This window comes from Haliotis rufescens, unplaced genomic scaffold, assembly GCF_023055435.1.
Source record: "Haliotis rufescens isolate VD_foot unplaced genomic scaffold, xgHalRufe1.0.p SCAF_85, whole genome shotgun sequence".
Taxonomy (NCBI): domain Eukaryota; kingdom Metazoa; phylum Mollusca; class Gastropoda; order Lepetellida; family Haliotidae; genus Haliotis; species Haliotis rufescens.
Window position 1 is genome coordinate 1355602 of NW_025964378.1, and position 72089 is coordinate 1427690.

General features: G+C 40.4%; 2 protein-coding genes across 2 annotated transcripts; both read left to right on the forward strand.

Annotated features, from left to right (window-relative positions):
• The first annotated feature begins 1906 nt into the window (after positions 1–1906).
• On the forward strand, positions 1907–16057 carry LOC125377270 (innexin-19-like). Its single transcript, XM_048390178.1, has 2 exons — positions 1907–2069; positions 14349–16057. Exon 2 carries the CDS (start codon positions 14355–14357, stop codon positions 15537–15539), a length of 1185 nt encoding a protein of 394 aa, XP_048246135.1. The 5' UTR covers positions 1907–2069; positions 14349–14354; the 3' UTR covers positions 15540–16057.
• A 48654-nt stretch (positions 16058–64711) lies between these two features.
• On the forward strand, positions 64712–65890 carry LOC124146939 (innexin unc-9-like). The gene has a single exon (XM_048390175.1). It carries the CDS (start codon positions 64712–64714, stop codon positions 65888–65890), a length of 1179 nt encoding a protein of 392 aa, XP_048246132.1.
• Positions 65891–72089: the final 6199 nt, after the last annotated feature.

Consider the following 72089-nt stretch of genomic DNA (forward strand, 5'->3'; position numbering starts at 1 on the left):
TCAATGCTGATTATTCATAAACTTAATGCTTCGTACGATAGGCCTTTGGCCTCTTCAGTGCTGAATAAAGATTGAAAATACATCAATCAATCAAAGATAAAGGTAACTTTATGCATCAAAGTTCTTGAGAATTAGTTCATGTTTTGTTCTTAGACTAACATTTCAACCATCGATTGTGTTCACATGTAGAAAGACCGCCTTCGTGGTCTAGTGGTAGAGCGTCCGCCCGGAGAGCGGAAGGTCCAGGGTTCGATCCACGGCCGCGTCATACCAAAAGACGTTAAAAGATGGTACTTGTTGTCACCCTGTCTGGCGCTCGGCATTAAGGGGCTAAAACAAGGACTGGTCGGCTCGGGGTCAGTATACTGTGTCTGAGTGGGGTATTCATGTTAAACTGCGGCATGGTATCTCAGTGAGCTAGCACTTTAAATCGGCATCAGTCCGGACGAGTACAGGCAGCCACACAAACACACACACGTACGTATAAGTGCAATAATCTTGGACGCGACATTAAACCCCATTTCACATCACCTCACCTCACATGTAGACTCAAACTGGTAATCTAAAAACGTGTATACAGACAACAACAACTGTATTAGAAACAACAAACTCTGTAGAGACTCTTGTCTCCCATCCTTTGTTTGGTATGATTATGTCTTATAATTATTTTAGGATGGAAGGTACTGTTACCAAATAAAATATGCTGAAATATCAATTCAGTATGACCATATATATATTTCATAATATATTTTTTAATGTAACCCTCCTTACATTAAAGATAACTATTTAAAGAATATAGTACTTAAAGACATTGCAACAAACCGAATAATCAGGGGGGAGACTTTATACTGAGGGGGGCGCGAAATATATCCGCCCGGGGGAGATTTTATTTCAGAACAGAGTCTCCGGGGGAGAATCTGTACCGGTATAAAATCTCCGGGGGGAGAATTTGTACGAGGGAGTTTATACCAGGAGTTTATACCAGGACACCGGCTCAGACATTCACATCCCGTGCCATTCGTGACTATTAGTGACCATTCGTTTCATCCCGGCACAAGCCGCTGTATGGTGAACATTATTTCGATAAAAAAACCTATTGCTTTTCGAGAAAGAAAATTCTAAGAATAACTTTTTCATGCTGCTGGCGTTCGGAGCGACAAGAAGTGCGACTCGACATTGGCTGTTGGGTGTTGGCCCTGAACTTTAGTTCCCTTAGAATTGGGACACCACTGGCGTGTTTCGAACACGTCACGAGAAGACGGAGAGCGATGTTAGTGTTGTAAAGTCGTCTGGATGATTAAAATCATACTCACCAAATTCACACAAACCAATGAAGCTATTTTTAGATATCACACATGCATTCGTAACTATTCATCATAATTGTGACATTCTAATATATTTTTTAACTATTTCAATTTGTATTTCTTGAGACATTTTAAGTCGCATCTGTGCTTTCTCTTTCTCATAAGCAGGGGGGCACGGATGGCCCAGTCGTCTGAGGCGCCACAAATCGCCAGAAATCTATGATCGAGGGTTCGAATCTCGGTGCGTCGTGATTATGTTTCTGGGTTTGTCAGCTCCTTACCCGTATTCGTGGGCATCACTGAAGTGATAAAGGTGTGAGACCTGCATCACTTCGGGATTTCCTCCCATGTTAAGCTGGAACGCCGTGATATAACTGTAATATGGTTCAATTCGGCGTTAAAACACAAATGAATCACTCATTAAAAGAATATATTGTTTTGAATATCAAAATACAGCTAAAGGATAAAAAAAATATGTCAGGGTTCCCCCTAAATGCAGTAGCGTGGTGGTATGCTGTGGTAGCACAGTGGTCATAACACTGATACTTATCTCACTGAACACAGTGGTTAACCCATGCCCTGTTCGATGTGCGCCAGTCGTGATGTGCAGGAAGTTGTTTTGATGGTGTTTCTTGCATTCAGCCATTTTGATTACAAGTGGACCAGCCGCCTCGCGATAAATATACGACGTGTTAGCTCAGCCGAAGTAGGACATTCCACGAAGGGTTTCACGAACTGAGTCAACACTAAACAGTGCTGCTAACGGTAACTGCAATTTATACTCCTATTGTAACGAGTCCCCTTTCTTACTGTTATTACGATGCGTATGTTTCAAACTTTTCTGAAATAAAACCCTCACGGTTCAGGAGATTTTCACTTTGCTATGAACTCCTGAGCTGATTATGCAGTATCAGCGGGTGACGCAGATCATCAAAGAAACTCAGCATCCATGTAGACTCCGGGATATGTGAACACTGTTTGATCGTTACCTCTATATTTGTATGGTTTCTTTTATAAAGCAGCTTTGCTCAAATGGGTGAAATGGAAGGAAATAGAAACTTTAAATCATATTTTGTTGTGAAATAGTTATACTCGATCAGGGGACACGGGTGGCCCAGTCGCCTAAGGCGCCGCGATTCGCTGTGCAGAGTTGCGTCCCTTGGGCACGCCAAAAAACCTATGATTGTGGGTTCGAATCCCGGTTCGCCCCGATTATGTTTCTAGGTTTGTCAGCACCATGCCCGTGCTCGTGGGTTTCACCAAAGTGGTAAACGTCTGAGACCTGCATCACTTCGGGCTTTCCTCCCACATTAAGCTGACACGCCGTGATATAACTGTAATACTGTTAAAAGCGGCGTTAAATCCAACTAACTCACTCACTCACTTCATAGGCTCAATGGATAAAATTAGATTGTCAACCTTGATATTTTTGTCGAAACATGACGTCAAATGAATCGGTTATATGTTGTTTTTTATACGTCAACATAATAAGTATGCTTTAAAAGGGTGGGTCCCCTGCTCTGCACCACCCCCTATAAATTTGACGCTCTTTGAAATTTTCATAGAAAGGCCATGCTCGATTGTACCTCCAAAGTTACTAAATGCAGACACCAAATGCTGGAACTGCTGTAATATTGACCACATGAAGGGAAGGAGGACTATTGAAATGCTTTAGACATCCTCCTGTCACTCTGGACCTTTATACATAGATCTAAACGGACGATAAGGCTGGAGGGAATTGAGACGATAAGGCTGAAGAGAATTGAGAATTCTCAGTCAATTATCAATGATCAGTCTTGAAAGCATGTGCCCTTAAACTTACATAACTCTGTTTCTCATTGACCAATTAGCTTAGGGCTCCTATTAGGTGACTAATATTCTGTCTTCTATATATTTACTGTTTCCGATCACGACATTTGCAATGCTGGTTAATTATGTCTTGGTCTGAGGTGAGGTGAAATTGGGTTTAACGTCGCTGAGATACAGCACAGTTTAACATGAATACCACACTCAGACACAGTATTGAGAATTGACTATGAAGGATATCTGATCATGAGAATTTAATCACAATTCGCCATTAACTTGAGTTTTCATAATTTTATTTTGGTTTGCAATATGTTTTACTCCCTCAATCTATTGGGTAACCACTGAGTGTACCTTTCTTAAGAAATAATTCTTCATAAAATGCTGTTTCAGGTGACTACATAATTGCGTCTTTCAACGTGTTGTCATGTCGCATAGGCTCACAACAGCAATATTCATATCTAAGTTGCAATCGGCGCGATGACAGTGCTTTAACGTTACTGCAGTACAGGCTTGTTTGTCAGCATGTGCAGGGGATGCTTGAACTCAGTCAGAAAATACATTTACTGTAAAGCCATTCCAGGACGCAAACTTAAAAGTGAGTGAGTGAATTATTTCTTAAGAATGGTTCACTCATTGGTTTTACGCCGCTTTTAGCTATATTCGAGCAATATCACGGCGGGGACACCAGAAATGGGCTTCACACATTGTACCCATGTCGGGAATCGAACCCGGGTTTTCGGCGTGACGAACGAACGCTTTAACCACTTGGCTACCCGATTGCTTACTTACGCATAGCGTTGATACATTTTAGGGGGATCTGAGTAATGGATACTTTTCTCACGTATTTCAGGTATATATGCAACTAATCCTGAGCTCAGAGTCCATGTTGAAACATGGAGTTTCTAAATCTGTAGCGCTATGAATGATTTGTGCAAGGGAACACTAGTAAAACACCGACAATCGGGGGGAGCTCCACTTTCTATACTGCTGTTGGAGACGTCACAAATTCATTTTTTCCGATATGTGTTTATCTGGCAATTTCACTTGGAAAGGCGCTGTCTTGAAATTTTATTTTCTGGTCTATCACTTTTCATGACTGTGGGGTTGGTTTACAGGCCGCCGGTCGCATGGCAGAAGTAATATAAAATAAATAAGAGAAAATAATGTTTTATTTGGAAATTCTTTTCACATCAGAGTGAACAAATAAATTATTAATTAGAACTCGTCGCATTGTTGCCTCATCACAAATGTGTATAAAAGGCGTAAAGTTCAGTTAATGTTACAATTAGGAAGCGGTAACCAAGTTATATCTGTCGTAGAAGTTCAACCTGATACATGTACGTCTTGAATTGAACACAAGTCCGTCCGCGAGTCCATAACATTTTATTGTAAGCTCTTGTCTGTAAGTGCTTAGTGTTTAACGCTCAGATCCAAACACGTAGTACCTCATCAGCAATCTACATGTCTCTAGTGCAGTGGTCGTCCGGAAGATCTTACACTTGACAACGTATCGGACAACTAACGAGTGAACGCCTGACCTGTGACCTCGTTACCGGCGTCAGTAACATTTTCGTAGTTAAAAATGTGAATTCTACAAAATATACTCTAAAGGAGCCAAGAACAATAATTTCTATTAATGCTTACTTTCATGGATAGAATGGAGGCAATCTAGGCTTGTCAAATCGTTCTAGACTTGAGCTGAATTCCTTTCAAATTTATTCTCTATGGTCTGGGAGACATACAAGGGCGTCAGTGTCGCATGGAGAACTGACGTGTGGGGAGAATCCCGCTGGGTCAGTGTTATCGGATATGTTGTGGAGTTTCGGGTTTGGGCTGTTTGCTGAATAGAACAAGTGCTCACGAACAAGGGCACAATGTAGAGATTAAAGCATTACCACCTCACACAAGTCTGTTTATATCAGATATGTTATTGTGATTTGAAATCTCTTTTTGAACAATTGCGAGTTATTGTATACTCTGTATTCTTTTGTTATGGTAGAATATATATTTTCTATGGTGTTTTTTTTTAACTATCCACAAATAATGAGAACTACAATGTAAACATCTATCTGGAGATATACAATACTACTACTGAAGGGAATATATGAAAAATGGGACTAATCGACTAATATTTCTTTCTTAAACACTGCCCGTTACAGGCATTCTAATCATTATATTATACTTTATATAGTTTAAAAGTTTAGAAATATTGCATTTCAAATAATGGCAAATTGTGTATCTTCCTACATTATAATTTCTGCAATAAAACATTAACATCAGAAAGTGATATAAATGAATATGAACCATACTGTGATAAATGAATTATCAATTTCGTATTATGAATTAAATAAACTGAAATATGATTGTACAAACACATTATTTTGATCTGATCGTGTGAGTAGGTAACCAGAGATCGAGGCAACTCACTAACGTAACCATTTGTGAAAAATCTAATATTCAAAGTGAGGGATTTAAACATGTGCATTGAATGACAGACAAGAAATCAACGCAATGATTAAACTATGGATCAAAATATTTTGTAAATGAAACTAAATATATAGAAAATAAAAGTTTAATTTCTCATTGTTGGAAGGTGTTTCATAATAGTTTAGGTTTGATTGTTTGTTGTTAAATGCCGCACTCAGCAATATACCAGCTATATGACGGTGGTTTGTAAATAATCAAGTCTGGGCCAGACAATCCAGTTATTGACATCAAGAGCATCTATCTACGCAACTGGAGATACGATGACCTGCATCAACCAAGTCAGCGAGCCTGACCACCCGATTATGTTAGTCGCCTTCGAACAAACATGGGTTGTTGAAGGCCTATTCTAACCCGGATCTTCACGGGTAATTTTTTAATAATAAGGTACCATGAAATTCTGTATATGTCCATAATAACTGTGTATAAGTAGATGGATAATATCCATACACGCCAATTAAATGGGTTAGACTGCATACGGTTCAGAGAGGAGCTCTTTTACAAGTTCATATTTCAGGACATGTATTTGGTATTCATAATAACTCAAAATGGCGAGAAAACGGTACTAGCATCACAGATACCAATGATACATTTTTGAACATGAGATACATATAATTACTTTAAAGTTAAAACATGTATCTAAATAGTAAATTAGAAGGATTATAAATATACACTTCAGACATTTTACGTATCCTTTTTCGTTTGGAGAGAGAAGTAGTGACAGTAGTGACTGGTATCTGATGGGTGAAAACAGCTGTCGTGTCGCTGTCTCAGATGGCTCAAATTTCATAGCTCAAAGGTCACGGCGGCGATACAGAGCGTGAAGTAGTTTGTCTCACAGTCCCTGAACCAGATTATTTTCCCTTCCGCCTCACTGTAATGCTTTAGCCCCAAATGAAACAAGCCTAGATGTTAAACAGGTTCAGGCTGAAATTACCATCTCACTGGGGCGCCTTTTAAATTTTAATACAGTATCTCGATTTAATCGAAATACTATATTTTCAGAGACTAAGCGTTAGTCTACCGTGAAGTACAACTATCCAAAAGATCCTATGCATTTCTATATGTCTTCAGACAGACTCTTCATGTTCCTATCGATGTATATGAAAAAGCCAAATGAATTAAATATTACAGCACTGGTGAATAGGTTATATGTGCATGTCAGCGTCGATCCTACAATATCCTTTTGCGCAAAATACATATAGTAATACTACGCAAATCTATGTCCAGATGTATACATCAGTTTCATCTCGTGATCTTTATTCGTGCTTTTAGCTCTTTCCTACAGGAGATTATTGGTTGTTACATCACACCAAGTCCCCAACCCCACGTCTGCATGTATCAATACTCATACCTGCCACATCCTCAACCACTGTACTTACTTACACAATCATCTAACTACATTTTCGCCAACCCTCGTATTACAACGCTTGCACGCACGCACGCACGCACGCACAAACCGCATTCATCTTTCCCAACCATATTCCTACAACCATCTCATTGTGTCGACGTCAGTCATCATGGATCCATGCGCATTGCTTATATACATTCATCCTCCCTCCCTTCCCCAAAATCCATCGATATATAACTATATCCGCCCTCTAGTATCGGTATTCGTGCTTAAATACATACACCCTCCTACCATTCCCCTACACCCATCGCAGTATAACTATAACTAACCTTCATGCATCCGCACTCATTTTCACATTGCATTGCATGCATCGAATTACACGTTTGAAATATCGTAAATATTTTACAATATGTACATATTAATATCAGCAACCGAGATTATTATAACACAATAGATTTCAGCCGCCAAAACATCACAGAAAGGGCAGCCTGGAATTTTACAATGGCATCAGAATGCACTAAAAATTTAAACTGGTCAGGAGGAGAGAGTTGCGGAAAATTACGATAAACTACAGTTACAGATCTCCATTACGAATATCTAAAGTGTGAATATAGATCACAGCTTGCTATAATGTGTACTTCATACCTACAGATTTAGCAATTTCCTTAGCTATAAAAGTTATGTCTAAATGCTCATGTAGACAAAGACCCAAATCTTTATAGGCACGACCATATTATATTCTACGCAAATATCTCCGCATATAAAAACAAAGCTAGATTGAGTCTTTGAAGGGCATTAAGAAGTGATACACATAAGGAAGAAAATGTATGGATGTCGACGTCTTTATTATGAGGAACACAACGTTTCGGAGTATATTCTTTTTCCCTCATTAGATGAATAAATGCTATTGATAGAGAACATATATATGTACCTGTAAGAACAACAAAAGTAAAAAGATAGCAAAGGAGGAAACGAAAGAAGGGAAGCCGACGGATAATTGGCGCTAATTACCCCGGCCTTCCGTTTGCCCATTGTCCATTGCCCATGACCAATCATTCATAAGTTGAGTTTTGGCTTTAATTTGTCCACTGATAATCAACCATCCACGTCTATTATCTCAACTAAAAAGTACTAAAAAGTACGAGAATTTGTACTTTACTGAGAAAGTGTTATCCAAATATAACATTTGTTACAGTTGACCACTTTCTTAATCTTTGTGTGTTCAAAGCTTTCGGCCGTGGGAGCCGTACTCTTTTTCACTTGTCAGAGGGGTACGCAAAGTAATTGATCTGGACTAACAGTTGTCCGACTTTTAGTTTTGGTGGAAGCCTCGGTGGCTGGGCTAGATCGCTGACTTTGTGTGCTGGCGACTGGGTGCCTCACTCACAGTGTGGGTCCAAATCCCGGACGGGACTCAACCCAAAACAGTACGAGAATCTGTACTTTACTAAGAAGGTGTTATCTCAGTTATAACATTTGTTGTCAAGAAAGCACAATATTCGGCGTATTTGGATGGGTAATAATATCACAGTCATTTACCGATATTGATGACGACTTGGAGGAGTTTCGTAACGCACATCTACTCAATTCAGGGATTGGTAACTCAAAATGTATGTGCGTGCGTGCGTGCGTGCGTGCGTGCGTGCGTGTGTGTGTGTGTGTGTCCGTGTCTGTCTGTGTGAATGTGGGCCTGTTGGACCTTGAGCGGGATGGTAGTTTCAGTTGGATATGCATGTTGCATGTAACTATGATCTTCTTAAGATAGAGAATGCTCCTCTTAAATTTCAATGGAGCTACTTGTTTCTTTCAAAACTATTCAGTTTTAGAGACTAAGCATTAGTCTCAATAGACATCACCAGTTTGGAATTTGAAACTAATCTGTTTACAGCAACAGGACACTCCTTAAGTATCATGAACAAATGAGAAAGTGGTATCCCGTCAGTTACGCGAACGAATCTTAAAACTATGAATAAACATTAAAATAAGCAATATCGGAAATATATATATATGCATATAATATCAGGCAATATGCATCAAGTTCACCTTCTACAAAAATAAGTTTTAAAAGCCCGTTGATATTCGTTTGCGTATTTGACGATTATATAACTTGCGAAAGTGTAAATCCTTTTCCTATACTCAGACTTTCCTGAGCCTTGCTCTTTCCTAATTATTTTGACTAAAATTATTACCGTTATCATTGTATAAGTTAATGGGAAAAGCGCGCTGATACATTACGTGCCATAAATTTAACCGACATTGTACGATTCCGAACTGATCACCAGACTGTGTTTATGAATCATTGTCAAATAGTTGTGACATTAAATCTTGGGAACAATACGCGAAATCGCGCATGCACAGAACGGAAAATTTGAACAAGGCATTCAACAATCCGCATGGGCAGAAAGATTGATTTCAGTACTTCCGCTAAGCGCTTCGAGTACAGCGTCAAACTCGGGCCTGGATTCTAACACGAGAGAACTGACCAATGAAATCTGAGAAGTAGAAATACCGAAAGACGCTGTTGCTTGATTGACAATGTCAATCAAAAAGGGAAGAGCTTGATGATGTAGTTCTCTCCCAGTAAATTCCGATGTCAAATAACGACGTTATTTGGACGGAAAAACGATGGTTTGAAAGCCTCCAAATAACTTCGTTTTTCTGTCCAATGACCTTATACGAAAAAAACGACGTTTAAGTGTTTGCAGTGTAACGAGTCTATGCATGGTCCAATCAAAATCGCGCAACGAAATCGAAATCCGGTTCGTAAACTGTCGTGCAGATTGCAGGATTTGCAAAGCATGTGCACCGCCAACTCGTTGTCAACAGACATTTTACAAACCTTTTCATGCTTTTAATCAAGGTGCTCACGTGACTTGTTTGCACTTCGCGATGTAAGTCCCGTTTTGTCACAATATAGACCTTGATTATCGATCAGATCGTCTTGACTGGGCGCGCCATTTTGTTTCAAACAAATGCAAGTGATGGAATCTAATTGGTCCACAGGAGAGGCTAATTAGGGACATAACTTGTAATAACCACTGGTGGCGCTACGATTGAGCCCAGGAATTCCAGCCTAGTCAGTTAACTCTCTTGCCTCGGGAAGATGCTTAAATATGGAAAGTGTTTTCTCGCCTATTGACATCAACCAAGTCGATTTGACCGCTAGTCTACCTTTTGTCCCAGAGACTTATCACTGGCTTGGTACAAATGTTAGACGAATAAAATAGAAACTGTTTCGGCCGAGACAGTGTAACTGCTTCCCCAAGCCACCTACCCCAACCCATCCAACCCCTGTAGCTGAAAAATATCTGATCTCGTGACAAAATCCAAGGCCCTCCCCAGATTATCAAATGGTTGGTCCCCGATTATCAACACTGAATTCGAAAATTGATGCCTTGAAATATTTTTAGCCAGAGTTACTTCCTTTAGTACATATGTTTGTGCATACATAGTTACAGTCCTTGATCCGTGTTGTTTTACTTTATGCATAGTGTCTCCAGTGGGGACACATTTTCTCAGAACCTACAAAGTTACATGAATGGAATTTTGCAAGCTCATCTAAGAGATACTTATCAAGACAGTTCGAAACTTGGTGCCACAGAAGGGCCCTTTTGTGTGTTTTAATTTCACATTTGATATTTTTTTCTGATGACGTAAAGCGACCCTAGTGCCTCTCCATTTTATATCTGTATAGGACTCTTTTTCTTACAGTTAACATTTTTATTTACAGCTATATGAACAAACAAAATTCTAATGTGCCCAAAGACGGGGGGTAGTGATAATGCTCCTTTCTTGTTCAGATATGGACCTGCCTCTTACCAATTGGGATCACAACTTAAAAATCATTATGGATGTTGTCAAAGAAAATCCCAAAATGACGCAATAGAGAAGAGGAACCTGTTAAATGTCTTTCAAATAGGGTTTGGTCAGAGCGGGATGTTGTAATTGGTAGAATGCACAAACTGACAAAGAGTCAGCAGAATTGGAATAAATCAGTTCTGTCCCAGCTGTCATCCAAGTCTAGGTACCCTACAAGAAAAGTTTGCAGTTGTTCCCAGAGACTAGGCTACCCATGATGTGATCCGATTGATTTCTCAGTTGGCTACACGAAATTTGTACACCGTCTCTGAGTGGGCTACATGGAATATAGTTGCCCACTCCTTAACCAATCAGCTTATATTTTAATGTAAGGTAACATAATATCCATTATGAATGAAACAAAACACAATATTGTGTCGTTTTCCCCATGTAAATGATACATGTAGAAGAAACCATCGTAGCAGGAACTGTGTTAAAATGCATGTAGTAAAATTTACAAGTACAGCTTTTACGAAGACATTGAGTGGTGAGTGACCTAAAATCGGGAGTCGAACCCAGGTCTTCGGCGTGACGAGTGAACGCTTTAATTACTCGGCTACCCAACCGCCCCCGAAGATAAGTGGACGTTCATGTATTCATGTAGAGCCCCAACTCCTGTTCGCTTGTACTGCGCTCAATTCTAACCACTTGAAGAAGATTAGGTTGTTTACTATTGTGAGCAGTGTTTAGGATTGTATTTGGATGTGTTGGTAAACTGTCTCTACTCTAACCCTTGGAGTGAAGTCACAAGTTTTAAATCAACATCACAAAGAGGACACAGTCATCGCAAGTTTATGTGGTGTTATGTTGTTTTAGTTGGACTTAGTAGTAGTTACTTGCTACCACGGGAGATGTACGCTGTATATTTTTAATATCTCTTGTTGCTGAGATATCTTTCACCATTTTGCTTGGCCTCTTTCCCTATCAGCAACTTGTGAAGTACAAATGTTCACATCTAACCCAAGAGATTCTATTTTAGACTCCATTTGACAATGTCAATAAATAACCGTCTAAATATCAAATTTTTTTGCTGTGGCAAATATCAGTTGGTGTAAGTCGAGAATGGTTCATGTTCACTAATGATCAATTTACATTCTATACAAGAAAAGCCCGACTTAATGCTTTAATTCATGACAGTATACAAATGCTATCACCAGAGATGTATTAAATATCTGTTGAAATTGTTATCAATGTCTAATTACACATATCCAAATAAAAATGACAGCAAGTTAATTGTTCTCCTGAAAACACACGGGCACGTATGGTACAAGTCACAACAGGGAATTGCATCGGACATCATTCTTGTCACTGTTGCGTCAAAGTTCTAAATGTCCTCCTTTTGTCTACCATAAAACGTTTTAAGAGCTTTACTGAGGACTTGTAACCTTGGTCCAGCAGTTTCTTGGCAAGAGTTATGTGAAGCCCTTTGAAATCATGGTAGAAAGGTTGTGAAATGTAAACACCAAAGGCAGGAGCTGCTTTAATATCGCTCGAAATAAAGGGAAAGTGAATTGGAAAGTTGAAGTCATCCCTCTTGTCATACAGTCCTGTGGAGAGTGTTTTGTCACTCTGAATCTTTATGCATGGATCTTAATATGAAACAGATGAGGCGTTCTCACTTGTCTCCTTTTTCTAGTTCAGCAGGGTAAATCAGTGAAGTAAATGAATAGAAGGGAATTCTCTGTTTGATGGTTATTGAAGGTGAGGTGTAATTGGGTTTAACGTCGCGTCCAAGATTATTGCACTTATATAGCGACGTGCATGTACGTGTATGTGTTTGTGTGGCTGCTTGTACTAGGAGCTGATGCCGATTTATAGTGCTAGCTCACTGAGATACCATGCCGCAGTTTAACATGAATACCCCACTCAGACACAGTATACTGACTCCGAGACGACCAGTCCTTGTTTTAGCCCCTTAATGCCGAGCGCCAGACAGGGTAACAACAAGTACCATATTTTAACGTCTTTTGGTATGACGCGGCCGGGGATCGAACCCCGGACCTTCCGCTCTCCGGGCGGACGCTCTACCACTAGCTCTGATAGTTATTGAACGATATCAGAACATCTATATACCTGAAGCAAATAGGTATCCTAAGGCTTGCTATCTGATGTTATATCAGTTAGATGGGGCTGGTAGAGCCACATGGGCAACTAGAATAAAATATCTGTTGAACAGACTTGGATTTGGTCTAGTTTGGTATGAACAGGGTGTTGGTTACATAACCCATTTCCTTAGAATTTGTAGGGAAAGGTTGCAGGATTGTTGGAAACAAACATGGGCACTATCTATAAGTGAAACAAGTAAGCTTTATAATTATTCTATTATCAAATCAGTGTTGGAGACTGAAAGGTATTTGCACAATATGAAGAGTAAAAGTTTAAGAATTGTTCTTAGTCGATTCAGATGTGGTAACCACAAACTGGCTGTTGAAATTGGGCGGTGGGGAGGTGTTGCTAGAGAGGATAGAGTATGTAAATATTGTTTTGATAATCTGAGTGTATCAATTGTGGAGGATGAAGTTCATTTTATTACATCATGTTACTTGTATAACAAATTCAGAAATATGCTTTTGCCAAGTATTTGTACTAGTAATCTTTGTACTCTCGACAAATTTGAGAAAGTTATGACAGATAATTCTTTGTCAGAATCTTTAGCACTTTATATTGTTAAATGCACGCAGGCAAGGCAGGTTTATCTCATAGGTTAAAGGGAGACAACTCTATATACAGTTTACGAATGCTTCACCTCCTCTTGATGATTATAGTAGATCTCTTCTTAATGATTGTAATTTTTGTTTGTAACTTAAAATTGTTATGACTTGATTATATACACATGTACTCTGGGCTGGAAGCCTTTATTACAGAATAAAAGAGTCTTGAAGTCTTGAAGTCTTGAAGCAATGTTATCTTCAGATCAGTGCAATCATTTAAACGTGGGTTTTAAATGTAAAAAGATTATTGTTCTCTTACAGTTATAATTATGACAAAAAGTAGGGGAAAATATTTTACTTTTTAAATAACTTGGTCAGGAGATTATAATCAACAAAAGTGATATTCAAAAGTAACAGGTAGACTATGTCTTATCAAGAATATAAATCACTTCTAGCAGTTGTGTAATATTTATATACATTCAAGGTTCGTGAATACAGGCGACTTTTATGTTAATTAAGAATTGATGAACTGACACTTATGATACATGTTGGAAGACGACCTGGTGTTGCTCGTTGTAATCAACTCCATAAATTGTGTATGAAGGAATAATTGAAGATAATGAGTGCCACTTTATATTGGTTTGCCCATGTTTGACTGCCTTAAGATCAAAATATATTTTTATGAACTATACAAGGTTTGTGAGAGGCGCTCTTGTATTTAGAAATGTTCATGTAAAAGATACGGCATCCATCTCTCATAGTAACATCAATCGTGCTGAATTTATGGACATGGGCCTATGGTGATTATACCTTATAAGGATATTGAGTATATGCACATAAAATATAAAGATAGATCGATTCCAATTCGACTTAATCATTTTTACTTGTTTTCAGACAAAAATGGCAGTATTTGGATCATGGTTTGGACGTGAAGTAGATCAGGATCATGTTGACTCCATCAACGGCTTCTGGACAGTCCTTCTATTGGTCGTGTGTTCTGTCGGATCATTCGCCTTACGTTACATCACTACACCCATTAGTTGTTGGTGCCCTGCTGAATTCACAAGCTCTATGATCTCTTACACACAGGAATCGTGTTTTCTGAAGGACATGTATTATAACAAATCAATGTCTGTTAATAATGACGACGAAACAAAACCTCCCTCTGTTCCCTCCTTCCACCTCTGGATACCCCTCATACTCTTCTTCCAAGCCCTCGCCTTCAAAGTACCAAACATCTTCTGGAACAGCTGCAAGCACTTGCTCACTCTTAATATGGAGGAAACTGTCGAGTCCCTGAAGAGTGTACAACTGACCAGTCCGGAGAATCGCCAGGCCAGTTTCAGTGATGCAGCCCGGGTATTTGGAAGTCTTCTTAGAAGAAATCGATTCTTTCTGGCTCTGTTGTACCTATTTGTGAAGCTCCTCTCATGTATTAATCTCATAGCTCAGTTTATGTTCCTGACGACTTACTTTAGACAATACCTAGCAATCAGGGTTGGGTCCTATGCTGATTTTGATATTGACTCCATCATAAAACCATTACTTGTAAAAGATATATATTGCCATGTTCAAGTTCAGTTCCTGCAGAATACCCAGATATTTTCAGTTCAGTGTACTCTGCAAATCACCGAAATCTATGAGAAGATGTTCATATTCCTGTGGTACTGGGTCTTCCTTCTGGCTATCATCACAATCCTAAATCTTGTCCTGTGGGCAGGATTTCTCTTCCTACCGTTCCTAAGAGATGGCAGGATAGCTGCCCACGTCAACGCTTCCAAAGGAGCTCGCCCTAACGAACCCGCTGTAACACGATTCATCAGCAGTTTCCTCGGAATCGATGGTGTGTTTATCCTGTCTATGATCTGCCGGAATTCCAGCGAGTTAGTTGCAGCAGATCTTACCCAACATTTGTACCAGGTGTTTCAGGAGAAGGAACGGGAATGGCAAAACCAGCGCAACCTCTACACAGGAGAAACGGAAGGTGGCGCTGTCGTAACCGGAGCAACAGGAACCATAGCAGCGTTACCAATGAGGACGCTACCACATTGTGCCGAAAGCCCGGAGAAAGCGCCTACTATGTGAGAGTAGTGCTTATGTATCGTGCATGGAACTCGAAAAAATCGTGCATTTGTGAATAACGTTTTCGTGTTTCGGTATTTCTCGTGGCTATTCAACATAGTTGGTATTCCTGTCAGCTCTAAGTTGAAATCTAGATTTGTTTTTCTCCAAGAATTCACTTGATTACCGCGTCATGTTATATATGCATCTCCTTATATAAATATATTTATGTGTCCTTATATTCACTATTTATTAGTTTAGATGCTGAATTACAAGTACCAGACTCTGATGTGCAGTTTGCCGTTATTTCTTTGTGTCGACGTTGTGTTTTATATTTCTGCTCCTTCCCAATGTTTTGTTTGCATGGCCTGACAGGCTCAAACTGATATGAAGACAATCAGGTAGCTTGCAAATTGGAGCCATTTCCCTTTTACTAACTTGCATTTACTGTTCGGTGCTCATTTTGGACAGGCCTTAAAAACTTCTCGAATTGCTTTGACGACCTTCTCAATAATCTTGAACCCCATTCACCTCACTTCACCTAATTCTAGCCAGGCCCAGAAACTTGTCTCGTACGTGAACAGTCATTTTTAAGTTTGATCCTTCAGCTCCGCTTTCCATGTATATTTTTATCCAATGTCAGTAACGTATTGAACAATAAACACATACATGTAAATGCAAACCATGTTTTGACAGTTCTTAGTGGAAAAGGTAGACCTAGTTGTTTCGTTAGTCGTTAATTTATTAACACTGGTAAATAGTTAGATTGATTAATTTGCATATTTCATGTTTGCGATACCCTCACTGTATGTCGGTTTAGTCAGACGACATGGTAGAGAAGGTCGATCATGGTAAATACACTAATTTTAGGGCTCCATATATGTATATATGATTATATTCGTTGCCTAACCTGTATATACTTTCTGTTAGGCAATATATTCTAAGTTAGTGTAGGATGCAAACAGTATTTTGTCCAAACACTGCTGCTATTAGGTTTCTTAGGTCACGTGACCTTCCACCATTGCACGTACACGCTTTGGGCATAGTACTAGATCTAATATATATAGATATTGAAGTTTGTAAAATGACAATATAAACTATCTCCCTGGTTGTTGCACACGTTGTTGGTTATCCCCTCTGTACCATTGAGGATATCAATTTAACTTTCACCCGTAGGGACCCGGGGAAGATAAACAAGAATGTGTCCCTATTGCTGGTCGTAAAAGGCAAACAAACTGTATAGCCAGTTTGCCGTGTGCTGCGACCCTGTGTCGGCAGAGGAAGGGATTCTGGTGGTTGAGGGCGACGGAACCGGTAATAGTGCTCCTTAGTCCAACACACCACTTTGACCCTAACTTTGCCAAGACGGGCGGGATAATGGGCCTGGAATGTCATGCCCTGTGCAAACACTTTTTCGCACAACCGGTTTCTACTCAAAATGTCTTTTATATCTGTATCAATCTATAAAAACTTGCTTAGAGCCCTTGCCCAGAAGGCGGTGGCTCAAGGGCCAATCAGGTGATGACGTCCGTATTCTGTACGTCTCCAATTGATTGTCATGGGCCGAACCAGCCTGACCTTTAGTTTGGTATATAGTTATGACTTTTTGCGTCAAATTTGCTGGAACATACCATCTCTTTATCCTCGGTCTTTGCAGCTTGGAAATCCACTGCACTATAAGTCTTTGTAGACAGTCCATAGTGGGTGGGGGAAAGGGGTGCTGAATCTCTTTCCTTTCGACATGGCTTCTCAACACCCTGGTTCAAAATGAAGACATATAGTTTCCAAAAATACCTCGTCTGACGAGAATACATCAATTCGATCTATTGGCCACGCTTTTTGGTAATTGAAACGTGTGACAAAGAACCAATGAATCTCAATCCTTTTGCAATTTCCAAAGGGTTCGCTGGTATCTGCGGAGAGGTTTTAAATGTTACTCTATTCAACATAAAAGAGTTTGTCAACATCAAGGTTGCTGTTTCTGAGCATCACACATTGTGTAAGGGCATTGTCTGCGACAGAGGATGCTGCCTGTCCGACATGACCGAAGAACAAATTTTCAAAGAACTTGTCAAACAATCAGTCACAGCTGTGAAGCGGTTTCTGTAAAGAAGAACGGTGTGTTAAACTGAACAAATGACCAACGCCTTCACTTTCTCTCGTTCAAAGATTCCAAATTCGATTAAAGCTGGTTATTGTAGCATTGGAGTAGAGGTGTATATCCCCAATCTACTCGCGTGACATTTTCCTGTGGAAGCACCGCCATGAATCCACAAAATATAATACAATGGAATTGCAGACGTCTTAAGACGAATTTTAATGAAAATTCAGCTTTTTGTCTCCAAGAAACATATCTAAAAATGCAGATTTTTTTTATATCCGTCAGTGCAGTTCTTACAACATAATCCTGTTCCACTCAACACTACTCTACAATCTGTTGCTGCCAGTGTTACTTTCAACATAGTGCTTACACTGTGGTCACTGTGTCTTCCACCTTCCTTAACTCTCTGTCAATCAGATCTTCAGACTTTGTACGATCAGCTCCCTAAGTTCTGTATCATCATGGGCGTTTTAAACGGTCATGATCCCCTATAGAGGAGTACTGATACAAATAATGAGGGAAAGGTCCTTGAAGATTTTATCTCAAACAATGATTTATGCATCTTCAATGATGGTTATGACACATATCTGCATCCTGCCACTGGCACATACTCAGGACTAGACCTTTTAGTGACAGATTCAAATATAGTAAATGAATTCGAATGGTTGGTCAATGATACTTACAACTGTTAATCCGTCTGACGAACCACCTTCAAAAAGGTGGAACTTTACAGATCATTTCGATCAATATCAGGGCGTCCCTCAAGGCAGCATACTATATGCCACACTTTTCAGCATCAAAATTAATAGTCTCACTAAAGTATTAAACAATAACGTTGATGGTTCACTTTTTGTGGACGATTTCAACATTTCTTGTCCAGGTAAGAATATGAATACAATAGAAAGACAGCTACAGCTCTGTCTAAGCAAATTTCCAAAAATGGGCGAACGAAAACGGCTTCAAATTTTCAAACTGTATTCACTTTTGTCGTAAATACAAACCTCATAAAGATCCATATTTATTTTGGAGTTCGACACTCCAGCTTGATAATGGTGTAAGAACCTACATCGAAACGTTGCTATTTGCAATAGTGAGTGAGTGAGTGAGTGAGTTTGGTTTAACACCACTTTTAAAGGTATTCCAGTTATATCGTTGCGTGTCAGCTTAATATGGGAGGAAAGTCCAAGTGATGCAGCTCTCAGACGTTTACCACTTCGGTGAAACCCACGAGCACGGGTATGGTGTTGACAAACCTAGAAACATTATCGGGGCGAACCCACAATCATGGGTTTCTGTCGTGCCAAAGGAACGCAACTCTGCACAGCCAATTGCGGTGCCAACTGCCCCTGCTATATGCAATAAACCAGAAGTGGTTGTATCACATCTTTATGACCAGTGAAGGTTGCTGGGACTAATTCTTATCCCCTTGGTATTATTGTCAGGAAGGGGCGGTCGGGTAGCCTAGTGGTTAAAGCGTTCGCTCGTCACGCCGAAGACCTGGGTTCGATTCCCGACATTGGTACAATATGTGAAGACCACTTCTGGTGTCCCCCGCCGTGATATTGCTGAAGTATTGCTTTTTTATTTAAAAGCAGCGTAAAACCATACTCACTCACTTATTGTCAGGAAGTTTGGTATGTCTGTTCAGATTGGTTGACCCAAACTCTGCAGTGTTGGTTTATCATCAACATCAATACAGTTCATTTGTTTGGTCATAGATATGAGACTGGAATTACTTGCAAATTGAGCATCATACACGATCTATATTTGCCATGCCACAACCACTATGAATGATGGCATGGTCGACAGTCCTCTAAGGCACTTTTTTTGGCTATGCAGAGTTGTGTCCCATATGTGTTCCTGGATTCAATGATTGTAGGTTGGAATCCCAGTCTCACCCTGATAATGATGTTTGGATTGTCAGCGCAAAATTTCATGGGTTTCACCAAAATAGAATTAAGCCATGCAACACTCTTTTTCCTCCACATAAAGCTGATAAACTGTGATTAATTGAAGTTAATCATATATTTTTTTATATTTGAAAATGAAAAAAAAAAATATGATGGTATGGACATTTTTTTGCTTTACAGATAGATACATGTTCTAAATGTTTACAGAACACACCTTGTTAAAATGTATTTGGGATATAAAAAAAATGACACATTGTCTTACTCTTTCAAATAGTTATCCATCACCAGCAATGATGTAACAATCATGAATATTATCATAATGCTTGGCAGAAGTTGAATTTCGAGGCAAGACTTCAATGGAGCAAGCGAAGGACCACCTTCGTATAATTATAGAAGCTTCTGTAAAATCTCCCAACGAACCGGACTGGACTATCCTGCAATGTATATAGAGGTCTCCGGCTATCCTGTGTTCAGTAACAAGTTAACAACCTCGTCGGACAAACATTCTTTAATAAAATATATGGCCATTTATAAACAAAAGTTTATGTTTGTTTCTTTGTCGTTTAACGCCACATTCAGCAATCTGTAAATAAAAGTGACAAAACCCTTTCAATCTCTGCTAAAAGCAGAGTTGTTTGTATGATTATAGCATGATGTGTTTATCAATCACTATGAAATAGACGTGATACCAGGGCCCACTTGCACAAAACGATCTTAGTGCTAAGGCTATTGTAAGCCTATGTTAAAGTATGGGAGTTAAGATCGTCTTAGCACTAAGATCGCTTTGTGCAAGCGGGCTAAAAAGGTGAGCGTATCCTATCCAACTGATGACACCCATTGCAAAACACATACAAAGGCAAGTCAATTGTTCACCTGAATAAAAGACGGGAACTTATGGTACAAGTCAAAATAGGGAATTGTCGCACACCCTAGTGGGGACTCGGAAGAAAAATGTGTCACCAGCACCCCATCCGAATGGGGGCCCAAGCGGCGACCAAATTGAGCAACCCTTGACCATCCGGGTTAGAATTGTTCTTCAGCAAACTGACCCATGCTTGTCGTAAGAGGCAAGTAACGAGATCGGATGGTCAGGCTCCGTGACTTGGACGGTGCATGTCATCGTATCCCAACTGCATGGGTCGATGCTCGTCATGTCAGTCACTGGATTATTTGGTCCAGACTAGATTTTTTTCACAGACCGCAATCATATAGTTGGAATAAGGCTGAGTGCAGCGTTAAACAACAAACAAACTGTTGCAACACTCACACAGAATTAGTGCAACACAACGCAATACATTTTAAAACTTATCCTATCTCACTCTATGCATTTCATCCTTCTTCTACCGATCCCTTGTGTGGAAACGTCCTTGAACGAAGTTTCCAGCTTCTTAGCTTCTGTATGCCCAAGCACCCCTGCATCACCATGGCGACCGCCCCAGCAATCAGGTCATGCAGCCGAATCTCGTGCAGCCTGCTGACCTCGATCTGGCCACTTGACCTCTGTCTCATCATTCTCTTTCTCTTCGCCTCGCTGTGGAGACGTGCTTTTGGGGAGAGAATATTTAGGCCTTTCTTCTTCTCAAAATGACTGGAGTTTGGGGCACTTCTTTCGTTTAAGATATGAGCAAGGATCAAGCAAAACGGCCAGCTTGCAAGAAGTGTCGCCACATATCCACATCGTGGATCCTCACAAATTATGCTGTCATTGTTGGGGCGTCCGTCAGCCAGGTTTACAGTGTCGGAATGCACTCATCTGTCCCAGGAGGCATTCACTGTCTCTTAAGAAATGCCAGAAGAGAGGCATTGATCAGTGGGTGAGTTGGGTTTAACGTCAGCACCATACCCGTGCTCATGGGTTTCGCCGAAGTGGTAAACGTCTGAGACCTGCATCACTTCGGGCTTTCCTCCCACATTAAGCTAACACACCGTAATGTAAATGGAATACCGTTAAAGGCGGTGTTAAACCCAACTCACTCACTCACACTCCCTCTCAGTGGAAGAAGATACAGTATCAGAAAGCTTTTCACACGACGAAGTTACCGCCGTGATCCACCCACTACGACGAACTCCCAATCAACATATACGTCGGACACACGTATGGTGCTTGCAGTAAATTGAAACCCGTCTACTCGGCTCTAGAAGTCAGGTAGGGAAAACGCCGACAGGACATAGAAAGGAAGATCGACATCGAGGCAAGGGTCGATATTAAGAGTCGACTTCGAGGGGTTGACATTCTACAGACAGTTTGACATCTAACAAGCATCAACATTCTACAAAGAAGTCGACACCGAAGAAGGGTCGACACTCTAAGGGTCGGATCGATGTTCCAAATGTCGACATTCTTCACAGAGTCGACATTCCACATATCAATATGACAAGGGTCGACATTCCAAGATCGATAAGGGTCGACATTCATCCAGTCATTGATCTCGATATAGATCTGACAATACTCTCCATTCTACAGATTGACATTATGAGGGTCGACTTTCAGATCTCTCTCCTCAAGGTCGATCGTCTATAGAGCACACTTTGACATCGAACCAAGGAGGAGATTATTCTGATTCAGATGACTACCACTCTACAGATCGATTGTATGGACATGAACACAGAGAAGTTCTCGCTCTACAGATCGACATTGTCACCTCGAATGATCGTGTTCGTTCGACTCAGGTTCTCAACGTCATCTGTCTCGACACTACGAACATGGAAGAGACTAGATATCGAATGGAATTGACATCAATCCATGTCAGCGATACTAGCCCATGCATTTCTACCCTTATCCGACTACGAATTGATATGGAGACCATCGAAATCGACCCTACATCGACGACCCTTTGACGCCGGATTTCTATCAATACACTGCTCCTCCTCATCGACATCAAGATCGACATCGACATGAGGATTGACGTCAAGAGCGAGGTCAAACCTCCTCTCAGTCACGTTCTTAGTCTCCATTGGAGATGCATACAGAGCGATCTCAAGACAAGTCGCACTCCCCGGTCGTGACGCTTCCCTCACAACCTCTGGTGATGAACGCTACTATCAGTACAGCTCCCTCAGTATTGAATCCCCTACCGACTTCATAGGATCACACAGAACAACTATCTGAACAGATTGTATCGCTACTCCAATCCCTATTTACAGGCAGTTTCGTACAGGTAGACCTGTCCTTAATCCTCACCTGGATAGGGGATACCCTTAACCTTACCTGGGGCACATCAGTGATAGACATTTACTCAGGTTTCATGATAACAACAAATGCGACTCATCCCATCACTCTACCCCCAACCAAATTGGTCACTTCACCTGAGCTGGATGGGCTTATCGCGTCTATCGACCCAAAGTGAATCTCGGCTACATCTGTCGTAGATAAGGAGCTAGCCCATTGGGACCTCACAATTAGGCGGACCCTACCTTTACTATCCACTATATAGTCAGCTACAGAAACGACAGGCATGTCTGTGACTCATGCCAAGACTTCGGAGGAAGCATATATAAGAGGCACCATCAGCCTTATGCAGAGCAAGTTTCAGGACGTGATCGAACTGGTTACTCATCAGATAACAATGATGAGACGTATTACTGCCCGTGGGAAGAACACCACAAGGTATGACTGTACAAGATGCCCGACCATCCTACTCCACATCACAGTTACACCAGCCTGTCAGCTCCAAGAAAGAGAATGATGGCAGATTGAGGTCAGCATGCTGCACGAGATTCGGTTGCATGACCTGATTGCTGGGGCGGTCGCTTTGGTGACGCAGGGATGTTTGTGCACATAGAAGCTTAGAAGCTGGAAACTTTGTTCAAGGACGTTTCCAAATATGGGATGGGAAGAAGGAGGATGAAATGCGTAGATCAAGAAAGGATAATTATTATAGGTATACAATTTATTGTAAAATTTACAATAACATTAGTAATAATAATAGTAATAGGCCTTCTATATTGCGCATACTTCCACACCACTCAGGGGCTCAAAGCACTGTTATTACCCTGGTCACTGGGTCTATGTGCACTCAAGAATCATTCTTAGCTCCCTGGGGAGCATACAACCCAAGCTGCATGTTAAGCGATAGAAGGTTAACAACCATATTGCCGTCTCATCCTACCTGAAGAGAAAGGTAATTGCCAAGTTGAAAATCCAGTTTGTATGAATAATCTAAGGTTTTTAGAATGCAATTTTACCTTTTAACATTCTCCGTTGACAGCTGCCCACAGCGCAGAAGGAAATATACACAAGACCACGTCTGATGTGTTTTAAGAAACAACGATAATAGATACAAGAGAAGCAAAATAGGATCGTTTATCCAATATTGGATATGTTAAATAATATCAAAGAAATTCAGGGATTCCTTTAGAAGAAGACAATTATGCAGTTGTGTAAATAATATTGCAAATAAACTACACGTGCAAAACAAAAAGAGTAAAGACCCTGTGTTACTTCGAATAGTCCCAAATCATGTGCATGAATGTATAATAACAACACAGCACATGATGAAATAGTTAAATACTACTGATTATCGAAACATAGAGTGGTAATGTCTGGATGCACTGCATTGCCGAATCACACAGACTTGCACGTTGATGATACAGGCAAGTATGAGTGTGAACGATCTGCACTCCCTGGGCATGTTCAGCGAGGCTACTGTCCAGTTGTGTACATACACTGAACGCGGCTGCGCTGACAACCTCATCTTCCCGAGGCAAGAGAGTTAAATGAAGTCCAGTTTCACACCCTTGCCGAACTAGGCTGGAATTCCTGGGCTCGATCGTAGCGCCACCAGTGGCTATTACCAGTTTTGTCCCTTCTAAGCCTCTCCTATGGACCAATCAGATGCCACCTCTCGTATCACTTGCATTTGCTTCAAACAAAATGGCGGCGCCAAGTCAGGACGATCTGTTCGATAATCAAGATCTATGTTGTGCTAAAACGGGTCTTATATCGCGAAATGCATCAAATCACAAGAACACCTTGATTAAGAACATGAAAAGATTTTGAAAATATCTGTTGACAACGAGGCGGCGGTGCACATGCTTTACAAATACTGCAATCGACCGAAATCTGCATGGCAGTTTACGAACCAGATTTCGAATTCGTTGCGTAATTTTGATTGGACTATGCATCGACTCGTTAATCCAGCCAAATTGTACTCCATTATATCAGCCAAGTTCGGCAAGGGTGGAAACTGGAATTTTATAGTCAGTTAACTCTTTTGCCTCGGGAAGATGTGACAACCTGGACCAGAGTTAATACCACCTGTGGATGCTCTTCGTGTGTTCACTGCTTGATGTGGGTCCCAACACCAGTGGGTCCCGGTATGTTCATATATTTCAGCTCACGTGACGAATAGTGGGGTATCTGCGAGTTGTTGATTTTGTTGGGGCCCGCAGTCAGCCAGGGCAGCAGTAGACTCTCCCGATCAGTGAATGATCATAATTCACACGTGACCATAAAACGACAACACTTAGAAAAGGATGTCAAGCCACGGCAATCATGTTGGTGGTAGAAATTCAAAGCAGATAAAGCATTGCACCATGCATGAATTGAAACGTTCAGGTTACACCAAAGGGTGGCAGTAGAATAAATTACTTATATAACCATAATCTCTGAAAACAACAAACAGAATTTTTGGATAAAAACGGTATGAGTCGAATATAGTGACGAGTCACGAAAGTTTCACCTGTAGGTAACAGGGATAATTAAGAATAACATTGATAAGTTCCCACAGCATGATATATAGAGTTGAGGCTAAAATTGTGCAATTTGGGTTAAAAGCACCAAACTTGGCACACTTATACATTGAACCATTCCGAACATTTTTGGATGTGGATCCACCTTAGCAGAGCCCCCTGGTGGTAGAATACTGCAGTATGAAATGATCTATGACTGAACTAGGTGAAGCGCACGTAAAATATCAAATAATTGTAGGAGGGTCACGTGAGAATCTCATGGTTCGTGCATATCGCATCTTGCAGACGGATTTGAAAAGCGTAATTCATGATTGTAATGCCAAGCCTCAAAGGGATGATTTTAAACTCACGTTAAAATAATTGATGTAATAACATGGTGTTAAAACAAGAAAGTTTCCTAAAATGTAACCGAACTGTGTCGTAGCTAATAAAGTAATCTACGTTTATAACGAACACGTTTGTCCCCAACTGACGGATATAACTGATTTAGGGTCCCGTCCATCTCCTGTATATAGCCTGTATATGTGCCTATAACGAACTACGGCTTTAACGAACTAAAATTAATGGTCCCTTTTAGTTCGTTATAACCGTAGTTTACTGTATTGTATGAATATTATAAATTATACCGTAAAGCAGAGTATGCGTTACAATCTGCTAACAGACGGGTTCACTATTTGATAACTCGAATTAATCAGTATGACATTTTATTTACATACAATACGGAATCGACATTTTACACTAATTCTTCCAGAATTATCAATAACAAAATTCCATTTCAATATATTCTGATTTTCGAGTGAACACGTATCATGCCCATTGTATTTCCAAACAACATTATCTAACCGAGACGTTGACGAGGACTCGAGCCGCAGGGAAGAACATGAAGCGTGATCACTCGTTTTTTCTACAAATCAAAGTGAATACGCAATTATTTTAAGTACTGGATAACCTGCCCTCGAGAACGATGCAATACCAATGCTCTATTGCTGCGCGAAGTGTCAGTAGCGGGGAAAGCCGAGTGAACCAACATGGACCTCTGTGGACGCACGGTATTTGCTTCATATGGGATCTTACGAACTGATACTTTAAATAACACTTACACAGTGTTCAATAAATATTCATTATGCTACGCGTGCTCAAGTTGGAATACCCATGCAAATTCATCACCTTATATCGACCCTTTCCCTTTGTTAATAGACGGTCATCATTCCTGGTGAGGCTCTACGTCCTGTCTGGTCAGCGTAACCTGACTTAGAAATAGTCTGCTGAGAATATTAAAAATAGCATGCAAGGAGAAGGTGATCGTTGGGAATCAAATTGACTGTCCCCATAATATAGATGTTATTCCACATTTGTTAAAGTTAGTGTAAAGGAATAGAAAACACGTCTAAGCCTATTTTCTATGGCTCGAATATGTTATGCATATAAAATCCTCCATATTGTACTTGTGTGCATAGGTCAAAGTACGTCTTTTTAAGTCTCAATGAACCAATCAATTTTCGACACGTCATTGGCTGTTCTGTGGTTTCCGGCGGACCCGATGTTATATCTATACGTCTTGTAGCTGCCCTCTGTCGTTATGATGGATGATACCACGCCACATGTGTCCGTAAAATGGAAGTCATTCCCTCGTCCTAACACAAGTTCTACGTTGTAGATGATATCCACTGCTATTTGACCTGTACTTGAAACATCCACAGCGTCCACCTCCAAAGCCTTGTACATCCCATTTGTGTGAAGCACACCCACTCGGAGTGATCTCCCTTCATTGACCTTGTTTAACAAATCTGACATTGATCCAGACAGCACAGCCCCGGTCCCGTCTATGGTGAAAACTTTATCCCACTGTCGTGAGTCTAGGAACCAGATGGAGGGTTTCTCACTCTCTGTTACATCCTTGACGACAGCGGACTCAGCAACGTGGATGCACTGAGCATCGCGACCTGTCGTTGAAGCCATGATCCATGCTTCACGAGACCCGGATGAGAAGGCATTTTTATCAGATGGTACCCAGAATTCTTTGATACTTACAGTCACGTGGCCGTCGTGTAGAATTACTTCCCGTGCCTTTGCTACCACGTTTCCAATCTTAAGCATGATGTTGTGTCCATGTTGTACCCCGTTTGTTAGATGACGGATATGTTTGTCCTTGTTTGAGGATGAGGCCCTTGTGTCAAAGGCATGGTGCCAACACGTATCGGGACACCAGGGCATGGTAGCGGAGCGTTGCTCCGCACTAAGAAATTCGCCTGCAACATTCCATCTTATAATATCTACTTTTCCCGACGTACCTTGTTTTTGAACATACCAGTAAGAAGGGATCACGAATGAAGGTTGTGAATCAATGGCCGTATGACCGGTTACCTGCCCATATACAGTACTGTTACTATCATCTACATCGTACGTATCAAAGTTAGGATCGATTTCCCCTTCAAACAGACTGGTCAGAACAGATCCTGTATCATTGGCAGAGGATGTGGATACGCACTGATCGTCTTTCACAAACCAAATAAAATCTCCGTCATACCTGTTTTTCCTGGCGTCCCCATCGTCATCCAGTGACAAATGAGTATTCTGTTTGTCCGCCAGAAACAGCTCGAACTCACGCTTAGGGAATATTTCAAAGGAATCCCAAGACGATTTAGTCAACCCTCTTACCGACTGGCCCCAAATTTCGTTCGGATGCAAATGGACGCCACATGAGTGGAGGTCCATAACCTTGCTGGAAAGTTTAAAATCAGCTTTGACGCGGAGTTTAGGCTTACAGGCTGCGGAAATTCGAGCCTTTAACTTATAGCTCTGGAGAATCGGCGTAGTTGATGCTGTTGTCTTGGCCACACGTTGCCATGTACTGTGAGACCGTGCTGGAACATATACAACACGCAGCTCAATGAAACATATAACAACCGACTTCGTATTAACGCTTCTTTAAATAGCAGTTATACATATAGGTCATCAAAATGTGGGAGGAAAGCCCCAAATGATAGACGTTTACCAATTTCGTGAAACGGACGAGGACGGGTTTGGTGCTGACAAACCAATCATTATTATCAGTACGATGACCTACAATCAGCAGATCCGGGCACGGACCAACGGAACAATTCTGCTGAGCGGATTCCCTCGTCTCAGATGATTGAACAAGCTTTATTATACTGATGACTTTACTGACAATGTTAGTGTGCACTGTAGTAAATCTTAGTCAGTAAGACTAACAATGGCCTCAGAGCGCTTTATTCATGTCATCAGAAAGTAGAATTTGACGAATAGTTTTGATACTGTTTGTTATCATATACCCACCGCCAAAAGAAACGCCAACCATAGAAATATATTGAGAAGTATGTACGTTAAGAAGAGATGTTTCCAATGTGTATCTATTAATGAAAAAACTAACAATCAGTCAAGTGTTACCACAGAGTGTCTTCATTCTTATCCCGATATGCTGAACTTTACACGCTAAAACAAATAAGACGTTCGACATATGGTGCCTTTCGAGTTATGGATCTGTGACGTCACATGTGATGCGCCATGAACGTCGGTCCCCAAAGCATAACAATATGTTCGTTTGTGCATCAAACTAATATAATATTTCTTGAATATGAGTAATTCATCATATATTAACCAACATGTATGGTATTCGCGTTTCTTTTGTCTATATCGTGTATTATATGTATGCATTGTTTTATATATGATAGTCGTATAGTGATTCGTTTCGATGCACCGATACATTGATGAATCTTTCCAGCCCCAATGCTCTGTGTGAAGTAGAATCACTAACCTTTACAAACCAAGTCTGTTTGTGACCAAGTTCCATTAGACAGGCACACGGATGTTCCGGTGCCCGATGAAAAATACCCCTTCACGCAGAATGAGTTGGCTTCAGCACCAAACGTCGTCTTGACGTAGTCGACCATGGCGCCGTCCTGATAGGGAGGGAAGCCGCAGTCTACAACTGAGTGTCCTTCATAATGTGAGGAGATTCAAAACAATTGGTCAGAGAGAAACCTTGTGTGTCTCATACTGTCTCATACTGATTTAATTAACGCTTGTTGTAATCCGATTCATTCCTTAAGACTTCCCTATTTATACTTTCACTACAGTCTTCATTATGGCAGTAAGAAACCCCAAAGAGAACAACCCCTATCTCACACATACGTGTTAAGTTGGGATCTAACCTGTCATCGTCAACGTTTGTTTGTATGTTGTTTAATGCCACACTCAGCAATATTCCAGCTATATGACGGCGGTCTGTAAATAATCGAGTCTGGACAAGACAATCCAGTGATTGATATCGTGAGCATCGATCCATGCAAATGGGATACGATGACGTGCATCAACCAAGTCAGCGAGCCTGGCCACTCGATCCCGTTAGTCGCCTCTTACGACAAGCATAAGTTGCTGAAGACCTATTCTACCCCGGAACTTCACGGGTCTCATCGTCAAGGATGCTGCAGTTCAATGTTCATGGTTATTTCCTTTAACCATTGATTCCAATTCTAAATTCGCTTAAATATCTGATCCTTGGGCTGTGGGTGAAAGCGTATTTTAGATGTGCTCATTGTTATGGTTTAACCACACAAAGTTGACACGCCATTTGTGTACATTTGAGGAGTTATTTGCATATTTCGTTTTAAATATTCTGCAATTTACTTTAACATCACCCACTGGCCCAGCCGGTCCGAATTTTCCTGGCCCGACTTTTAGGCAATCCCCAAATATAAATTTAGTTATATTATTTACTTCAGAAATTTCACTTAGCAGTCATTTTGTGTTATATAATCTGCATATGTGTTGAAACATTAGGGTCTGTGGAAAATCAATCCATTAAGCACTGAGACTGACAGTTGAGGGAATTATATAAAGAGTGTCAACAAATTATTTGATGAACAACAAAGGAAAAACAATTAGTTCATTTTTCATACTTGTATTATACACTGCATACACAATATCATATTGTGGTGAGGTGGTGAAATGGGGTTTAACGTCGCGTCCAAGATTATTACACATATATAGCGACGTGCATGTACGTGTGTCTGTTTGCGTGGCTGCTTGTACTAGTCCGGACTGATGCCGATTTATAGTGCTAGCTCACTGAGATACCATGCCGCAGTTTAACATGAATACCCCGCTCAGACACAGTATACTGACTCCGAGCCGACCAGTCCTTGTGTAAGCCCCTTAATGCCGAGCGCCAGACAGAGTAACAACAAGTACCATCTTTTAACGTCTTATGACGCGGCCGGGGATCGAACTCCGGACCTTCCGCTCTCCGGGCGGACGCTCTACCACTAGACCACGGAGGCGGTCACCATATTATGACCACTTAGTCCCCCACATATACTACAGTGGTCGTCTTATCCTAGAATTCACAGTGGTTGTACGTTCAAAAAAACTTTCGAGTGCTTTTGAGGATGGTATTAAAATACGGTGAAGTGTGATCATTTTGTTCCTGTGTATAAACTATATTAGTCACCTTAAAGTAGGTATAAATTAGGCCGTTTTGATAAGACAAGATAAAATATTACTCAGTATTATAATGTTGAGTTTTAATATTTTCCTGAAGAAAGAGCTGCATAATGTAAATAGCTTAAAAAGTGACCCGATCAGTAATTATTGGCTAGGTTCAGTTCTAAGTTTTCAACTCGTGTATACATGAAATATGGAATACGTACCAAAGCCCTTATGTACATGTTAATGTATGATGTAGTGATGCCATAAAATAGTTGCATGTGATATGCATACAGGGAACAAACACATAAACACCTTCACAGAAACAATCAATCGATGTCTCATATGGGCTATACATGTATGCCTACTCAGGACCATGCTGGATCCTTTGCACAATTCCGAACGGGGCCACAAAGGGCTACCCATTTAGGACCAATTTCCAAGCTTACATTAACCCTAAGTGGGGTTCATCTTTGACCTTCAATGTTTTCTAACTTAGTACAACTTTGTCATATGGCTCTAGCTTATAGTTTAGCTCTCGTTTATTGGCATCACTTTTGGTTAATTACAAAATGTGTAAGGACTTCCAATTTAACAGCTTGCAGGAAAAATTACAAGTCAACTTAGGAACCAAAAACTCCTATGTCTCTAGATAAGAAAGGTATATGCCAATAACATGCTTAGTCATTTCTAGTAGTAAACATGGGTGCTAACTCTAACTAATCTAACCAATTTAACAGCTTGCAGTGATGAATTCCGATTTAATCTTCGATTTGCTGATGGTAGGGCGAGGTTGTGGAGGCGCCGTCATGAACGTTACGTGTTGTGTACAGGAAGTTGACAGATTTCGAGGCGGAAGTGTCATGGTATGGGGTGCTTTCTGTGGCAATGCACGTTCCAGGCTTCTTGTCATTCGTGGCAACCTCAACGCTGCTGCTTACCGCGACCAGGTACTGGCACAAGAACTTCTGCCTTTTTATGGCAGCACATTGACTCGGTTTCCAATACGACAATGCCAGACCCCACACAGCAATTTTGACAAGGAATTTCCTTCAGAATGCGGGAGTCAACGTCATGGACTGGCCGTCAAGGTCTCCCGACCTGAATCCCATCGAACACGTCTGGGATGGTCTTGGCAGAAATCTGCGTACTCTCCAGAACCAACCACAGAATTTGCAAGATCTTGGCACCATTTTGCAGCAACAATGGCGTCGTCTTCCCAATCATGTGTTCACAAGCATCACAAGTTCCATGCGGAGGCGTTGTGTGGCGGTTGTCAACGCACATGGTGGCCAGCAGCTTTTGACAAACCGTTATCCCCACTCCTTATCCCGTACAACGACTTCAACCCAACAACCAAAAGGTATACTCGGGATTTCATGGAATAGACATGGGACACCCAGGTAGGAATCAATAAACTTACACGAATTTAAACCAACAATCGGTCAAACCGACTTGGGTTGTCAGTCAAGACATTATGAGGTCGTATTGGCCACAGTCGGTTTACCCACGAATATCTGCTTAAAATAGATGAGGACGAACCTCCTCAGTGTATCCCTTGTGATGAAAGGTTCACCGTCAAGCATATACACTCTTCAAAAAAAGAAACGCACAGGTAGATTTTTAGGAAATTTATTGTAACTAGCAAAGGCGATATATTTAATTGGATATCATAGATACAAATATGAAATTTTGGAGCTCGATAGTCACCATGTTGTCGTTGTACAAAGGCATTGAAAACTGTTCATTGTCATGTCACATAAGGCTACAAGGTTGCGCTGAACTCGGTATCTCGTGTGACCGCCCCGGACAGGAATCATGGCTCTGCATCTCCTCGGCACTGACCGGATAAGTGTATGAATTCTCTTCTGCGGAATTCTGCTTGTTTCGCTTTGGCCACTTGTTGGAGTGTTTTCGGTGTGTTCTGACGTTGACGTACACGTCGATCGAGTTCATCTTAGAGGTGTTCGATTGGGTTGACATCCGGAGATCTCGACGGCCAGGAAAAAAAAGGTTGATGTTAGATTTATGAAGGTAGTCTACCGTGACACGAGCTGTGTGCGGTGGAGCTGTGTCCTGTTAAAACAGCTTCCCTGGCGGTCAATGATTGGAAGAAGGTGAGGTTGAAGATTTGATTCAAGTAGCGATTTGCTGTCAAATTTCCCTGAACCTAAATCAAGCATGATCTGGTGGTGTAGGATATAGCCCCCACACCATGACACTTCCGCCACCGAATTCGTCGAATTCACGTACACAATAAGGGGCAAAACGCTCCTTTCGCCGACGAAAAAAACACGTTGTCTTCCATCTCGCCGGTGAAGAAGAAATCGTGATTGATCTCTAAACCACATTCGTCCTCTGTTTTGCAACTTCCAAGGCTGTAAGGTATGGTACCAACTCAAGCGTCGCTGTCGATGGATCTGTTGCAAAACAGGGACGATAACTGGTATTCTGGGTCGGATTCCAGCCTCGCGAAGATGGTTCCTGACAGTCTTGCTCGATATCCTCCTCAAACCAGGAATGCGTCCTGCAGTCTCCGTAGCTGTGGCATTGCCATGACGTAGGTGGAACAGTCGAATGTACCGATCCTGTGCAGGGGTGGTAACTCTTGGTCGGCCGGTTCTCGGGCAGTCTGCAGTTGAATTCAACTGTGTGTATCGGACTCAAAGGCGGCATATGGTGCTGTGGTGGACGTTGGCGTTGCGTGCAACAGAAGACTGCGATTCCCCTCTTTGGATACGTCCTATGGCGATGTTCCCATCGGCAGCGCTGAGTCTCGGCATTTTCGAACTTGAAAAATGTTGACAATTGAATGACAAATTATTGGCTTATGCTTGCCTTTTCATAGCCACTACCACGAGTTACGAATGCCATAACTTGCACGTGCATTTTGCTTTAGTGTTTTCCTCCATGACATTTTTTAACAAGTGTGAGAACAATGCCGTTTAAGACAATCGACAATGGCTGCGTTTTTGACGCACCGTTTGTCGAATATCAGCCCACCAACATTTTCCAATAGCATATATCTAATTTATATACCGGATTTTTTGTGAAGTCAGGTTCATTGAACTACATACTACCTGTGCGTTTCTTTTTTTGAAGAGAGTATATTTGGAATTGCATGGGATTCAAATTATGAAACAGTAAATCTGAAAGATCTATTTTCCCGTGTTAGTGGGAAGAAATTGGTCTGTAATATAAATTTTAAATATGTATGTAAATAATAATTTTCTAGTCTTTCAATTTGGTGTCGTGCTTGTATCGCCAAAGATTATAGAATGCTCTGCCCAGGAGGTTAAAGTACCAAATACATATTGTCCCCCCTGTGTGACACGTAATTCCTATCATAATCTATTATCAACCATTGCTGAGCATTTCTTAATATTGGCTAGTATTGAGCACAATCATCACTGTTTAAGTGATGGCGTAAACCTTGCTGGGGTACGATGCAGGAAGCAGAGGTACTGTACGTTTTCATGATCCCCAGCGAGGTGGCCCAGCTTCGGTTTCTGGTGGCCTATAGCCTGTGTTTCAAATTTTAAAAATAATATTGTCATGCCCAAATATGTTTCACAAATGTGTTTTTAAATGTAACTTTATATTCATGACTCACTTGTGCATATGAACTTGGTCTCGTCGCTAAATGGCTGAACTAATGCTGACGTGACGTTAATTTTACTCACTGACTCATCAAGCCCCTCCTACAACAAGCGTTGAGTACTGAAGACTTTTTAAATTCCGATAACCCCATAGGCCTTTCATGAAAACCAGTGACAAATAGTTATCCACTATTGAATGAAACCCCAAACATTTGTAAGTTCTGCTACCCTGTTACGCGAGGGATAACAATGCGTTTTCTTAACCTCAAATAGAAGGGAGAATTCCGTTTGTAAGTGATGAGTCAAAGAGATGTTCCATCATTGACTGTGAGGCTCCATGAGTCATACACAGATAATAATGGCATCATCTTGTATTACACATTATATTTTGATGGGAATGTTAGTGTTTCAAATGGTCGATTTAGAATACTTAATAACAATTATAAAATTGTTTTTTTGCAACATCGAATTGGATTATAATCATTCAGGAATCTTTTACAAAATTAACATTACCTTATTTCACATATACCTTTAAGATTGTTAACCTTTAGCCTGCTGAATTGTTTTAGCATAAGGCGCTGTAAAGAGTGTGCACGATTTCAGTCGTTACATTTGTGCAAATTGAATTCAATAATCATAACTCCGATATCTTAATGTTAATTATTTGGGTATAAATTCAATAATGGTAATTATGAAGCATTTAAGTAAATTTATTATCCTAGCGTTTAACATGAAAAACCTAATTTTCGAGGTTACCATGTAGGTTGCTTAGTACGAACATTCGTTTTAATCTAAAGTGTCAATTAATGAATTATAAGTAATCCCCAGGCCTAATTTCAAATGTTTTGGTTAAATATTTACGATATGCGAAAATACAAGTCTTGTCATGATGCTAGTAGAAATACGAAAACCAAACAGCGTGTAACTCTTCAAACTTCAATTATTATCTTTAGTTTAAACATATTTTATTCAACAATTATTATCTTTCGCCTGAACATCATCCAATAATGTGAATAAGTAACTATACTCTTCAAAACCAGAAACGCAATACGGATATTTCTGGCCATAAAAGCAAAAACAGCGGACAAAGAGGTGCAAAAAGAAGAGGTTTAATGTGTTATAGTGCTTGCCGTAAAAGGCGACTATGCTTGTCGAAAGGTGCTGTTCCTTGGCAATGATTTATGCAACCGAGTAGCGGGTTAAATGGGGTCCAGGCCAAAGAGGCTTCAATGTAGTTTGCCATGTTTAGGAGGGAGTTATACCCTTTATACCCAGTCGACTGGGAGACTGAATGAGTTTCGGTCGAACGAGATTTCAGTGTAATATTCCATATCCACGTGTTATAACGTCTTTTCTGCCTCAGATAATGAACGTGTTGTCTTGCAGCACCACATATGACACCTCTCGGTAACTTTCCCTGTTAAATCATATCTTGTTTTCCAATAAACCACGGAATTAACAAAGGTTGCACAGGTATCCGCTTCCGATATATTGTTAACAATTATATATCCATGTTTCTAATCGATACATATTAAACCAATTATATACCCATGTTTCTAATCGATAAATATTAAACCATTTGTCATTTAACAAGGTACATTTGCTTCGTTCATGTTCAATTAAAGAGGAAGTAAGCTCTGATAAATTAGCAGTCTCACCATTGGTCAGGTGAAGTATGGTTTTATGGGTTAGCGAGCGAGTATTGTTTTATGCCGTTTGGGCAAATATCACAAGGCTACCCCATCGCCCTATGGTTTTATGATTTAGATCAATGTTATATTTAGAAGATAAAAGTATCGTTGCGTTTCCTATTCAACGTTACATGGTGAAATTTACATGTAACCTAGCTCTGCATTAATACACTGTTTATGTCCTAATTCAACCTTGACAACAGTAATTGCGAACACAGTTAATGAAGCGGTATTTGTCAAGTGCAATGTTTTGAGTGGGTTGTCGATCTCAATTAAGGAAATACCGATAATATCCTTTTAGCAAAGTATGGTTATGTATTTGCTCAAAAACGTGAAATACACTCTCTCAGTTGATTTTTATAGTGTTTTCTGCCCAACATGTATTGCGACACATACTTTGGATATTGTGGTAACTGCAACTCGACATTTTGCAAGCTATGAGTGTACATGTGATCATTTCGACAATGTTAAAAAAAGACTTTTCTATGAATATTACCTTTCGCAATATATGTCAAATCAGCTGTTTCAATTAGAGGTAGTAAATGTGATTGAAACCGCATATTGACAAATCGGAAGCGAATAATTTCTAGATTATTGGCAGAACAAATAAATGTCATATCATCGTAATCAAGACAGTGTGCATTCAGGATCTTACGTTTATACATGAAAGGCAAAAAGAAATATTGTAGTCAATTCTTAACAATTCACACAAGACACCTTAAACTATATTTTATCATAATGTCAACGCGCATGTTTATATAATTAGCATAATTAGCTCTTGGGGGAATAAAGGACAAAATCGGCTTCGCTGTCCCGGAACGTTTTATGCACAACATATAAACAATAAACAGCAAATACACAATGAGCGGAATACCTGCTCTGACAACACTAACACAGCGATGAGCGGGCCTTCCAGCTCAGGCATACATGAGGTGAGCGGAGCTCCAGCTCAACCTCAGGACGTTTCCTACGAGCGGCACATCCTGCTCGAGGTTATCCTTACACCAAAGCTCGGAATACCAAGCTGACTAACATTGTATTGATAACACATATATAGTAATGGACAGACAAAGAGACAATGACGTTACTCTGGACATGGGACATATGGGCGTGATGAACCGACACAGCTCAGGGGATGATCAATTTAGGCAATAAATGTCATAAAATAAATAACAGTAATTAACGGGGAGTGATATGGTAGCCCATGTTGGTTGACAGTCAATACAAAGAAATGTTGGTGAGGATTAACAACGGAGATGAGGTTCTTGTAAATAAATGCAATTAAGTTATGGAGACATATACATGTTATGACTACAGGGTAATTTACCTTCGGAATCAAATGTTCTTTCGACAATGGTTGTCCCGAATTAGTCGCTATGACAATTACACTAATGTCATTAACCGTGTACCCTTTTAAAATGTAATACTGAATACTTACTGCAGTAGTACCGTGAATGAGTCTCATCAACCAGGGTGTCTGAGTTATAGATCTGCTTGTCGATCAGTTTACAGGCACGGGTCTCGGTGTTGTAGAAGAAGGAAGTACAACCATTGGTTGTCCTACACAATGATGCACAATGTCCTTCTGACCACGCTGACGAACATCCAACTGTGGTGTGTTCCTGAGCTGTCTTCCCGTCAAGATCCCATCGTCGCATGTATCGTTCATGCTGTATATTATCTTCCTCGCAAATACTGTTTCTGAAAAGTGTGAACACGAGTAACCACAAGAACATCATCTTCTCAGCCGCTGTGCATAATATGGAAATCAGTGGCTGGGCGAATTGGCGCATTGATCTGCTTCGATGTAAGTGAAGAGCTTAGCAACTAAAAATAGAGTGAAACCCATCACCAACTACATGAACATTTGAACTGCACAATTAACATAATACGAGACTCGTATATCTTCCCTTGATATATTCTGCAACTGTCAGGATCAATCAGTATGTTAGAATTTCTGATTTTTAAGATTGGTAGATAATTACATGTAAACAATCTCGCAAAAAACATACGGTTTCGACTCTTTTCAGATAAATGAAAGACTGACGATAATTCTATTATAAAGAAGAGGTTGACACCCCAAAACTGGAGTCACCTAAAGTTATGTTCACTTCCTGGTAAAACCGAAAGAAGGATGACCCAAAGTTTCAGACAAAAACTTTCAGAAAAAATCTCTGAAGTTAAAGGTTATTGTATTAAGAATAAAATCCATTGCATTACTGACTAACTGACTTTGTACTTATCTTGTATTTTACGAATGACAATTTCTCGATACCATTCATCTCAAATGGCTAGGTCCTGCTTACTTAACGACTTGGCTTTATGACCGTAAAAAAAGTCATTATTAGCTAACTGCAATCTGCAAAGTCTACATTGTACATTTCATATGCCAGAAGAATAAGGAATTAATTTAAATAATGTCACACTTCTGGGGATGTGATTGTTTTAGGGTAGTTAGTTTGTAAAGATTCAAGACAATGTAAATACCCATTTATAGTATCGTTTACCATTGTCTGATATGTTATTATATGCATTAACTTGGTACTGGATCGGTATGACGTAGTTGTCTCTTTACTTTATTATCAAGTCGATATCGGGGAATGCAATGCGATAGTATCGCGGAATCGCACCTCAATGCATCCCAGCATGTTGTAACTTGCTATATGGCAGTGTAGTTTATTGTTCCACGGTGATTGTAAAAAGTATTACATTGTTTCTGTTGAGATTCAGTAGATGTTCATTGTATTGTATTTGGACAAAGATTAGTTGTCGGGAATGTGTAACTTTTTAATGTGAGCAGTGGTAATAAGGTAATTATACTTAGATGCTCGAATTATATGTAAACTTCTGGAATAACATGGATGGATGTCCACCGTTATAGAAACGTGTGATATTCTGTGTTGTTCTCGTGACACTGGACTGGTCAAACACTGTGTAGAAAGTGCGGTAAGCTCATTAGACTATATAAATGAAACAGGCGCGTCCCTGTCTCATCTCACATTTCATCTGACATTACACCAAGACCAACTTTCGTGGGTCGATCACTTTTCACCCTGGTGTTCAGCCAAGGCCTATTTCAGAAGCTTGACCACTGTTGCGATGAGGTTATTATTATTCTTGTCATTGTCATTTCCACTTTTCTCAAATGTTTTAGTGCCATTGAATATTGCACTACGTCTCTACTGCCATTGTAATTGCTGTGCAGTAATTTGTATTGATTTTGCAAACCCAGTTAATTTAGTAATTCAGTTGTTGAGTGTATACCACTTGTTGGCTGTTTGTTGGTTTCTCACTAAATTCGGGGCGGTCGGGTAGCCTAGTGGTTAAAGCGTTCGCTCGTCACGCCGAAGACCCGGGTTCGATTCCCGACATTGGTACAATGTGTGAAGCCCATTTCTGGTGTCCCCCGCCGTGATATTGCTGCAATATTGCTAAAAGCGGCGTAAAACCATAACACTCACTCAGTCTTAATGCCATCTGGCCCTGCAGCTTCACCCTGCTTCAGATCTTTTTCGAATGATTCGATCTCTTCCTGTGTAATATCATCATTAAGTGAGTGAGTGAGTCTTTTTCAAGAATGTTTTTTTCTATCTCCACTAGTGCGTACAAGCATTATGTGCTGCATTTGTCAAAGCATCAACAGCTAAATCAACATTCAAAGACAATAAATGAATAAACTCATCCATGTGAAGTGCAGACAATGACTCAGAAACATTATGTTTAAAGGCATCACATATTTCATTTCTCCCTGTTTATCAAGGAATAAATATTTAAATACATTTCATTAACATTATCGACCTGTCTTTCACATCCATGGACGGTAAGTATGATAGGAAAGTGATCTGATTCACAGCGAGTATGTATGCTAAAGTCGGAAATGGTGTCAAATAAACTAGTTGTGCATAGTACATAATCAAACAAACTAGCGCCACCTTCCTGAAACAATCAAATGATCCGCCCTTATCCCCAGCAAATCGTCCATTGACAATATGGACAGCAAACGTACAAGATCCCTCCCATATTCCTTAAACACATCATCTCTGGGACTGTGGGGGACACCCAACAACGTCAATATCCATACGCAAGTCTGAATACAATTTTTTTTATTAATAACAGTGGATGGAACATACAGCCCTGTCGGACTCCGCTGGAAGTCTGAAATGCATCGGTTTGAACATTTCCGATACGAACAAACATTTGATATATATTTACTTTGAACATTGTGCCATGTATTCCTTTCTGTCAAAGTAAGTTTTGGTTTGGTTTGGTTTGTTGTTTTAAGCCGCACTCAGCAATATTCCAGCTATATAACGGCGGTTGTAACATAATCGGGTCTGGACCAGGCAATCCAGTGATTGATATCATGAGCATCGATCCACGCAATTGGGATCGATGACCTGCATCAACCAAGACAGCGAGCCTAACCACCCAATCCCGTTGGTCGCCTTTTACGCCTATTCGTCCCCGAAATCTTCACGGGTCAGGTCTTCAGTAGGTATTATAATTTAGTCATATCAACAGATTCAAAAGCTTTCCGGAATTCATTAATGCAGCACAAAAACCATGAAGTAACTTTCGAAGATATTTTTGGGCTAAAGACTTTAATTTCAAACAAAGATATTATCGCTAGACGAATGATCGTGTCTGTAACTAGCTTGGGCTTCTGTTATAACTTTAAAAAAACGGCAATATAATGCCAACATTCCATGAATTGGGGGAAATTCCAGTATCCAAAATAGAATTAAACAATAGATGTATATGTGGAAGAAAGTGCAAAGCATTCTTATAAAACTCCGCTGGCAACCAATCTGGTCCTGGGGCTGTACCAGGTTTTCATGATTTCCCTGTCTCACTTCATCTTCCGATATAAAATCCGAAAGCATATCCGAATTATTGCAATCTTCAAAAAGCAAACAGAAGCAATTAAATTTTCAAGAAAACGGAACGTCACTGTCCTACCTGATTCGTTCATGATCAATGTAAAAATAAAGAATGTTAATAGCCACAAACACCTTGGGCTAACTTTACAAAGTGATTGGCCTTGGCATAGCAATATTGAAGCTTCAGTATCTCAGTTTTTTTTAATAATCACTTTATAATTGCAATAAATGAGAAGTGCCCGACATATTAAAAAATATTGGTTTACGCGTAAATGAGATAATTTAAAAGTTAAAACTAGGATGCAGTGATCAGAAAGGTCACAAATTTGAAAGATTTGTTGGCGATAATGCTGAATGTTCATGTGTGTTTTTTCAGTGAAAGTGCCTTACACTACCTTATTACTTGTCCAGATTACATAGAGATTAGATCTGAATGCTAGTAATATGTTAATGGATTTGACCTTCGAGCCGTCATGTTCGGCAACGTCAACCTAGGCAAAGAAATACTGCTGCTTCATATCGTTGACTCTGTAATCATTACTTCTCTGTGAACACACGATATATGTTTATATATACTCTTAAGTTCAGCAAGGTGAAATGTTAAAACTACTCGCCTTGCTGAACTTAAGCGTTTCCTACTGCATCAAAATTATCCCGCAAAGCTAATTGAAGATGGCATACAGAAGGCGCTAAGTTTTAAGCAACTAAAACTGAGAGAAAAGTCTGAAGAAAACAATATGGGGAATAATTTAACTCTAGTATCTACCTTCAACCCTAATCATGAAAAAACATTATCCATGGTTCAACGATACCTGCCTGTTTTGAATCAAAGTATTAAATTTGAGAAGATATTAAGCAAATACAAAATTATCAACAGCCAAAGACAACCCAAAAATCTTAGAAAGATTTTGACAAGTTCTAAATTTGATTCTGTTGTCATCACTCCACAGGTTTCTAAGTGCGGTGACAAACGTTGCCTGACTTGCAGCAATATAATTAAAGGCTGTTCAGTCCAAATTACCAAGGACACTAAATTTACTGTAAAACAAAATATGACTTGTGATACTAGAAATCTTATTTACTTGATTGTTTGTAGGGGATGCAATGAAAGGTATATCGGAAAGACAGAACTTAAACTAAAAAGAAGAATGAATCTTCACCGTTCACAAATAAAGCAGCCACACAACCGCACGATTCCACTCAGTGAACATTTAGAAGCATGTGGAAACGGCAACTTTTTAGTTTTCCCGCTATATAAGCTAAATTTTGATCATGGACCTACATTGTTTCAAAAAGAGCAACATTTCATTCATAAAAAGGTGCCTAAGTTAAATGTAAAGGCGTAAATTATTTGTCCATTGTCACCTTGGTATTGTGACGTCATAGTTTCCTAAATGTTATGACGTCTCGTAACTATATGTTACTACTTCATGTCCGTTATTCAGTTATGGCCTGATGAGACTCGTACGTGGTACGAGTTGAAAGCGCTAGCCTATTAAAACTGTGTTCAATCTTATTCCACTTATTTAATTATTACTATATATATATATATATATATATATATATATATATATATATATATATATACCAATAACTGCTAACTGTTGATGTACCACATGTGACATAGTAATAAGTATATACTACTGTAACATATATACTACTGCTGCTTGTTCGAATTTTTATTGGTAGAGATATTTATCATAGACTCTGCCTGTTCATCAATCCCTTTTCACTGTACCAAGAGGAAATAAATATTGTTTAAAAAATCAGTAAATAACCACAAAAGAGCAATGAACAACAAACAACATATATTGAAATACACAGGATTAGACTCATATTAAAAAAAGACAACCTGTGGGTCAAAACATGTGTTAGCAGCAATGAATAATCGTGCTTTCTTCTCACGTTATGCTGACGCACCGTGATATAAACGGAAAACTGTTCAAAGCGGTGGTAAACACAAATCACTCACTCACTCTACAGCAATATATAACTTGCCGGCTCAGACATTCACATCCCGAGCCATTCGTGACCATTCGTTTCATCCCGGCACAAGCCGCTGTATGGTAAACAGTATTTCGATAAAAAAATAAAAAATAAAAGAGAATTCTTAGAATACCTTTTTCATGCTGCTGGCGTTCGGAGCGACAAGAAGTGCGACTCGACATTGGCTGTTGGGTGTTGGCTCTGAACTTTCGTCTTACACGTTTTACACCCTTGTGCCACACATAGGGTATGTGTAACCATTTTACTTAATATGTACTGTAAGCCATTTCTATCATATCATCGAATAATAATTAGTTGTAAGTAATGTAACAGAAATGATTGTATTGCTTTGATGATGATATGATATATATTATGTTTTAATATGCATATACTATATTATCTGTTGTTTCTTATTACAGGGTGACTATCGTGATTATTCACCAAATAAACATAAGCCTCACACCCCGTAGCCGTCTTGGTGTCATCTATATAAAATCATGGATAAAGCCAAGAAAACCCGGTTACATGTTTGGAGCCCCCAGTGAGGATTCTTATGTGATGTGATGCCTGGATCCCCGCATGGAATGCAAGTGTATGAACGAACTGTAATTATGGTCTATTTGGCCATCTCGCGAGTGATTGTCAGGTCCATGTGGTTGGGTCTTGTGACCCTAGGACTTACTGATCTTTAGACAGCGACCTTGACCCAGAGTTGACAATTTGCTGGACTTGGTTCAGTGATTGTGATTGTGAATTGTGACTCATTTTCCGGACTATTTTGTTTCTCGTACCTAATTGGATAAATTTATATTGTTCTTCTTAAACTGTAAGTACTGTTTCCACATTCTTTTGCAATATTGCTTTGTCATTGTTTACATTTGACATGTCTGTAAACATTCATCTTTGAATTTTCTGTTCATTATGAACTTGTAAATATTTGCCTGGCATAACTCCTTGTCGTTTCTTCAAATACCTTTACGGTTTGTAGCATTGCTATTGTTTACATATATACCTGCAGGTTATTAACCCTCAATAAGATGTAGTGTCAACTGCATTTATTTTCATTCGGTGTACACGTATCCATATCAATTTGCGTTTGTTTATACTTAGCTGCAGCTTAATTAGTTAGCGTTTAGTTGCGCTTGTACAAGCTTCACCGGTGTTCTCGTTTATTTCCATACTGTAGTATCTTTAATCATTTACAATTTTTTTTAGGTGTGACGTGTGAGTATGATTGTGTGAATATACTTAAACCAATAAACTTAGCCAAATAAACTTTAGTTTTAAATAAACTTAGCATTTAAACTTCAGTTTAATCTTAGATTATACATGTCATAGTTAAGTTAATCATTATTAGCTCTTATCAAGGGGTATATTATTCAACCTGCGCTGCGCTGCGCTGCACTGCACTGCACTACACTTAGTTTAAATATCTAACCAGCTCATACACTTTCTTTGTCTTCCCCTTTGCTTGTGGTCTTTATTCATTCATTATGTAGGGTCCATTTGTAATTATCACCCTTTGCTTTCGTGTCTTGTTGTTTTCTTTTTTGGGGGGAATTGGTATTCCCGTTTGCCGTTCGTGATTATTTTGCGTTTGCGATGTTTTTGCTCCGTTTGCGTTTGTCGTGAAATGTCTACATCATGATGGCGTTGCCTTGAGCCGCGACCCGTTTTGTACATATTGTCACGCGTTCCGACACACTGTGGTCTTCATAGTTATTGTAGTCCACACATTTCATTATTCTGCCTCTGCAAACCATGTTATAATCTAATCCTAGGGTCAAATCTTGTTAATCACCCATGTGTGTAATACTTGCATTTGCCATATAAACCCAACTGATGTCCTTTAATTTGTTTATTTGCCGCTGAAAATACAATTGTTGTTCTCTCACTGTATATGTTTCTTTTTGTATGGGACTAAAAAACATCGTCTTTGTAGTTATTGACACATTCACAAATCACCATCTACTGCACTTCAAGTCATTGTGTTGTGCCTGTGAAATAATTACTGCCAGCCTTGGGTCCATGTTTGATTTTGTTTATTCTTTACTTGGAGTCTTGTGCCTTTGAAGATGAATTTCTCTGAAGAAGAATATGCTAGTCTTGTTGATAGTTTTGCTAAGATGGGTTTGCACCCTAAGGCCAATAACCCCGATGACTTTAAGTCTTGGTTGAAGCAGTATGCCACGCAGGGTGGTCCAGTTGTGAAGAAGGAAGAAGCTTCCACTTTAGATGGTTCTCAGCCAGAACAGGTGCCACTTAGTTCTAAGGTTGCTTATCGTCACTTCCCTAAACTTCCTTTGTTTAGTGGAACGGCCGGCAAGGATGCTGACTATGATGTTTGGCGGTATGAGGTGAATTGTCTCATGGAGTCCGAGACCCATGACAACTCTGTTATCCTTCAGGCTATTCGTCAGTCACTTAAGGGTGAGGCAGCTCTTATTGTGATGAAGCTTGGTCATCATGCTTCTATTGTGGGTATTCTGTCGAAGTTGAAGAGTGCTTTCGGTACTCTCCGCCGAAGTTCTTCATTATTTTCGGAGTTCTACAGCTCCTACCAGCAAAATGATGAAGACGTGACTGCCTGGAGCTGTCGACTGGAGAGACTGTTATACCAGTTGGCGGTACAAAAGCAGATTTCTTCAGCAGAGCAGGATGAGATGTTGAGGTCCAGACTTTGGGATGGATTGAAGACTTCACTGAAGAGTCTTGCTGCTCATAAATATGAGAGTATTTCCAACTTTGATGAGCTTAGACTGTGCCTCCGTGAGATAGAATTTGAACAGAACCGAGCCAAATCAGATACCCAGAAGTCCAAGTCAAAGCCCGCATCCGTCAACATGGCCAGTAACCAGCCCGCCTCCAAGCCTGATGACATCGCTGAGCTAAAGGGGATGATCAAGGATCTGACCACGAGTGTGTTCGACCTACGTGACCAACATCAGCAGCTGTCAGCCCAAGTGTACCAGCAACAACCTTCCTTTGGTTCTACCACCCACGGAGAGCAGTATGGGAGAAGACCACTGAGATCAAGAGGTCGCGGACAGGGAGGACGAGGATATCAGCCAGCTATGTATGATCCTCGATCCAGCCAGTATCCTGCTCCATCTCCCGAGGGAAGGAGTGCCGCTGCCCCTTCCTACTTCTATCAACTTTGGGCTGGAGCTAATGACAACAGATCTCTCACACCTGGACAAGCATCGGATCACGAGCCTGTGTGTTTCAGGTGTGGCTATCCCGGACATTTGTATTATGGTTGTCGTGTACGTCTTGACCATCTTAAGAGGCCTTTAAACTCGGCCACGCCTATGGCCCGGGGGCGCCCGTAGGTGTTACATCTAGCCATCATGTATTCGCACACACTGACTTAGTTGGGAATTCAAATGAGGTAGATATACTTATTGAGAATATTCCTGTTAGGGCATTAGTGGACACAGGTGCCACAGTGTCTATTGTGTCTAGCTCTTTTTATGATAGGTATCTCACTCATATTCCCGTACATTCAGTAGATAGCCTTCTTAATATTGAATGTGCAGGTGGTAACTCATTACCTTACTCTGGTTACATTGAGGTTAAGGTCAAGGGCATTGGTGATGGTTGTGATGACCAAGATGACATGACTTGTTTGTTACTTGTTGTGCCTGACACTAGCTATAATGCCAAAGTTCCTGCTCTTCTTGGGACTAATGTTCTTGGAGTGCTTTTGGATGCCTGCAGAAAGGTTAATGGAATCCGATTCCTTCAGACGGCCAACCTCTACACACCTTGGTACCTGGCCTTTAGAAATATGATGCTTCGAGAGAAGGAGTTAGAGAGGAATGGTGGGAAGTTGGGCTTTGTTAGATCCATTGAATATAAGCCTGTAATCATACCTGCTAATGGTTCTGCCATTATTCGTGGACAACTGTGCAAGGGGATTCCATATCCACAAGTGTGTGCCCTTATACAGCCAACTGTAGACTCTACTATTTCCAAGGACTTAGACATCATACCAGCCGTTGTGAGATACTGCCATGACAGACCAGATGAGATACAAGTTCATGTGTCTAATGTTACTACCCAGACCATGAATGTCCCACTAAGGCTCTGCTGTGTGAACATCAACCAGTGACAATAGAAGACCTACCAGACATGAGATGTTCAGACTCTGAGAAGTGGATTGACGACATTGAGTTGGAGGAAGATGGACTTACACGTGATGAAGTTGCACAGGGACTTGAGGTTATAAGGAGGTATGGTGACATTTTCTCTAAACACGATAAAGATCTTGGACATTCAAACATGGTCAAGCATCGGATAGAACTCTATGATGACGTGCCCTTCAAGCAGAGACATCGGCGTATACCACCAGCGATGTATGACCAGGTTCGGAGTCATCTTCAAGAACTGTTGTCCTCTGGTGTGATTAGACACTCTCATAGTCCTTGGGCATCCAACGTTGTGTTAGCCAAGCGCAAAGATGGCCGATTACGTCTATGCATAGATTTTCGCCAGCTGAACAACCGGACAATTAAGGACAGTTATGCTCTCCCGAGAATTGAAGAACTTCTAGATTGTCTCGGAGGAAACAAGTTCTACACAGTGCTGGACATGAAGAGCGGCTATTACCAAGTCCAGATAGATGATGACCATTAGGAGAGAACGGCTTTTACTGTAGGTCCACTCGGATTTTTCGAGTACAACAGGATGCCGTTCGGCTTGTCAAACGACCCAGCGACCTATCAGCGCCTTATGGGGAAGTGTCTAGAGGGACTGAACTTGAAGATTTGCCTTATATACATTGATGATCTCATCATATTTTCCCGGACATACGAAGAGCATGTGGAGAGGCTGGAGCTCGTCTTTAGAAGATTACAAGAGTGTGGACTGAAGCTCGCCCCACAGAAATGCAAGTTCTTTAAGAGGAAGGTGAGGTACGTTGGGTATATTGTGTCTGCTGAGGGGATTGAAGCTGATCCAGAGAAGATAGACAAGATTCAGCACTGGCACACACAATCTTCGCCAGAAGACATCCGGAAATTCTTGGGATTTGCTGGATACTATCGGAAATTCGTCCAGGACTTCTCTAAGATCGCCAGACCTCTCTCAGAACTTATGCCGAAGTGTGCCACCAAGAAGTCGAGGTCTAAGACATCCCAAACTGCTTGGAACTGGGGTCCTGCTCAAGTAGAAGCTTTCCAGGAGTTAAAGAACAGACTTTCATCACCTCCAGTCCTCGGGTTTGCTGACTTCTCAAGACCTTTCGAGCTGCACACTGATGCTAGTACCCATGGCCTAGAAGCAGTCTTATACCAGGAACATGATGGTCACCTACGAGTTATTGCCTATGCAAGTAGGGGTTTGAATCGATCTGAACGGAACTATTCAGCACATAAACTCGAGTTTTTGTGTCTGAAATGGGCCGTTTCAGAGAAATTTCACGACTACTTGTATGGCAATGATTTCGTAGTAATGACTGACAATAATCCCCTGACGTATGTACTTACTACAGCACGTCTGGACGCCACAGGACATCGGTGGTTAGCTGCTCTAGCAAGTTACAACTTTACCATCAAGTACCGGCCAGGGAAGAGCAACGTTGATGCTGATGTGTGGTCTCGTTTGCCCAGCAAAGACCCAGTCCAGATGGAAGACCTGTCTCGTGATGTGGTGAGTGCTATCTGTAACAAGATTTGTGCACCTAATCTTGTTGAGAGTTTGTGCTTGTCTACAGAAGTGGTTCCAGGAAGTGAAGCAGATGTAAGTGACCATGTGTGTGCTGCCAATGCTAAGGATTGGCGCCGTTCTCAGCTGAAGGACACATCCCTTGCTGTTATCATGGAGCATCTGGAGAATGCCACGAGACCTGACAGAACTCAGTTCCAAGGAGACCCGGAGATGACTGCTTTATTGAAGACATTTGCACATTTGACTTTGAGGGAAGGTGTGTTATATAGAGTCACCAGCATGGATGGATGTGATCAAGAACAGTTAGTACTACCTTCCAGATGTAGGATTTCAGCACTCAGAAGCTTGCATGATCGTGTAGGACATCCAGGCAGGGATCGGACCTTATCCCTACTCAAGGAACGTTTCTACTGGCCTTGTATGACCAAGGATGTAGATGACTACCTGAAGATATGCGAGAGGTGTCTGAAAAGGAAGGGAAACACATCCATCAGAGCCCCTTTGGTGAGCATCCAGACGTCGCAGCCGATGGAACTGGTCTGCTTGGACTTCTTGACTCTGGAGCCATCAAAGGGTGGTCAACAGTATGTGTTGGTCATTACTGACCATTTCACCCGGTACGCTCAAGCCTATCCGTGTCGGAATACATCAGCCAAGACGACAGCAGACTTGTTTTTTAACAACTTTGTCATCCATTACGGTCTACCCAAGAGGATTCATTCCGACAAAGGAGCCAATTTTGTTGGTAAGCTGATGACAGAGCTGTGCCTGCTGCTTGGGATCGATAAGTCGTCCACAACACCCTACCATCCCATGGATAATGGGATGTGTGAACGATTCAACCGGACCCTATGTGATATGTTGGGGACTCTGGAACCAGACGCCAAGAGGGACTGGAAGGCTCATGTTGGACCCTTAGTCCAGGCATACAATTGCATTCGACATGAGTCTAGCGGACATTCCCCCTTCTTCCTTATGTTTGGGCGTCGCCCAAGACTTCCAGTGGATCTAGCATTTGGACTTGACATCCAGCCAAGCAAGCCCAAGTCACTGCAGCAGTACACAAAGTCATTAAGAGATCGACTCCAAGAGGCATACCATCTAGCTTCACAGAACAGCAAGGAAGCACAGCAGGATCAGAAGACCTACTTTGATAAGAAGGCAAGAGCAGCAATTATAGAGACTGGTGACCAAGTTCTGGTTAAAACTGTCGCCTTTGAAGAAAGACACAAACTAGCAGACAGGTGGGAAGGTGACATATACACAGTTCTTCGTCAGCCGAACCCCTCCATCCCTGTCTATGTGGTCGGAAAGGAGAATGGTGAAGGTAGGAAGAGACTGTTACACCGGAATCTTCTACTTCCCATTGGTGCACTCCCTGTACCGGATCCACCAGCACCAGAACCACCGAGACCTATCCCGAAACCAAGAATATCAAAGAGACTTGCTATTCCAGTCAAGGAACCAGAGGATGACGAGTCAGACATATATTTCCCTTCGTCTGAGCCGTCAGTGTCAGCTGCGGATACAGCTGATAGGCCAACTGAGGCTAGAGCAGAAGTTGAAGATTCTGCATTGGACGAAGATGATTTAGTTGGAGATGCAGTTGGGAGCCAGCCAGACCAGCCTGAAGATATTTCAGCTGAGGTTGATCCTGCTGCAGAGGAGACATCAGATGTGGAGACCACTGACGCAGCCCCAGAAGAACCTGCCAATGTGGAAGATGATCCTGAGTTAGCTGAAGATGTGCCGGCACAGCAACCCAGAAGATCAGGGAGGACTCGGACACAGCCACGGTGGATGTCTAGCGGTGAGTATGTCATGTCTGAAGTTCCGCATCCCGACTGGAGGAACAGAGCTGAGTATCTCAGTTCTCTTATCAAGGCTGGAGTGCTTGCCAACGACAGTACTGATGTACAGAATGCATTTCTCTCCCTTGTTTTAGGCAAATGATGAGGACATCATTTTCATGCCGGGGGGAAGTGTATAGCAGGTGTATATATTTGTATTTTAGTCTTTTTGTAAATAAATCCATTTCAAGTTTTGTTTCTGTTGAACTTTATTCAACAGAGGTGTGTGTTTGTTTTTATCCCATCATTCTAAGTCCAGGCAGGCCTCAGTGATCAATCACAACCCAAGCTCAACTACATTCTTTGTCCAGCCCTCTGCTGAACAATCACACCCCAAGCGATCCTGTGATTGGCCACATTCAAACTTTACCTTCTTGCTCTGACTAACTCCATATTGCCACCTTCACTATGCACTGCACTGGGAGTATTCATAGATCACAACAAAAGGTTAGTTTATAATTCATCTTTATTTCTAAATAGGATTAAATAGTAATCAAAGATTATGCATTATAAATAAGCATCTAAGAAGTAATTATATTTACATTGAATCACATATTTCTATTAATGTTGATGTTTTGAATGAATGTGGTTTAGAGGCTGCACTTTAAACCTAAGCTTTAGTGTATTTTAATATTATCTTGTATACCTGCCAAGTTATATCTACATTAATGGAATTGCACCAACTATGCATTTTGTTATTTATTTCATTGTATTTAGTCACTCTAAGTATTTATTCCTGCTCTTTCTTCTGCAGGACATATCATGAATGGTGACATTTCAAGGGTAACACGTTTTACACCCTTGTGCCACACATAGGGTATGTGTAACCATTTTACTTAATATGTACTGTAAGCCATTTCTATCATATCATCGAATAATAATTAGTTGTAAGTAATGTAACAGAAATGATTGTATTGCTTTGATGATGATATGATATATATTATGTTTTAATATGCATATACTATATTATCTGTTGTTTCTTATTACAGGGTGACTATCGTGATTATTCACCAAATAAACATAAGCCTCACACCCCGTAGCCGTCTTGGTGTCATCTATATAAAATCATGGATAAAGCCAAGAAAACCCAGTGACATCTTTTTCATGCTGCTGGCGTTCGGAGCGACAAGAAGTGCGACTCGACATTGGCTGTTGGGTGTTGGCTCTGAACTTTCGTCCCTCGGAATTGGGACTCCCACTGGCGTATTTTCCAGTCACGGGAAGACGGAGAGCGATGTTAGTGTTGTAAAGTCGTCTGGATGATTAAAATCATACTCACCAAATTCACACACACCAATGAAGTAATTTTTAGATATCACAAATGCATTCGTAACTATTCATCACAATTGTGACATTCTAATATATTTTTTAACTATTTCAATTTTTATTTCTTGAGACATTTTAAGTCGTACCTGTGCTATCTCTTTCTCATAAGCAGGGGGCACGGATGACCCAGTCGTCTGAGGCGCCACAATTCGCCAGGAATCTATAATCGAGGGTTCGAATCTCGGTGCGTCGTGATTATGTTTCTGGGTTTGTCAGCTCCTTAACCGTATTTGTGGGCATCACTGAAGTGATAAAGGTGTAAGACCTGCATCACTTCGGGATTTCCTCCCATATTAAGCTAACACGCCGTGATATAACTGTAATATGGTTCAATTCGGCGTTAAAACACAAATGAATCAGTCATTAAAAGAATATATTTTTTTGAATATTAAAATACAGCTAAAGGATAAAAAAATATGTCAGGGTTCCCCCTAAATGCAGTAGCGTGGTGGTATGCTGTGGTAGCACAGTGGTCATAACACTGATACTTATCTCACTGAACACAGTGGTTAACCCATGCCCTGTTCGATGTGCGCCAGTCGTGATGTGCAGGAAGTTGTTTTGATGGTGTTTCTTGCATTCAGCCATTTTGATTACAAGTGGACCAGCCGCCACACGATAAATATACGACGTGTTAGCTCAGCCGAAGTAGGACATTCCACGAAGGGTTTCACGAACTGAGTCAACACTTAACAGTGCTGCTAACGGTAACTGCAATTTATACTCCTATTGTAACGAGTCCCCTTTCTTACTGTTATTACGATGCGTATGTTTCAAACTTTTCTGAAATAAAACCCTCACGGTTCATGAGATTTTCACTTTCCTATGAACTCCTGAGCTGATTAAGCAGTATCAGAGGGTGGCGCAGATCTTCAAAGAAACCCAGCATCCATGGAGACTCCGGGATATGTGAACACTGTTTGATCGTAACCTCTATGTTTGTATGGTTTCTTTTATAAAGCAGCTTTGCTCAAATGGGTGAAATGGATGGAAATAGAAACTTTAAATCATATTTTGTTGTGAAATAGTTTTACTCGATCAGGGGACACGGATGGCCCAGTCGCCTAAGGCGCCGCGATTCGCTGTGCAGAGTTGCGTCCCTTGGGCACGCAAAAAAACCTATGATTGTGGGTTCGAATCCCGGTTCGCCCCGATTATGTTTCTAGGTTTGTCAGCACCATGTGGGTTTCGGGCTTTCCTCCCACATTAAGCTGACATGCCGTGATATAACTGTAATACTGTTAAAAGCGGCGTTAAATCCAACTAACTCACTCACTCACTTCAAAGGCTCAATAGATAAAATTAGTTTGTCAACCTTGATATTTTTGGCGAAACATGACGTCAAATGAATCGGTTATATGGTTTTTTTTATACGTCAACATAATAAGTATGCTTTAAAAGGGTGGGTCCCCTGCTTTGCACCACCCCCTATAAATGTGACGCTCTTTGAAATTTTCATAGAAAGGCCATGCTCGATTGTACCTCCAAAGTTGCTAAATGCAGACACCAAATGCTGGAACTGCTGTAATATTGACCACATGGAGGGAAGGAGGACTATTGAAATGCTTTAGACATCCTCCTGTCACTCTGGATCTTTATGCATAGATCTAAAGAGACGATAAGGCTGGAGGGAATTGAGACGATAAGGCTGAAGAGAATTGAGAATTCTCAGTCAACTCTCAATGATCAGTCTTGAAAGCATGTGCCCTAAAACTTACATAACTCTGTTTCTCATTGACCAATTAGCTTAGGGCTCCTATTAGGTGACTAATATTCTGTCTTCTACATATTTACTGTTCCCGATCACGACATTTGCAATGCTGGTTAATTATGTCTTGGTCTGAGGTGAGGTGAAATTGGGTTTAACGTCGCTGAGATACAGCGCAGTTTAACATGAATACCACACTCAGACACAGTATTGAGAATTGACTATGAAGGATATCTGATCATGAGAATTTAATCACAATCCGCCATTAACTTGAGTTTTCATAATTTTATTTTGGTTTGCAATATGTTTTACTCCCTCAGTCTATTGGGTAACCACTGAGTGGACCTTTCTTAAGAAATTCTTCTTCATAAAATGCTGTTTCAGGTGACTACATAATTGCGTCTTTCAACGTGTTGTCATGTCGCATAGGCTCACAAAAGCAATATTCATATCTAAGTTGCAATCGGCGCGATGACAGTGCTTTAACGTTACTGCAGTACAGGTTTGTTTGTCAGCATGTGCAGGGGATGCTTGAACTCAGTCAGAAAATACATTTACTGTAAAGCCATTCTAGGACGCAAACTTAAAAGTGAGTGAGTGAATTATTTCTAAAGAATGGTTCACTCATTGGTTTTACGCCGCTTTTAGCTATATTCCAGCAATATCACGGCGGGGACACCAGAAATGGGCTTCAAACATTGTACCCATGTCGGGAATCGAACCCGGGTTTTCGGCGTGACGAACGAACGCTTTAACCACTTGGCTACCCGATTGTTTACTTACGCATAACGTTGATACAATTTAGGGGGATCTGAGTAATGGATACTTTTCTCACGTATTTCACGTATATACGCAACTAATCCTGAGCTCAGAGTCAATGTTGAAACATGGAGTTTCTAAATCTGTAGCGCTATGAATGCTTTATGCAAGGGAACACTAGTAAAACACCGACAATCGGGGGGAGCTCCACTTTCTATACTGCTGTTGGAGACGTAACAAATTCATTATTCCGATATGTGTTTATCTGGCAATTTCACTTGGAAAGGCGTTGATTGAAATTGTATTTTTCTGGTCTATCACTTTTCATGAGTGTGGGGTTGGTTTACAGGCCGCCGGTCGCATGGCAGGAGTAAAATAAAATAAATAAGAGAAAATAAAATTTTATGTGGAAATTATGTTCACATCAGAGTGATACACATACATGAACAAATAAATTATTAATTAGAACTGTTACATATTATTAAGATAAGATGACAGATAAAATTAAGTTATCAGCACACATAACAATGGGGGAAATTTAAACAGAAAACAGTTTTCTAAACTCATATTTGAAAGGGAAATGCTAACAGGAACAAAATAAATTTTAGATCTTTTGGATTTAATATTGGGAATAATTAACCGACGTCCGGGTGGTAAAAGCGTGTGAAAAGGATATTGAAAATGAGAAGGATCAACTGAAGTTCTACCAGCTAAGCTAGAAACCTGGTTATGATACAGTCAACCTATGGATTCGAACGGACATCCAGAGATTGTGCCTCCCAAATTAATGATTTTCTTGAGTTTGGTTTTACACTTGCTCAGAAGTTCTGTGATCAACGTTACTAAATTCAAAGCCGCACTAACGCTTCCCAAAAGTTTCAGTTTCAAAAGTAGACATGTGGAGGATATTCACAAATTTGACACATTAGTGGCTAAAATTATGTCCGATGCAATTCCCTATTTTGACTTGTACTTCACGATCCCGCGGTTTTTTTGAGGTAAACAATTGACTTGCCTTTGCACGTGTTAGCGGGTTAGACTTTTATTTCATAACTCAGTTTTATTTGCATGGGTTACTATGGAATCTTGGAAGGGACATTGTCGCGTTGTCGTATTGTCGCATTGACGACCTTACAAAAACAAGCAAAATGTTTATAAATTAATCAAAGCGCTAAAATTCGACAACGCGACATTTTGGCCATTTGTCGAATTGTCGCGTTGTCGCATTGTCGCTCTTTGAATAATCTTTTTCTTTATTTTACCAAAGGGCGAAGGGGCGGTCGGGTAGCCTAGTGGTTAAAGCGTTCGCTCGTCACGCCGAAGACCCGGGTTCGATTCCCGACATGGGTACAATGTGTGAAGCCCATTTCTGGTGTCCCCCGCCGTGATATTGCTGGAATATTGCTAAAAGCGGCGTAAAACGATACTCACTCACTCACTCACCCAAAGGGCGACGATGCCGTAAAGCGACATTTTCAAGGTAAAAAAAATGTCTCGTCGCATTGTCGCCTCATCACAAATGTGTATAAAAGGCGTAAAGTTCAGTTAATGTTACAATTAGGAAGCGGTAACCAAGTTATATCTGTCGTAGAAGTTCAACCTGATACATGTACGACTTGAGTTGAACACAAGTCCGTCCGCAAGTCCATAACGTTTTATTGTAAGCTCTTGTCTGTAAGTGCTTAGTGTTTATCGCTCAGATCCAAACACGTAGTACCTCATCAACAATCTACATGTCTCTAGTGCAGTGGTCGTCCGGAAGATCTTACACTTGACAACGTATCGGACAACTAACGAGTGAACGCCTGACCTGTGACCTCGTTACCGGCGTCAGTAACATTTTCGTAGTTAAAAATGTGAATTCTACAAAATATACTCTAAAGGAGCCAAGAACAATATTTTTTATTAATGCTTACTTTCATGGATAGAATGGAGGCAATCTAGGCTTGTCAAATCGTTCTAGACTTGAGCTGAATTCCTTTCAAATTTATTCTCTATGGTCTGGGAGACATACAAGGGCGTCAGTGTCGCATGGAGAACTGACGTGTAGGGAGAATCTCGCTGGGTCAGTGTTATCGGATATGTTGTGGAGTTTCGGGTTTGGGCTGTTTGCTGAATAGAACAAGTGCTCACGAACAAGGGCACAATGTAGAGATTAAAGCATTACCACCTCACACAAGTCTGTTTATATCAGATATGTTATTGTGATTTGAAATCTCTTTTTGAAAAATTGCGAGTTATTGAATACTCTGTATTCTTTTGTTATGGTAGAATATATATTTTCTATGGTGTTTTTTTTTTAACTATCCACAAATAATGAGAACTACAATGTAAACATCTATCTGGAGATATACAATACTACTACTGAAGGGAATATATGAAAAATGGGACTAATCGACTAATATTTCTTTCTTAAACACTGCCCGTTACAGGAATTCTAATCATTATATACTACTTTATATAGTTTAAAAGTTGAGAAATATTGCATTTCAAATAATGGCAAATTGTGTATCTTCCTACATTATAATTTCTGCAATAAAACCTTAACATCATATAGTGATATAAATGAATATGAACCATACTGTGATAAATGAATTATTAATTTCGTATTATGAATTAAATAAACTGAATTATGATAGTACAAACACATTATTTTGATCTGATCGTGTGAGTAGGTAACCAGAGATCGAGGCAACTCACTAACGTAACCATTTGTGAAAAATCTAATATTCAAAGTGAGGGATTTAAACATGTGCATTGAATGACAGACAAGAAATCAACGCAATGATTAAACTATGGATCAAACTATTTTGTAAATGAAACTAAATATATAGAAAATAAAAGTTTAATTTCTCATTGTTGGAAGGTGTTTCATAATAGTTTAGGTTTGATTGTTTGTTGTTAAATGCCGCACTCAGCAATATACCAGCTATATGACGGTGGTTTGTAAATAATCCAGTCTGGGCCAGACAATCCAGTTATTGACATCAAGAGCATCTATCTACGCAACTGGAGATACGATGACCTGCATCAACCAAGTCAGCGAGCCTGACCACCCGATTATGTTAGTCGCCTTCGAACAAACATGGGTTGTTGAAGGCCTATTCTAACCCGGTTCTTCACGGGTAATTTTTTAATAATAAGGTACCATGAAATTCTGTATATGTCCATAATAACTGTGTATAAGTAGATGGATAATATCCATACACGCCAATTAAATGGGTTAGACTGCATACGGTTCAGAGATGAGCTCTTTTACAAGTTCATATTTCAGGACATGTATTTGGTATTCTTAATAACTCAAAATGGCGAGAAAACGGTACTAGCATCACAGATACCAATGATACATTTTTGAACATGAGATACATATAATTACTTTAAAGTTAAAACATGTATCTAAATAGTAAATTAGAAGGATTATAAATATACACTTCAGACATTTTACGTATCTTTTTTCCTTTGGAGAGAGAAGTAGTGACAGTAGTGACTGGTATCTGATGGGTGAAAACAGCTGTCGAGTCGCTGTCTCAGATGGCTCAAATTTCATAGCTCAAAGGTCACGGCGGCGATACAGAGCGTGATGTAGTTTGTTTCACAGTCCCTGAACCAGATTATTTTCCCTTCCGCCTCACTGTAATGCTTTAGCCCCAAATGAAACAAGCCTAGATGTTAAACAGGTTCAGGCTGAAATTACCATCTCACTGGGGCTCCTTTTAAATTTTAATACAGTATCTCGTTTTAATCGAAATACTATATTTTCAGAGACTAAGCGTTAGTCTACCGTGAAGTACAACTATCCAAAAGATCCTATGCATTTCTATATGTCTTCAGACAGACTCTTCATGTTCCTATCGATGTATATGAAAAAGCCAAATGAATTAAATATTACAGCACTGGTGAATAGGTTATATGCGCATGTCAGCGTCGATCCTACAATATCCTTTTGCGCAAAATACATATAGTAATACTACGCAAATCTATGTCCAGATGTATACATCAGTTTCATCTCGTGATCTTTATTCGTGCTTTTAGCTCTTTCCTACAGGAGATTATGGGTTGTTACATCACACCAAGTCCCCAACCCCACGTCTGCATGTATCAATACTCATACCTGCCACATCCTCAACCACTGTACTTACTTACACAATCATCTAACTACATTTTCGCCAACCCTCGTATTACAACGCTTGCACGCACGCACGCACGCACGCACGCACGCACGCACGCACGCACACAGCGCATTCATCTTTCCCAACCATATTCCTACAACCATCTCATTGTGTCGACGTCAGCCATCATGGATCCATGCGCATTGCTTATATACATTCATCCTCCCTCCCTTCCCCAAAATCCATCGATATATCACTATATCCGCCCTCTAGTATCGGTATTCGTGCTTACATACATACACCCTCCTACCATTCCCCTACACCCATCGCACTATAACTATAACCACCTTCATGCATCCGCACTCATGTTCACATTGCATTGCATGCATCGAATTACACGTTTGAAATATCGTAAATATTTTACAATATGTACATATTATTATCAGCAACCGAGATTATTATAACACAATAGATTTCAGCCGTCAAAACATCACAGAAAAAGGGCAGCCTGGAATTTTACAATGGCATCAGAATGCACTAAAAAGTTAAACTGGTCAGGAGGAGAGAGTTGCGGAAAATTACGATAAACTACAGTTACAGATCTCCATTACGAATATCTAAAGTGTGAATATTGATCACAGCTTGTACTTGTGTACTTCATCCCTGCAGATTTAGCAATTTCCTTAGCTATAAAAGTTATGTCTAAATGTTCATGTAGACAAAGACCCAAATGTTTATAGGCACGACCATATTATATTCTACGCAAATATCTCCACATATAAAAACAAAGCTAGATTGAGTCTTTGAAGGGCATTAAGAAGTGATACACATAAGGAAGAAAATGTATGGATGTCGACGTCTTTATTATGAGGAACACAACGTTTCGGAGTATATACTTATTCCCTCATTAGATGAATAAATGTTATTGGTAGAGAACATATATATGTACCTGTAAGAACAACAAAAGTAAAAAGATAGCAAAGGAGGAAACGAAAGAAGGGAAGCCGACGGATAATTGGCGCTAATTACCCCGGCCTTCCGTTTGCCCATTGTCCATTGCCCATGACCAATCATTCATAAGTAGAGTTTTGGCTTTAATTTGTCCATTGATAATCAACCATCCACGTCTATTATCTCAACCCTAAAAAGTACGAGAATTTGTACTTTACTGAGAAAGTGTTATCCAAATATAACATTTGTTACAGTTGACCACTTTCTTAATCTTTGTGTGTTCAAAGCTTTCGGCCGTGGGAGCCGTACCCTTTTTCACTTGTCAGATGGGTGCGCAAAGTAATTGATCTGGACTAACAGCTGTCCGACTTTTAGTTTTGGTGGAAGCCTCGGTGGCTGGGCTAGATCGCTGACTTTGTGTGCTGGCGACTGGGTACCTCACTCACAGTGTGGGTCCAAATCCCGGACGGGACTCAACCCAAAACAGTACGAGAATCTGTACTTTACTAAGAAGGTGTTATCTCAATTATAACATCTGTTGTCAAGAAAGCACAATATTCGGCGTATTTGGATGGGTAATAATATCACAGTCATTTACCGATATTGATGACGACTTGGAGGAGTTTCGTAACGCAAATCTACTCAATTCAGGGATTGGTAACTCAAAATGTATGTGTGCGTGCGTGCGTGCGTGCGTGCGTGCGTGCGTGCGTGTGTGTGTGTGTCCGTGTCTGTCTGTGTGAATATGGGCCTGTTGGACCTTGAGCGGGATGGTAGTTTCAGTTGGATATGCATGTTGCATGTAACTATGATCTTCTTAAGATAGAGAATGCTCCTCTTCAATTTCAATGGAGCTACTTGTTTCTTTCAAAACTATTCAGTTTTAGAGACTAAGCATTAGTCTCAATAGACATCACAAGTTTGGAATTTGAAACTAATCTGTTTACAGCAACAGTACACTCCTTAAGTATCATGAACAAATGAGAAAGTGGAATCCCGTCAGTTAGGCGAACGAACCTTAAAACTATTAATAAACATTAAAATAAGCAATATCGGAAATATATATATATGCATATAATATCTGGCAATATGCATCAAGTTCACCTTCTACAAAAATAAGTTTTAAAAGCCGGTTGATATTCGTTTGCGTATTTGACGATTATATAACTTGCGAAAGTGTAAATCCTTTTCCTTTACTCAGACTTTCCTGAGCCTTGCACTTTCCTAATTATTTTGACTAAAATTATCACCGTTATCATTGTATAAGTTAATGGGAAAAGCGCGCTGATACATTACGTGCCATAAATTTAAGCGACATTGTACGATTCCGAACTTATCACCAGACTGTGTTTATGAATCATTGTCAAATAGTGGTGACATTAAATCTAGGGAACAATACGCGAAATCGCGCATGCACAGAACGGAAAATTTGAACAAGGCATTCAACAATCCGCATGGGCAGAAAGATTGATTTCAGTACTTCCGCTAAGCGCTTCGAGTACAGCGTCAAACTCGGGCCTGGATTCTAACACGAGAGAACTGACCAATGAAATCTGAGAAGTAGAAATACCGACAGACGCTGTTGCTTGATTGACAATGTCAGTCAAAAAGGGAAGAGCTTGATGATGTCGTTCTCTCCCAGTAAATTCCGATATCAAATAACGACGTTATTTGGACGGAAAAACGATGGTTTGAAAGCCTCCAAATAACTTCGTTTTTCTGTCCAATGACCTTATACGGAAAAAACAACGTTTTCGTGTTTGCAGTGTAACGAGTCTATGCATGGTCCAATTAAAATCGCGCAAGGGAATCGAAATCCGGTTCGTAAACTGTCGTGCAGATTGCAGGATTTGCAAAGCATGTGCACCGCCAACTCGTTGTCAACAGACATTTTACAAACCTTTTCATGCTTTTAATCAAGGTGCTCACGTGACTTGTTTGCACTTCGCGATGTAAGTCCCGTTTTGTCACAATATAGACCTTGATTATCGATCAGATCGTCTTGACTGGGAGCGCCATTTTGTTTGAAACAAATGCAAGTGATGGAATCTAATTGGTCCACAGGAGAGGCTAATTAGGGACATAACTTGTAATAACCACTGGTGGCGCTACGATTGAGCCCAGGAATAACAGCCTAGTCAGTTAACTCTCTTGCCTCGGGAAGATGCTTAAATATGGAAAGTGTTTTCTCGCCTATTGACATCAACCAAGTCTATTTCACCGCTAGTCTACCTTTTGACTTATCACTGGCTTGGTACAAATGTTAGACGAATAAAATAGAAACTGTTTCGGCCGAGACAATGTGTGAAGCCCATTTCTGGTGTCCCCCGCCGTGATATTGCTGGAATATTGCTAAAAGCGGCGTAAAACCATACTCACTCACTCACTCAGATATGGACCTGCCTCCTACCAATTGGGATCACAACTTAAAAATCATTATGGATGTTGTCAAAGAAAATCCCAAAATGAGGCAATAGAGAAGAGGAACCTGTTAAATGTCTTTTAAATAGGGTTTGGTCAGAGCGTGATGTTGTAATTGGTAGAATGCACAAACTGACAAAGAGTAAATAAATCAGTTCTGTCCCAGCTGTCATCCAAGTCTAGGTGCCCTACAAGAAAAGTTTGCAGTTGTTCCCAGAGACTAGGCTACCCATGATGTGATCCGATTGATTTCTCAGTGGGCTACATGAAATTTGTACACCGTCTCTGAGCGGGCTACATGGAATATAGTTGCCCACTCCTTAACCAATCAGCTTATATTTTAATGTAAGATAACATAATATCCATTATGAATGAAACACAACACAATATTGTGTCGTTTTCCCCATGTAAATGATACATGTAGAAGAAACCATCGTAGTAGGAACTGTATTAAAATGCATGTAGTGAAATTTACAAGTACAGCTTTTACGAAGACATTGAGTGGTGAGTGATTTTTATACCCCCGACCTTTTAGGTATACCAAGGTTCCGTCCATCCGAAATCTTTGTCCGCGCGATTTCTCTTAAACTATTCAGTGGATTCATCTCAAACTTAGTACATATAATCTGTATCTGTGTCATATGGAGGGGTGCAGTCAAAATATTTTTTTAAATATTTATTTTCCATTTTTTAATGATTTTTTCAAACCCTAACCCTATCCTAGCTATTTAATTTGAAACTACTGACACACTAGGCGGGTCGGGGCTATTAGTGAGCCACGCTCACTTTTGCTCTTGTTTATATGACGCTTTTAGCAATATTCCATCAATATCACGGCGGGAGGACACCAGAAATGGGCTTCACACATTGTACCACTGTGGGGAATCGAACCCAGGTCTTCGGCGTGACGAGTGAACGCTTTAATTACTCGGCTACCCTACCACCCCCGAAGATAAGTGGACGTTCATGTATTCATGTAGAGGCCCAACTCCTGTTCGCTTGTACTGCGCTCAATTCTAACCACTTGAAGAAGATTAGGTTGTTTACTATTGTGAGCAGTGTTTAGGATTGTATTTGGATGTGTTGGTAAACTGTCTGTACTCTAACCCTTGGAGTGAAGTCACAAGTTTTAAATCAACATCACAAAGAGGACACAGTCATCGCAAGTTTATGTTGTTTTAGTTAGACTTAGAAGTAGTTACTTGCTACCACGGGAGATGTACGCTGTATATTTTTAATATCTCTTGTTGCTGAGATATCTTTCACCATTTTGCTTGGCCTCTTTCCTTATCAGCAACTTGTGAAGTACAAATGTTCACATTTAACCCAAGAGATTCTATTTTAGACTCCATTTGACAATGTCAATAAATAACCGTCTAAATATCAAACTTTTTTGCTGTGGCAAATATCAGTTGGTGTAAGTCGAGAATGGTTCATGTTCACTAATGATCAATTTACATTCTATACAAGAAAAGCCCGACTTAATGTTTTAATTCATGACAGTATACAAATGCTATCACCAGAGATGTATTAAATATCTGTGAAATTGTTATCAATGTCTAATTACAAATATCCTAATAAAAATGACAGCAAGTTAATTGTTCTCCTGAAAACACACGGGCACGTATGGTACAAGTCACAACAGGGAATTGCATCGGACATCATTCTTGTCACTTTTGCGTCAAAGTTCTAAATGTCCACCTCATGTCTACCATAAAACGTTTTGAGAGCTTTACTGAGGACTTGTAACCTTGATCAAACAATTTATTGGCAGTTATGAGAAGCCCTTTGAAATCATGGTAGAAAGGTTGTGAAATATAAACACCAAAGGCAGGAGCTGCTAGAATATCGCTCGAAATGAAGGGAAAGTGAATTGGAAAGTTGAAGTCCTCCCTCTTGTCATACAGTCCTGTGGAGAGTGTTTTGTCACTCTGAATCTTTATGCATGGATCTTAATATGAAACAGTTGAGGGGTTCTCACTAGTCTCCTTTTTCTAGTTCAGCAGGGTAAATCAGTGAAGTAAATGAGTAAAATGGAATTGGCTGTTTGATGGTTATTGAAGGTGAGGTGAAATTTGGTTTAACGTCGCGTCCAAGGTTATTGCACTTATATAGCGACGTGCATGTACGTGTATGTGTTTGTGTGGCTGCTTGTACTAGGAGCTGATGCCGATTTATAGTGCTAGCTCACTGAGATACCATGCCGCAGTTTAACATGAATACCCCACTCAGACACAGTATACTGATTCCGAGACGACCAGTCCTTGTTCCAGCCCCTTATTGCCGAGCGCCGGACAGGATAACAACAAGTACGATCTTTTAACGTCTTTTGGTGTGACGCGGCCGGGGATCGAACCCCGGACCTTCCGCTCTCCGGGCGGACGCTCTACCACTAGCTCTGATAGTTATTGAACGATATCAGAACATCTATATACCTGAAGCAATGTTATCTTCAGATCAGTGCAATCGTGTAACGGGGGTTTTAAATGTAAAAAGATTATTGTTCTCTTAAGGTTATGACCTTGGATGCATCAAACCAAAAGTAGGGGAAAATATTTTACTTTTTAAATGACTTTGTACAAGAGATTATAATCAACAAAAGTGATATTCAAAAGTTGTGAAACAGGTAAACTATGTCTTATCAAGAATATAAATCACTTCTAGCAGTTGTGTAATATTTATACACATTCACGGTTCGTGAATACAGGCGACTTTTATGTTAATTAAGAATTGGTGAACCGACACTTATGATACATGTTGGAAGACGACCTGGTTTTGCTCGTTGTAATCGACTCCGTAAATTGTGTATGAAGGAATAATTGAAGATAATGAGTACCACTTTATATTGGTTTGCCCATGTTTGACTTCCTTAAGATCAAAATAAATTTTTATGAACTATACGAGGTTTGTGAGAGGCGCTCTTGTATTTAGAAATGTCCATGTAAACGATAAGGCATCCATCTCTTATAGTGACATCAATCATGCTGAGTTTCTGGACATGGGACTATGGAGTTTATACCTTATAAGGATATTGAGTATCTGCACATAAAATATAAAGATAAATTCGACTTAATCATTTTTACTTGTTTTCAGACAAAAATGGCAGTATTTGGATCATGGTTTGGACGTGAAGTAGATCAGGATCATGTTTACTCCATCAACGGCTTCTGGACAGTCCTTCTTTTCGCCGTGTGTTCTGTCGGATCATTCGCCTTACGTTACATCACTACACCCATCAGTTGTTGGTGCCCAGCTCAATTCACAAGCTCTATGATCTCGTACACAGAGAAATCGTGTTTTCTGAAGGACATGTATCATAACAATTCAATATCTGATAATTATGATGACGAAATCCCCTCTGTTCCCTCCTTCCACCTCTGGATACCCCTCATACTCTTCTTCCAAGCCCTCGCCTTCAAAGTCCCAAACATCACCTGGAACAGCTGCAAGCACTTGCTCACTCTTAATATGGAGGAAACTGTCGAGTCCCTGAAGAGTGTACAATTGACCAGTCCGGAGAATCGCCAGGCCATTTTCAGTGATGCAGCCCGAGTATTTGGAAGTCTTCTTAGAAGAAATCGATTCTTTCTGGCTCTGTTGTACCTATTTGTGAAGCTCCTCTTATGTATCAATCTCATAGCGCAGTTTATGTTCCTGACGACTTACTTTAGACAATACCTAGCAATCAGGGTTGGGTCCTATGCTGATTTCGATGTGGACTCCATCATAAAACCCTTACTTGTAAAAGATATTTATTGCCATTTTCAAATTCACTTCCTGCAGAATACCCAGATATTTTCAGTTCAGTGTACTCTGCAAATCACCGAAATCTATGAGAAGATGTTCATATTCCTGTGGTACTGGGTCTTCCTTCTGGCTATCATCACAATCCTAAATCTTGTCCTGTGGGCAGGATTTCTCTTCCTACCGTTCCTAAGAGATGGCAGGATAGCTGCCCACGTCAACGCTTCCAAAGGAGCTCGCCCTAACGAACCCGCTGTAACACGATTCATCAGCAGTTTTCTCGGAATCGATGGTGTGTTTGTCTTGTCCATGATCTCCCGGAATTCCAGCGAATTAGTTGCAGCAGATCTTACCCAACATTTGTACCAGGTGTTTCAGGAGAAGGAACGGGAATGGCAAAACCAGCGCAACCTCTACACAGGAGAAACGGAAGGTGGCGCTGTCGTTACCGGAGCAACAGGAACCATAGCAGCATTGCCAATAAGGACGCTACCACCTTGTGCCGAAAACCCGGAGAAAGCGCCTACTATGTGAGAGTAGTATTTATGAATCATGCATTGAACTAAAAACACGTGCATTAGTGAATAACTAATTCGTGTTTCGGTATTTCTCGTGGCTATTCAACATAGTTGGTGTTCCTGTCAGCTCTAAGTTGAAACCTAGATTTTTTTTTACTCCAAGAATTCACATGATTACCGCGTCATGTTACATATGCATCTCCTTATATAGTTATATATATATATATATATATATATGTGTCCTTATATTCACAATTTATTGGTTTAGATGCTGAATTACAAGTACCAGACTCTGGTGTGCAGTTTGCCGTTACCTCTTTGTTTCGACGTTGTGTTTTATATTTCTGCTCCTTACCAATGTTTTGTTTGCATGGCCTGACAGGCTCAAACTGACATGAAGACAATCAGGTAGCTTGCAAATTGGACCCATTTCGCTTTTACTATCTGGCATTTACTGGTCGGTGCTCATTTTGCACAGGCCTTAAAAACCTCTCGAATTGCTTTGACGACCTTCTCAATAATCTTGAACCCCATTCACCTCACTTCACCTAATTCCTAGCCAGGCCCAGAGACTTGTCTCGTACGTGAACAGTCATTATTAAGTTTGATCCTTCAGCTCCGCTTTTCATGTATATTTTTATCCAATGTCAGTAACGTATTGAACAATAAACACATACATGTAAATACAAACCATGTTTTGACGGTTCTTAGTGGAAAAGGTAGACCTAGTTGTTTCGTTAGTCGTTAATTTATTAACACTGGTAAATAGTTAGATTGAATAATTTGCATATTTCATGTTTGCGATACCCTCACGGTATGTCGGTTTAGTCAGACGACATGGTAGAGAAGGTCGATCATGGTAAATACACTAGTTTTAGGGCTCTATATATGTATATATATGATGATATTCGTTGCCTAACCTGTATATACTTTCTGTTAGGCAATATATTCTAAGTTAGTGTAGGATTCAAACAGTATTTTGTCCAAACACTGCTGCTATTAGGTTTCTTAGGTCACGTGACCTTCCACCATTTCACGTACACGCTTTGGGCATAGTACTAGATCTAATATATATAGATATTGAAGTTTGTAAAATGACAATATAAACTATCTCCCTGGTTGTTGCACACGTTGTTGGTTATCCCCTCTGTAACATTAAGGATATCAATTTAACTTTCACCCGTGGGGATCCGGGGAAGATAAACAAGAATGTGTCCCTATTGCTGGTCGTAAAAGGCAAACAAATTGTATAGCAAGTTTGCCGTGTGCTGCGACCCTGTGTCGGCAGAGGAAGGGACCCTGGTGGTTGAGGGCGACGGAACCGGTAATAGTGCTCCTTAGTCCAACACACCACTTTGACCCTAACTTTGCCAAGACGGACGGGAGAATGGGCCTGATTCTATCAATCGGCTGGTCATGTCATGCCCTGTGCAAACACTTTTTCGCACAACCGGTTTCTACTCAAAATGTCTTTTATATCTGTATCAATCTATAAAAAACTTGCTTACAGCCCTTGCCCAGAAGGCGGTGGCTCAAGGACAATCAGGTGATGACGTCCGAATTCTGTAAGTCTCCAATTGATGGTAATGGGCCGAACCAGCCTGACCTTTAGTTTGGTATATAGTTATGACTTTTTGCGTCAAATTTGCTGAAACATACCATCTCTTTATCCTCGGTCTTTGCAGCTTGGAAATCCACTGCAGTATAAGTCTTTGTAGACAGTCCATAGTGGGTGGGGGAAAGGGGTGCTGAATCTCTTTCCTTTCGACATGGCTTCTCAACACCCTGGTTCAAAATGAAGACATATAGTTTCCAAAAATACCTCGTCTGACGAGAATACATCAATTCGATCTATTGGCCACGTTTTTTGGTAATTGAAACGTGTGACAAAGAACCAATGAATCTCAATCCTTTTGCAATTTCCAAAGGGTTCGCTGGTATCTGCGGAGAGGTTTCAAATGTTACTCTATTCAACATAAAAGAGTTTGTCTATACATCAAGGTTGCTGTTTCTGAGCATCACACATTGTGTAAGGGCATTGTCTTCGTCTGTCTGTCCGACATGACCGAAGAACAAATTTTCAAAGAACATCTTCCAACAATCAGTCACAGCTGTGAAGCGGTTTTCTGTAAAGAAGAACGATGTGTTAAACTGAACAAATGACTAACGCCTTCACTTTCTCTCGTTCAAAGATTCCTAATTCGATTAAAGCTGGTTATTGTAGCATTGGAGTAGAGGTGTATATCCCCAATCTACTCGCGTGACATTTCTCCTGTGGAAGCACCGCCATGAATCCACAAAATATAATACAATGGAATTGCAGAGGTCTTAAGACGAATTTTAATGAAAATTCAGCTTTTTGTCTCAAAGAAACATATCTAAAAATTTGATGTCCATCAGTACAGTTCTTACAACTCGTTTTCCCTTCCTGGTGATAAAGGCTACAGGAGGTTCTTCTATCCTGATGAAGCAGGACATAATCCTGTTCCACTCAAAACTACTCTACAATCTGTTGCTGCCAGTGTTACTTTCAACATAGTGCTTACACTGTGTTCACTGTGTCTTCCACCTTCCTCAACTCTCTGTCAATCAGATCTTCAGACTTTGTACGATCAGCTCCCTAAGTTCTGTATCATCATGGGCGTTTTAAACGGTCATAATCCCCTATAGAGAAGTACTGATACAAATAATGAGGGAAAGGTCCTTGAAGATTTTATCTCAAACAATGATTTATGCATCTTCAATGATGGTTATGACACATATTTGCACCCTGCCACTGGCACATACTCAGGACTATACCTTTTTGTGACAGATTCAAATATTGTAAATGAATTCGAATGGTTGGTCAATGATACTTACAACTGTTAATCCGTCTGACGAACCACCTTCAAAAAGGGGGAACTTTACAGATCATTTCGATCAATATCAGGGCGTCCCTCAAGGCAGCATACTATCAGCCACACTTTTCAGCATCCCAATTAATAGTCTCACTAAAGTATTAAACAATAACGTTGATGGTTCACTTTTTGTGGACGATTTCAACATTTCTTGTCCAGGTAAGAATATGAATAATAGACAGCTACAGCTCTGTCTAAGCAAAATTCCAAAAATGGGCGAACGAAAACGGCTTCAAATTTTCAAACTGTATTCACTTTTGTCGTAAATACAAACCTCATAAGGATTCATATTTATTTTTAGAAGTTGGACACTCAAGCTTGATAATGGTGTAAGAACCTACATCGAAACGTTGCTATATGCAATAGTGAATGAGTGAGTGAGTGAGTTTGGTTTAACACCACTTTTAAAGGTATTCCAGTTACATCGCGGCGTGTCAGCTTAATATGGGAGGAAAGCCCAAGTGATGCAGGTCTCAGACGTTTACCACTTCGGTGAAACCCACGAGCACGGGTATGGTGTTGACAAACCTAGAAACATAAACGGGGCGAACCCACAATCATAGGTTTCTTGCGTGCCAAAGGAACGCAACTCTGCACAGCCAATTGCGGTGCCAACTGCCCCCGCTATATGCAATAAACAAGAAGTGGTTGTATCTCATCTTTATGACCAGTGTAGGTTGCTGGGACTAATTCTTATCCCCTTGGTATTTTTGTCAGGAAGGGGCGGTCGGGTAGCCTAGTGGTTAAAGCGTTCGCTCGTCACGCTGAAGACCTGGGTTCGATTCCCGACATTGGTACAATATGTGAAGACCATTTCTGGTGTCCCCCGCCGTGATATTGCTGAAATATTGCTTTTTTATTTAAAATCAGCGTAAAACCATATTCACACACTTATTGTCAGGAAGTTTGGTATGTCTGTTCAGACTGGTTGACCCAAACTCTGCAGTGTTGGTTTATCATCAACATCAATACAGTTCATTTGTTTGGTCATAGATATGAGACTGGAATTACTTGCAAATTGAGCATCATACACGATCTATTGTATTGCCATGCCACAACCACTATGAATGATGGCATGGTCGACAGTCCTCTAAGACACTGTTTTTTGCTATGCAGAGTTGTGTCCCATATGCGTTCCTGGATTCAATTATATTCAATGGTTGTAGGCTGGAATCCCAGTTTCACCCTGATAATGATGTTTGGATTGTCAGCGCAAAATTTCATGGGTTTCACCAAAATAGCTGAGAACTAAGCCATGCAACACTCTTTTTCCTCCACATTAAGCTGATATACTGTGATTAACTGAAGTTAATCATATACACTTTTTTTTATTTGAAAATGAATAATAATAAATATGATGGTATGGACATTTTTGCTTTACAGATAGATAAATGTTCTAAATGTTTACAAAACACACCTTATTAAAATGTATTTGGGATAAAAAAAAATCACACCTCATATTGTCTTTCTCTTTCAAATAGTTATCCATCACCAGCAATGATGTAACAATCACAAATATTATCATAATGCTTGGCAGAAGTTGAATTTCAAGTCCAGACTTCATTTGAGCAAGCGAAGGACCACCTTCGTATAATTATAGAAGCCTCTGTAAAATCTCCCAACGAACCAGACTGGAATATCCTGCAATGTATATAGAGGTATCCGGCTATCCTGTGTTCAGTAACAAGTTAACAACCTTGTCGGACAAACAATCTTTAATATAATATATGCCCATTTATAAACAAAAGTTTATGTTTGTTTGTTTGTTTGTTGTTTAACGCCACACTCAGCAATCTATAAATAAAAGTGACAAAACCCTTTCAATCGAAATCTCTGCTAAAAGCAGAGTTGTTTGTATGATTCCGACTATAGCATGAGCATGTGTTTATCAATCACTATGAAACAGACGTGATACCAGGTGTTCGCCAAAAAGGTGAGCGTATCCTGTCCAACTGATAGCAACCATCACAAACACTTACAAAGGCAAGTCAATTGTTCACCTGAATAAAACACGGGAACTTATGGTACAAGTCAAAATAGGGAATTGTCGCACACTCCAGTGGGGACTCGGAAGAAGAATGTGTCACCAGCACCCCATCCGAATGGGGGGCCCAAGCGGCGACCAAATTGAGCAACCCTTGACAATCCGGGTTAGAATTGATCTTCGCAAATTGACCCATGCTTGTCGTAAGGCTCTGTGACTTGGATGGTGCATGTCACCGTATCCCAATTGCATAGGTCGATTCTCGTCATGTCAGTCACTGGATTGTTTGGTCCAGACTAGATTTTTTTACAGACCGCCGTCGTAAAGCTGGAATAAAGCTGAGTGCGGCGTTAAACAACAAACAAACACTCACACAGAATTAGTGCAACACAAGGCAATACATTTTAAAACTTATCCTATCTCACTCTATGCATTTCATCCTTCTTCTTCCAATCCCTTGTGTGGAAACGTCCTTGAACAAAGTTTCCAGCTTCTTAGCTTCTGTATGCCCAAACACCCCTGCATCATCATGGCGACTGCCCCAGCAATCAGGTCATGCAGCCGAATCTCGTGAAGCCTGCTGACCTCGATCTGGCCACTTGACCTCTGTCTCATCATTCTCTTTTTTTTTTCGCCTCGCTGTGGAGACGTGCTTTTTGGGGAGATAATATTTAGGCCTTTCTTCTCCTCAAAATGACTGGAGTTTCGCCTTCTTACGCCTAAGATATAAGCAAGGATCAAACAAAACGGCCAGCTTGCAAGAAGTGTCGCCACATATCCACATCGCGGATCCTCACAAATTATGCTGTGATTGTCGGGGCGTCTGTCAGCCAGGTTTACAGTGTTCGGAATGCACTCATCTGTCCCAGGAGGCATTCACTGTCTCTTAATAAATGCCAGAAGGGAGGCATTGATCGCCGATCAAAGTGTAAGTGAGTGAGTGAGTTGGGTTTAACGCCGCTTTTAACAGTATTCCAGTCATATCACGGCGTGTCGGCTTAATGTGGGAGGAAAGCCCGAAGTGTACTCACTCACTCACACTCCCTCTCCGTGGAAGAAGATACAGTATTGGATAGCTTTTCACACTACGAAGTTACCGCCTTTTCTTCACAACCTGTCATCAGTGATCCGCCGACTACGACGAACTCCCAATCAACAAATACGTCGGACACACGTATGCCGCTTGCAGTAAATTCAAACCCGTCTACTCAGACCCACTCTGTTGGAAGTCGACTTCGGAGGTTGTAGTTCGACCAGTCGATCCCTCCGACCAGCCTCATCTCTACTCTGATCATCCAGTTTCTCTGGTTCAACCTATTGAGACTAATATCGAC

Bases quoted from the DNA above. Each gene is read 5' to 3' on its own strand.
- LOC125377270 (XM_048390178.1), top strand. From the start codon at position 14,355: ATGGCAGTATTTGGATCATGGTTTGGACGTGAAGTAGATCAGGATCAT.
- LOC124146939 (XM_048390175.1), top strand. From the start codon at position 64,712: ATGGCAGTATTTGGATCATGGTTTGGACGTGAAGTAGATCAGGATCAT.